Below are 60430 nucleotides of genomic sequence, written 5' to 3' on the forward strand. Positions count from 1 at the left end.
TCACTTCGATAACACAAGGTTTTTGGTTTCGGATGCGATTATTAGCTTCTTAGAGTCACTTTATTATAATCACATACACTTTGATAATCCGTGGTTATTGTTTTTTATTGAAAAGTTTATTTCTAAAACAAAACACTGAGATTTCTTTTTTCGTTTCACTATCCTCTAATTTATATTATGGAGGACAACCGACTGCGCCATTTACGTTTTATGTGACCGCAGAAAGAAAAAAAAAACTTTTTATTTATTTTTTTTTTATTGGGCCACAGGCCTCTTACGCTTTATTAATTAATATTAAATACAACAAACTAAGAAACCAGAATGATCCGCCGTCCAAGCGTCGCTGCGATCATTGGGGTTACATACGTATTATTGGGCTCCGCTGATCGGTTATGCCTTTGCTTTTATAGTCTTTTAATGCTGACATTGCATTTAGTGGGTGATTGAGCTGTTGACCCTTTATTGCTGATACCGCACTTATTGGTTGGAAGTGCTGTTGACCGTTATTAGCCGATGCTGCACTTTTTGGTTGATCGTGCTGTTGACCCTTCATTGCCGACGCTGCACTTATCGGTTGAATTGTAGTTGCTGCTATATCATATGTAACTCGCGTCGTCGTCCACAAAATACCGAAACCAATCGTCGTTATGTGAAGATCCGATTGCCTGCAATCTCAGTTCCACAAAGCCTTGTACCACGTGCACCGCAGTGTTTGCTGCTACATCAAAACTCCACACCAAAACCACCACTAAATCATTGCCGTCATTCGCGCAAGTTTTCTGCCACACCAAAACCACCACTAAATCATTGCCGTCATTCGCGCAAGTTTTCTGCCACACCAAAAACCACCACCAAACCGTTGCCATCGCCGTCGTTGTCCGCAAAACACCGAAGGGGATTCGTACCCTCCACAGAAATCAATCGGCGGCTGTGAAAATCCGATTGCCTGTAATCGAATTACCGCATAAGTCCATCATCATCTACGTAGTACAACTTCTACTTTACTGAATTGTTACCGTTCACCGCGCTGTTGTCTATCTCCTCAACGACCGTCGTCGTTGGATCTATTTCCTCATTATCTACATAAGTATCTAGTACCATCGTTCTTGCCACCAATTTTTTTTGTAAATAAATGAAATTATTAGACGACCTAACCAACACCATTTGTAAACCCATTTCAATTAAAGTAATTCTCTTTTTTTTAATAATTAGTTTAGAACAACTCAACATCACAAGGAAAGAAAGCTGTGCATCTCATCTTCCCCTCCTTGGAAAAGCCCCAAATGTAAAGTAGAAAAAGATATACCCGGTACAGTATCCAATAATGGGTAAGTCGATTGTTAAAAGAAAATGATATATTTTGAAATGGATTTGTAGTTGTTATTGGCCATTTTAGTCTACAATTATTTATCGCTGGTTTTATACTATTTGCTAATATTATTTGTAATTATAATACGCTGATTTCATACTATTTTCAAATATTATTTATAATTATATTACGCTGGTTTCATACTATTTTTTTTTTTTTTTTTTGTAAATACAATCTGAATTCATATGTAAATTACATTAATACGATTGTTTTACTGACTAAAAGAATTATTTAATGTCCCCTGAAGTTCATGTTTGTTGTTCTCGAGGGGCATGTCGTGCGAGCAGCGGAATTCTTTTCATTTTCTGTTACTATGATTACATGTTAAGATGCAGTTAAGGAATGGATAGGGTTTGAAGAAAATAGTAGGGATTGACTATACTTGCGCGTATGTGAATTAGCAACCGCACGCGTTTGGTAAAGAGGTCAAGGGAAGGGAAAGCTCAGAGAGGGAAATGCCAGCTAGTAAATCCTCTCACTACATATTTGCGTCAGTAAAGTTTAGAGCTGTGAAGCAAAATTCGGGCCATAGAGGAAGGTTTGAGGTTAGGTTAGTCGTATTCAGGCTTTAAAAAAAATATTTAACCCACGTCTAGGGCAGGTAGCAAGAACCCTCACCATCCGCAGAGCTAGCGGAAAATGGATTAAGCCTGAGCAGATTGTGCCTAGACACCCTCTTGTTGGGTTGCCCGGTTCGGCCTCAGGGTCCTGACTTTGGTCAGAAGGGCGAATAAGTGTGATGAGAGGTTGACGAAACCGGCTTTCGGCAAAACGTATAAGTTAGGCTGGGGATGCTCCTTACAGGTGGCGCCCAACTTGGGGTCTGAAATTTTGCATTATAATTCACAGTCACTTTAAGCAAAATTTATAAAACGCAAGTAGAACAACGACAGTTAGTGTATTACAAACCACATCATTGTGTAACAAAAAAATTTAGGGTCGTGTTCGACTGTAGCTGCAAGACGGACAGGGATATTTCATATAAAAAGTACATCAGCTGGGAGAGAAACTTCAGGCGAGAATCTTCAAGAATATTGGCTGACGGTTGTGACTTATGACATAATATCTTCAGCATACAAGGCGGTACGAGCTTTTATTCAATGTAGAAGAGATGCAAAGGAATCCTTCCCAGATATAGAGCAAATTATCTGCAACGATTTCTACAGGGATGATTGCGTTTCGGGTTGCGACAGTGAAGAAGAAGCCTTACATACGCCAAGACGATTGGATGAGGTGTTACGAACAGATGGTTTCGAACTGCGCAAGTGCAAATCGAATAGCCCGTGGCTAGCTACTAGATGCCCTCAGTTAACGAAGAGGTAATGTTTTTTTGATAAGGCAGAGCAGGCTACTGTATTTTTCCTGAAATGGTTAGTGCACCAAAACCAGTTTACGTTCGAAGTAAAATCAGCAGAAATCCCTGACAGGATTCGAAGTAAAATCAGCAGAAATTACTGACAGGGTTACAAAAAGGGATCTACTTAGTTATATCGCTCAGCTATATGATCCTAATGGTAACATAGCAACAGTAGTTATTATCGGCAAAGTCATGATACAAGATCTATGGCAGGCTAGTTTGGAGTGGGACCAAGAAGTACCAGATGTAAAAGATGGCAGGAATTGTGGTAAGGAATAGAACATCTAGAGCAATTCCGAATATCCAGATGGCTAAATACATACTGCACAGCGAAAATTCAGATACATGGATTCTCTGACCCCTCCACAACGGCATACTGAGCTGTGTTATATGCGAGGGTAGAGCAAGCCAATGGCAAAGTAACGAACCAGGTGATTACTTCAAAGACAAGAGTGGCTCCACTTAAGATGGTGTCTACACCGCGGGCAGAGTTGCTCGGTCGCTTATTGTTAGAATTACATAAGGCAATGAATAGGGCAAGCGTAGAGTATATACTTGGGACAAACTCGATGGTAGTTTTGCATTGGCTACAAAGACTACCCAGTGATACGAAAACTTACGTGGGGAATCGAGTATCATCGATTCAAATGAATACCGATGTTAATAATTGGCGGCACGTCGGGACTAAGGAAAATCCAGCTGATTTACTTAGCAATGGTCACATGGACCATAATGGCTAGTTGAGCAAGAAGACAGTTGGCCAGTCAATCCAATAAAGGGAGAAGCATCGCCCATAATAGCAAGCGAAATGCGTATATGTGCGACCACACAGACAAAGGAAATTTTAGGTATGGTAATGAATCAGCTTAGGTTAAGAGCAAGGAAACGCAAGCAAAGGCAGCACAGAAAGCGAGCAAAGGTATAGCGTAGGTTCGGCGTCTATGACAGCTATGACAAAAGGGTTAAGACTTCTTATTAAAAGAGCTAAGAAAGAGGTCTATAGCAAGGACATAGCTGCTCTCCAAGCAAATGGACAGCTGACAGAGAATAGCAAGATAGAATCTCTCAAGCCATTATTCCACAAGATACGAGATTGGCCTGGTTGTTGATTGACCATGCTCATCGAATGATAAAACATGGAGCCAGTCATGATGCAATTCATTCGGCAGCAATACTGGATACCCACACTGCGCAGTGAGCTTAGATGTTATATTCATAAGTGCACAGCTCATGGCAGAGTTACCTGCAGATAAAGTTCAAGTTGGCAAGCCTTTTTTGCATATCGGGGTCGATTACGCAGGGCCTTTTGTAGTTAAAATATTGGATAGGAATGGCAAGCGAGTCACCACAAGAAAGACTTGGGTAGCAATTTTTGTATGTTTGAAGACAAGGGCGGTGCATATTGATATTGTAGAAGATCTGACTTCATTGTCATTTGTGGCATGCTATGAGCGATTTGTTAGCAGGCGAGGACATTGTCAACGTATGTTTAGTGACAATGGTACGTTATTTGTTGCCGCTAGGGTAATTAGCAAGCTTGGAAAGAATGGGAGATGGATAAGCTATTCGGCAAATTAAATCAACGAGGAACAGAATGGTGCCAGCTGCTCCGCATCAAGGAAGCATATATGAGGCAGCGGTCGAGTTGATGAAATATCACTTGAAGCGCATTGTTGGCCAGCGTTTATTACCAGCATATATTTAACATTATTAATCGCAATAGAAGGGATATTAAAATCTCATCCAAGTCATCCACTAAGTGACGATCCCACAGATGTGCAAGCACTGACAACAGGCCACTTTCTAGGTGAACCGATTGTGTTACCACCAGCTTTATCGACACCTGAAGAAACAGGTGCAAGTTTGGCAAGGATTTTTAGAGAGATCTTATGTTCGATGGGCCATGGGGAGGATAAGCCAGCTCATTAGAAGCAAGGATGGGATAGCAAGGTTTGAAGTTTTACGAACCGAAGCCGGGCAGTTGACTCGGCCGGTTCAGAAAATATGTATACTACCAGTTGAATAAATAAAGAGGCAAGGATATATGAGCCAATCTAGGCTCCGCAAATCTATCATATATAAATATTCTAATCCAGTTCATAGTTTCGTTACAGTGTCTTTTAGCAAGGTATGATCAGGGCGAGCAACGGAGGAGAAGGCAACCGGTGGAAGGCGAATCAACAGCCTCGGAGGTGGCAGGGACCTAGTTGAAAAAAATTCCTTTTTCGTCGGAACTGTATCGAACGCAAGCGTACGAGTTTAACACCACTACAGCCAGCAACCGCCAGCTGAACCTACACTTCAACATTCTATATTCTTATTATGTATTATACGAAAGAGCATACAGAACAACATTCTTAGTTCTAATAGAAAATATTTGTAGTCTTTTTTCAAAACATGTGTAATTTTTTAATTTATTGTTACAAAATCATCATGAACTGGATTATATTATGTTTCGTAACGGTCATCTTATGTCTTCGATTTCTATTAGCCTGGGCAAATTCAGTAAATTTTTCTACTGCAGTAAGGACGAGGCATTTTCCTATTTAAAAAAATGTCGATATGCACGGTGTGTGCAGTGTAGTTAGGAATTGGTGTCGGATTTAAAAATGGTTTGTTAGGACATCTATCATATTTATTTTCCTTGGAATTTAAACAGCGGTTAGCTAAAGCATTAATTTTTGAAGCCATTTTAGGAAAATAGAAGTTTTATAACATTTGAATTCGGTTCTCATCAGCATTGCGCATGAGCACTCCGGTGTATCTTTAGGATTTTCTTTTCTTGTTCGATTTGGTTGGGTATGTCTTCGAAATTTTTTTGTATGAATCTACTGCGATAGTCTCTAAAATGTAAAGGGTATATTTCTTGTACATGTCCCATTGTCATTTCGTCTTCAAGAAGTCCGTTTTTAGTATTTGGGTTAAGGTACCTTTTAAAGATACTTGCAATTATGTCATTTTTTGAGTAGTCTGGTCGAATTAGGATATGTTGAGAGTAATTGCCAAATGGGTTCTTTATTTGATAGCTATTTTCGTTTCCTATTTTTAGTAGAAGTTGATTTCGGAAGATATTTATAGGTATTTCAACGGATATAATTAAATTTTGCACTGAGCTGTCAGCACTGCGTTCGGTTGGGGTCATTGTCGGAGTCTGCAACGACATTCTCTTTCACTAGTTAGTATTTGAGATCGGAATTATATTCCTCCAAAATAGCTTTCCACCTTTTATTTTGGAGTTCGTATTTTTGTTGCTAAGAGCATAAGTTAAAGGTTGGTGGTTTGTAAAAATATTACCTTTGCGGGATTCATATAGAAAATTTCTTAAGGAGTTGAGTGACCAAATTATTGCCAACATTTCCTTCTCGTTGGTGGCATAATTTTCTTTTGATTTACTCTAGACAGAAAAGTTATCGGCTTGTCATCTTATAAAAGGACTGCACCGATGGCGTAGTCGGAAGCGTCTGTTGTAAGATGAAAACTTTTTTCGAAGTCTTTGTAGGTATTGCAGAATAACTTCTGCAGAAACAAGAAATTTTTTTAATTTATTGAATGCTTCAATGGCTTCTTGATTTAAATTATTGAGTTTTTTCATTGACATATTCTTGGATTCGTGCCCGTCTTCCCCTCTTAAAAGGGTTACCAGGGGTTTCGCCAATTTTGCATACTCTTTAACGAAGCGGCGATAATATTCTGAAGAGAAAGAATCAAAGCTTTTTTAAGTTTTGGGAAATGGGTCGGTCAACTATTGTTTGAACTTTTTTCGGGTTGGTTTTTATACCATACCGATAACAAATCCTTAAAACTAAATTTCCTTTTTGAAAAATTCGCATTTATCTAATTGAATTTTCATATTTGCTTTCTCGAATGTGTTAAAGACTTTTTTAAGATTTGTGAAATGCTCGTCTTCGTCTTAACCAAAGATGACAATGTCATCAATGTAGACATACAAAACAACATTTTCCGATAAGGTCTCTTAGGATGTCGTCTAAGGCTCTCTTAACAATCGATTGAGCGTTTTTGAGAATAAATGGAAGGCGGGTGAATTCAAATTTGCCGTTTTTCACCGAAAAGGCAGTTTTTTCTATATCTGATTCTTTCAGCGGGATCTAATGAAAGCAACTTTTTAAGTTTACTATAGAGAGCCATTGATTTTTACTAAGGTTTTCAAGAATTTCATAAATTTCAGGAATCGGGTATTTGTCAGTTAAGTTTACGGTAATCAATTACTATTCTAATTTTTTTTCTCCTGCAGCGTCCATTTTTTTGGGGACTACCCGAAATTCTTCTGATTGGTCTTGCTATAGGTTATTATTTTTTTCCGATTCAACATATTCTTCTAGCGATTCATCGTATTTTTGGTCTTCATTTTTGATTTCTGCTTCATAGGTACTCTTCAAAAGGTTTTTGCGGAGGGTGCGTTTGCTGCGAATGTTGAGGTTTTTGATTGAACTGTTGGTTCTTTGGCCTATTTTGGTAGTTCACCTTTTGAGTTCTTAAGGAGTAATAAATAGACATCGGTTTTGGTGGAATGGGTCGTTGATGTGGTGGAACCCTTGTCTGTTGTTGCTGTTGGTTATTCAACTCCTTATCCAAGCGGCTGCAGTTGACTACTGCTCCTTTTTGTCCTTATGGTTATCGCGTTACTGCGGGCCTCTTTTCTTGGATTTCCTTTAGTTACTCGTTTACGGCTTGTTGCAATTTTTTGCACAGATATGTAGTAATACGCGGTTAGCCGGCAATGGTAAGCACAATTCAAACACGTATTTTTGTGCACAGGATAAAAATAACACGCAAAATAATGGCAATGGTTGGCACAGCACACGCGTATTTTTTTCGCACAGGAATTAAATGATACGAAAATTAATGGCAATGGTTAGCACACAGGTTGGGCGCCAGTTAATCAAACACCAATTTTATTTTCTTAAAAAATATTTTTTCTGCAGAGCAGATTGCTCTGACCTTTATTTATTGAATTGTATTTTACGACTGAACTTAAGAATAATTTTACACTTTATTGTTGCTTACTTATTAAATGAATAAATGCAACTTTGCAATATTTGTTAATGCTTGCATTCCCACAATATTTGTTACCTGGTTGTTTTTCTGTGTTAAATAATACACTCACGAACAACTAGCAGTCGAACGAGAAGATGATAAGAAAGAGGAGAAAAACACAAGCAGCAGCTGCGCGTGCTCTTTGGGTTGTTGGTCTCGTTCAGTTCTTTGTTAGCCAGCACGAGAGTCAAATCAAGAGTTGAAAGTTTATTTACTGTGTGCAAGCATTATAAGAATAATATAAACAGATATTTTATCCTTTGAAAAAAGAAAAGCTGCGAGATTTTACATCCATTTTATATTTTGTGAATGAGTTAATTGTGCAGATAAATAATAAGTCGCCAAGTGCAAAAATTATATTTGGGAAAGGGTTTATATCGCAGCGAAGCGGCATATAGTGCGAGTCATTTTTGTTTCATTAGAAAACAACAGCAAAAGGAAAGACGGCGGCGTAGATAGCGTCATTGTATGAATTTAAAAAGATAATACAGTAAAACAACAGCAAGTTAGCGAGATATTTCGTTCATATCAATGAAGAATAAACAACGACAAACATAGTAGCGACGGTGTGGTCTTCATCATTTTTTTTGTTTCTTTTTTTTTGTTGTTGTGGCGCTTCGGTCTGTGCTATGATGCTTGTGACTTAGTGCGGTGATATTATATTAGGTGCGTGTATTGTATTATATTTTTATTTTTGCGTTGCATTAGTTTTAGTCGTTGATGCTTTACAACCACCATCAGACATATATTTTAATTTTTGCGTTGCGTTAGTCGTTGGTGCCTTACAACCACCATAAGACATCTATATTTTTATTTTTGCGTTCCGTTAGTCGTTGGTGCCTTACAACCACTATCAGACATATATATTTTTATTTTTTGCGTTACATTGGTCGCTGGTGCCTTGCAAACACCTGTAGACCCATATTTTTTTTTTGGGTTAAGTTCACAAGACACAGACGAAGCTATAAATAGGATAGGGAGTAACAATACGCATGCTTAGGGAAATCAATCATGGCTATCGGAGATACGACAAGTGTTTTAAAAATATTAGCTTTAAAGCAAAAAGTTGGCGAGCTAAGATTTCTTAGAAAATTTTTTGATAAAGACGACCGACCGCAGATAGTGATTGGGCAGGCTAAATAACAAAAATAAAGTTAAATTATTTAACATGTTATACGAATAGCAAGTTAACAAGTTTACATTATTTATCTGGCACAAACTCATTTTTAGATGGTTAACGCAAGCTTTAGGGATCAAACTCTTATTCATATATGTATTAAAGAATTAGCTAAATGACAAATAACAAAATACACGATTCATGCCTCAAAGGGGATTACAGTGGAATACTGGGACATGATCGTAGTCCACTTGCCAAACGAGCGACTAGATGCAGACACAGCACGGCAATGAGAGTTACAACGACAATCCGAAACTCCGACATCAAAGGAGATGTTGGCATTTTTGGATCGGCAACCCTCAGCAGGCGCCCAACCGCAAGCAGCCATCAGGCCAAGGCAGCATTCATAATGAGCGGCTCAGCAGCAAGGGAGGAGTTGAGGCAACGTTTCGACAAATTCAGTAGCGAGCAAGGGAACACGGCAAGCCAGCCCAAGCAAGGAAAGAAGCCATCGATGATTTGACAAGCCGAGCAAAGCAATCAGGCATCAGCATAGGTGCGACTTATGCGGCGATTAACATCAATTATACCATTTCAGGCAATTCATTGCATTAGACCAGGCAGCTAGGGTGCGTTTTGTGCGCATGCACGTATCGTGCGAGAATTGCTTTAAGCAAGGACATGACACGACTGCGTGCTTCCAGTCTCCGTGTCTGAGATGTCCATTCAAAATGATGCACAACAGCATATTGTGCCCAAGCCACAAAGTCTCTCTTTTAGAGTCTGCTGTAGATAGAGGCATTAAACGCGATAGTGATTGACAATTAATTATTCCGACTAAGCGGCAGAAGTTCAATAAAAATAAGAATCTTCTTGAAAGCTACTTGAACGTCTTTAATTTAATCTCTTCCACCACAGATGATGAAACTTTGATTCCAACAATATTGGTAAGATTAAAGGTCGACGGGTGGTTGATCAGGCCATTTTGAGCTATATTGGATTTAGGGGAACAGCCAAATTTGATTCCATATGATCGGAATAGTGCCATGGTTTTCTTCTGAGGTATGCATAGAAGAAGATTTCTGGGTATTACCAAAAGAGACTGATTGGTGACCATTAACTCCATAAGCAAGTTGTTACGGTAAATTTTACCGCAACAAAAACCAGCCTTTGGCTGTTTTCTTTTTCCTAGTTGCTGCAAAATATCGGCAAAGTTGAGGCCAACCATGGTCTCATCAGCCACAGGTGTACCTAGCCATTATTTTGCAAAGCAACAAAAGCAGGTGATCGGATTCGAGAACGAGTTCTTCAACAATGTCGAAAATGCCGGCGGGTGAGCCGAAGAAGTATGAGGTCAGGCAGACCCTACTTAAACAACAACAAAAATAACAACATATTTTTATTTTAACAATTGTTATTTAAACGTAGATTTATTAATATTACATTTAATCGCATATGTAAACAATGGGTTTTTAACTCCGCGTTTTAAAGTCGATTATTTTATTTTTGGTACGAAATTCACACCTTGAACCTAGCGTGATATTAATAGTAATGGGAAAAAGCCTAGTTGAGACTTCTTCTCGATTTTTGTTTTTCGTTGAAGTCGAAAAATAAGAATAGTTGGGAAGGGGTCTGAACTCGCCATTATGTTTTGGCAAGTTTTGGGAATTCATCCAACAACTTGTCGAAACCGTGATTGCGTGTATGAAAGTAAAGTTTCGCTTAAATCCAACAACGTTGACTTTCTTGATGAGCGTAAAGCGTGCAGGAAGCCGTGATGCCCTGACCGACAGTCACGAAAACGAATACTTGTGTTGGATGAATATGTGTGTGACTGAAATGGATGAGGAAGGAAAGATTAAGATAAGAATTAGCTTGGAAGGCACTCTGAAAGACTTTCAAGCGACAAGTTAATAGAGGGAAAAAGTTCGAGGGATTGTGTTAAGAAGAAAAGGAAGATCGAGGTGTGACGATCGTGGGAAAAGCGGAAAATAGGAAGGGAGACAAAGGAATAGATAAGAAGTTAATTTCTTTTGTTTATTTGTTTTGTTCGTCTATATATATATAATAGGTTAATAGCAATTGATTCTGTGCCAACTTCTGGCTTACTCCTTTCACAGTCCAATTTTTAATGAACTCCAGGAGCACAGATTCATTTATTTATATTAATTCTGAACGACATTTCATACAAATATTATTCAATGTTCGTACGATCATTTTGAAAGTAATCATATAAAGTTGTTTAGAACAAAGTACCTTTCAACTATAACACGGCCATCCTGCAATTTTCATCGTTCTCGATGAAACAATCCATAACCGTCATTATATTGAAACAAAAATAATAATTTGGAAACAATTCAACACAAATAGTAAGCTCAGAGGTTTAGCTCGCAAGCGTAAACTTGTCTTGTACCATTAACAACAAACTTTAGTAACTCAGAGGCACACAGCTTGTCTACTAATATTCGCAAAACAATCCACAATCAACCAACTATTAGCTCAGAGGTTTAGCTCTCGAGCATAAACTTGTCTTACACCATTTAGCTCAAACACACATAATATAATAATTAACAAAAACCAAAAGTTCTTCAAACTTCAGCCAATTACTTGGTAACAATTTAATAAAATTTAATAACGAAACATAAAACTTACATTATCACATAATGTTTCTAATTTTCTTTTGGAACTGGTCTAATAGTTTCTCTTGCAGCAACTATAACAATTTTGGAATTGATTTTCTTCAACTTGTACCTGTCATTCGGCAACACGCCTATGACCTCGTAAAGGCCTTTAAAGTGAACGTCTAGCTTAGACTTCCGTATTTGGTTGCTTTTGTATAGAACGGTAGCACCTATTTCTAGTTTAGTTGGAGTACATTTACCTTTGTCAAACCTTGTCTTCATTTTTCCAGCATTTTCACGAATTCGTTTATCTGCCAACTCGCGTAAAGCATCAAAATTGTCATATCCAGTTTCAATGTTTAGGTCTGCAAACAAAGCACTCATTTCAGGGGTTCGTCCACTGATTCCAGTTAAAACTTTTAAAGGTGACAGTCCAGTTGTTTTGTTGATTGTTGTGTTAAGGGCCAGTTGAACTCGACTGACATAGCTTGTTCATTCCATGTGAAGTTCCAAATTAGTCCGTAAGAGATTTGCCACTGTATCAACGTATCTCTCAACTTGTCCGTTTGCTCTACTTATACCCGGTGCAATTGTGTGGTGTTCAATACCATATGATGTACAAAGATTTTGAAAATGTTCGCTTGTGAAGTTCGTTCCCTTGTCACTAATAATTTTAGCTAGAACTCCAAACAGCATTACAAAGTTGTTTAAATGTTGAATAGTTTCTTTTGCTTGTAAAGTCTTGCACGGAAACAAAATTACAAATTTTGTAAAGGCATCAACGAATATTAAAATGTAACGGTTATCTTCCTTGTCTTTTCCATGAAATGGACCCATACAATCGATATGAATGGTGTGGAAAGGTATCGGTTTTTTTTTCAATAGGATGTTTTTTTTCCAGAGGGTCTTTTTGCTACCAGACAAATCAAACATGATTCTACAAATTTTCGTACATTTCTTGACATCCTAGGCATCCAGAAATGTTCTTTCATCTTGGCAAGCGTTTTTTCCCATCCAATATGACAATTATCATTATGATAACGTCTCATTAATGATAAACGACAATTTTGTGGCACCAGTAATTTATTATTTTCCCCTTGAATTTTCCGGTACAATAATCCATTATTGATGACGTATTGTGAAGTAGTATCCAAGTCTCCCCCCTTAATTTTTTTCGATTATTTCAATGCAATCAACGTCGGAATACTGTTCTATATTAAGCCAATTTTCTGATAAACTGTTAAGTTGATAACAAGTCTTTTGTGGTGGATTGCGGCTTAAATAATCGACATGCTGCATAGTCTTGCCCTTACGATATATAATGTTGAATTTAAAGTCTTGCAAATAGATCCACCATCTAGCAACTCGGGACAGGAGATCTTTTTTTTCTTTAGTTGCTTTCAATGCATTGCAGTCTGTTACAATAGTAAACCTGATTCCTAGCAAATAATTTCGGAAATTTTTGACAGCGTTTACTACAGCAAGCGTTTCCAACTCGTAACTGTGATATTTTTCTTCATGAAGTTTTGTACTTTGGCTATAGTAAGCTACTACATGCAGCTGTCCATTTATTCTTTGGAACAAGATAGCACCATAACCCAAAGCACTCGCATCAGTGCGTAATTCAGTACGTTGATTTGGACCGAAAAACACTAACACTGGCCTGTTAGTCAATTGCCTGATTATATATTGCCGAGCTTCTTCACACTCACTTGTCCAGTTGAATTTAACATCATTTTTTGTTAATGCGGATATGCACCTAGTTTTAACAGCAAACTCTGGAACTCTGGATAGTCCCATAAATTGTCAAACTTGTTTCACATTTGCAGGTGGAATTGATTTGACGAGAACTTCTATTTTTGACTTTCCAGGCCTTATTCCTTCAACAGAAACCTCTCGGCCAAGATACTCGATTTCGGTTTTCAAAAACTTGCACTTTTCAATGTTCAACGAAAAGCCACTTTGAGTCAATGCTTTCAATACTAAATCCAGGTTTTTGATTCCTTCCTCAACAGTTGATGATGGTATTAAAACATCATCCATATAGACAAGAGCTGTTTTGTCCATCAATGTCCCCAGTGCTTTATTGATAGCTCGTTGAAAAACAGCCGGAGCATTGGCAAGTCCAAATGGCATCCTTAAATATTCAAAGTGTCCATCAGGTGTAACAAAAGCAGTTTTTTCTATTGAACTTTCTTCGATTGGTATCTGATGAAACCCTGACGCCATATCCAAAGATGTAAAATATTTGTTGCCAGAGAGTCGATCTAATTGGTCTTCTATTCGTGGTAAGGGATACCGATCTTTGACAGTTGCACGATTCAATGCTCGATAGTCGACACGTAGACGATGTTGTCCATTCTTTTTCTTCACCAATACAATTGGACTGGCAAATGGTGAACTGCTGTCTCGAACTATATTTTGACTCTTTAGTTCACTTATTATTTGACTTACTACTGTTCGCTCCGAAAAAGCCATTCGGTACGGTCTATAATTTACAACTACTTCTTGATTAAGGCGAATATTCAATGAACCAGTTTGTACTTCTGTTACTGGAAATCCTTTCACAATGGATGCAGAATATTTGTTTAACAAACTTTCAACTTGAAAGTTTTGGTCGGGAGTGGCTTCACAGATCTTCTTTGTTAATACGTTAGATGATGAAATCAGATGGTCTTTTCGCTGCAAAGTTGATCCATGCATATCAACTCTAATTTCTAGTGATGAATCACTTAAAACATCTCGTCCAATTATTATTTCGTTCTTCAGATAAATTTCTTCAATTATATAGAAGGTTATTTCAGTGTTCAGTTTTTCAAATTCAATCAGCAGAGTCACTTTTTCTGTCAAAAGGATTGGATGCTTGGAAATACCTTGGATGCTTAGAAAGTGTGCAACCCTCTTCAGTGACATTTGATTTGCAATATCCGCTCTTAGTAATGAGCAATCAGAGCCAGTATCCAATACGCAATGGTATAATCTTCCGTTAATGAACACATCTGTGGTATTTTCAGCCATCAAAACATCATTGCACAAATTAACTTTTCTTTGATCAGCATTTTGTTTAGACCAGCAAGTTCTTTCCTCATGTCCAGCTTTATTGCAATATGAGCATATTTTAACATTCTCAAGTCTTTCATGCTTAAAACGATTTCCTGAACTCAATCGGGGGCAATTTGCTTTGAGATGTCCAACTTTTCCACACTTGAAGCACTTTTTTTCTGTCTCTAAGCGAGGCCTCTTGTTCTGAAACCCAAAGTTGTCTTCATCACTAGGTTTGGTCTTGAATAATCTTTTAGTGTTTCCATCGTTCAATACAGATGCATCTTGTTGTCTTCGAGGTGGCTCACTAATAGATGATAAATGATCTATTAAACATTGAATCGAGGTTGGCATGACAAACATCAGAGAATTTTTTAATCCCAAATTTGTAATGCAACCAATAATTATTTTGACAATTTTATCTTCTGGAACTTCAAATGGTAACCGGTTTATCTGTGATACTTTTTCCATCACAAAATCAGAATAAGATCCAAATTCTTTGCTTTCGGAAGTAGCAACTTTTCTGAGTTGAGCTACAATGTCCGTCCCACTTGAAAATGCGTGAATAATAGATGATCGTAAGTCAGACCAAGAGTAATGCTGATATCCATATTTGTCGAACCAAGCTTTTGATCGCCCCATCAAAGAAGAACGTACACGATGTAGAACATCAAAATCCTTCAAATTGTCACGCTCAATTCTTGTGTCAATGTCAGAACACCATTTGATAATGTCCACTCGTGAATGATCGGGATCAAAAATGGGAAATCCAATGATGCCATCTTCTTTCCGTTACTTAAGTTGAGCAGTCTTCAAAAACTTCGACAGTGCATCAGCTGTGCTGAGCATTGTGTTATTTTTTTTCTTAATAAACGTCCTCCAAGATTTCTTCTTCTTCATTGTCCAAATTCTTCTTATTTTCCATCACTTATAAAATATTTTGTTTTGTTTTTTTTTTTTCTTTAAAATTTCTTTTTATTCCTTCCTTTAGGGTTATCCCACTTCTGATAATAGGTTCCTAGCAATTGATTCTGTGCCAACTTCTGGCTTACTCCTTTCACAGTCCAATGTTTAATGAACTCCAGGAGCACAGATTCATTTATTTATATTAATTCTGAACGACATTTCATACAAATATTATTCAATGTTCGTACGATCATTTTGAAAGTAATCATATAAAGTTGTTTAGAACAAAGTACCTTTCAACTATAACATATATATTTCGATCACGTACAGTGTTAGGAGCCCATCTTCTTTTATTATTTGGATTTTTTTTATTTGTGCACCCTTTTGTAATTTGCTAACTTTTAACTTGAAAACAGTTTGGGTTTTAGTCCAGGGATCTCCAATCCCCACCGTTTTCCAAAAATAAATATTGCATTTAAAAACCAAACGGTCTTTGTATTTTCTTTTTGTTAACCGCTTCACTCATCACAAAGAGTTTTGGAATTTTCCTGGCGCCCATTTTCATAGAGCAAATGTATTATCTAGAGTCCGACTAAATGGGTTTTCTTTCTTTTGGCATACAAGATAAATTGAGAGAATTTTGTCCATAAGGATAAGCATGTATTAGATGTCCCGTGCATTTCTTATGGGACTAAGCCATAATAAATGTAGTTGTTATGGAATTTTTGTGCCCGTCTTGCTCAACCAAGGGGGAAAAAACTAAGAACTTCAAGAACTGAAAAATGAATGCAACATTTAAAAAAAAATAATTATGAAACTTAATTTCAGTGAAAAATGTGCTAAAAATACTATTTGACTGCTTTTGGCATACAAGTTCTATTATTTTTTTGAACAAATTTCGCTAAAAACAAAAAAACATGCAGAAAGTTTAGGTGCACCCTCGAACTGAAATACGAACGTGGCATAATTTGAGTTAAGCCCAGTTTTGACAGATTAACAGCGAGAAGATTCGGCTGTTCGATATAAGCCGGTACAGAGTCATAAACACTGCCGCTCGAACACCCGAAACTTCTCCATCTGGGAAGGGGCAACGTTGAACCACACAGGACAACCATAACCGATCATCGGCCGTATGAGGGTCATGTAGCAAATTACCTTCACTCTGGGGTCAAGCCGACTGCTAAAAAACAGCCCTGGTCAGAGCAGCATTAATATGTCTGTCGTAATATAAATACTGATCTAACCAGATACCGAGGTACTTCACTACACTTTTGCTAACCAATGGCTGGCCGTGAAGATCAACGACCATCTTGCGCCAATTCTTGCACGTATCCCTCGTGGCCCTAGCAAACGGAGTCCGGAATAGAATTGTCTCCGACTTCTGATCTGTCAATATGTTTGTATAAATATTTTGATTAATTTTTGAGCTTATTTTGAAAATTGGAAGTGCTTTTCTTGGAAAATATACATTTAATATTTTTTTTATTTACTCAAAAACTAACAAGTTACACTTTAATATCCAGGTTTTGTTTTTAAGTGAAAAGTGTTAAATCTTAAACAAAATTATACTAAATTACATACGATTTCAAAAAAAAAATACAACCTTATTTAAAAACTAGCTGCGCCTCGAACCTTCACTTTTAATGGATGAGATTTAAAGTGTCAAATCGACTTCGAATCATATTAATTGCAGAATTTGTTGCAATATCGTTTCGTTTTGATTTGTTGTTAAAAAAAAACAATTAGTGCTTTCAAAGTTTGTGGTTTATGTTAATTACTTTGAAGTCTTAGCATTTTGAGTCTTCTGGTCAATGAAATTGTAGCAAATTGATTAGTTTTGAATTGTACCATTCCCAATATAGTGCTCGTAAGTCTATCCGTTGATTGAAAAATTGTTGAAAGTCGTTTTTGACATTCTTATGCGAGGTAAATTCCAAAATCCTAATCGGACCATGTCACAAATGCTTTATTTGCGATTGTATTATTTTTGGGCATCTTTGGCAGGTGAAGCTTGCGGGTTCTTAATTTTCCCAGGCTATAAGTTTACTAAATTTTTGATTCCGTTTACCGTGATTTAGAAGGTGTTCTCACAGAAGGTTGCTTCAAAGTCAACATTCAGTTCCTCATCTACTTGGTATGTGTCGGCCTAAGCGGCCGCAGTAGCCCCTGTCTCGGCCGGTTCAGTGTCAGCTGCAAGTCGTTTTTTTTTGGTCGGCTTGCAGCATCATATTTCTTGTGACGGCTGATAGGCCAAGAACGTTTTGGAGATCATAAAAAAAAATAGATTTTAAAATATGCATTACATTACTCGTCAGTAAATGAATTAATTAACCTGCATTTCCTTCATAGGTACTCAGTCATTGCTGTTGCTGCTGTTAAGTCGTTCCAAAACTGGGCGGTCGACTATTAATGTCAAAGTTTTCACTTGTAACATTGACTTGAATCTAACAAAGTCGAAGGCTGAGGATGTTCGCTAATTTGGAATTGAATTCATAGCTCTGGTGAACGTACCTACTTATACTCCGAGTAGAATATGTCTCATTGTTTTCTTCTGGTTTCTGGTCTATCGTTTTTTCAATTAAAAAAACTTGTAGCTCTCGATTCTTAAGGTTTTTGATCTAAAAAGCAATAATTCTGTTAAATATTGAGACTGAATAAAATAATTTACAAAAACTTACTTGTAGAATCTCAAATTAAATGTTTTGTTTTTGAAATCGAAATTGTGGAACTGTCATTTTTGACAAGACACTTTGCCTTTTTACTACCACTTACATACACATATTCACCCATACGGAATTTGAGAGAGTTCAACTCAAATTTAATTTGAGGGTGTTTAAGGCAAGACGGGTACCGGTCGGTTCTCTTGGTAAGTATATTTCTCTATGATTAATTTGGATTTCGGATTCGTAATCAGCATCACAAATCAAACGAATTTAATAAAAACATAAAAGAATTACAACAAATGTTTTTTAAAAACTTCAAGTAGAGTCAAATGAAGAATTATATGCCTTTTATAACTAACAAGAAATTACAAAATTAAGTGAAATACCAAAATGATTTAAACTGTACCTAAAAGCAGAGATACGTTCTTTGCAAAATCATCTTTCAATTTGAAGTTAAGGGATACGGCATGTTTTATCTGTTTTCACGATATGCATAATTTGAAGGTAAGGTTCGAAGTCAGGATAACTTAAAAAAATATATAATTTTGTCGAAGAGAGCGAATATCTGACTAAAGCTGTCGCCCACCTCAAATTACGAAGGTATACCTCCGAACATGATGTACCAAAACATAAGAAGAATAGGATTAAAAATATTAAGTTTTTAATTTTGTCAAATTGAACATATGCATGTCTCAATAAAAAAATAAAATATACAAGCTAATTTTTGTATTACTATTTTGAACTTGAACTGAACAGGACAAATTTAGGAAAACCAAAAATTGTTTTTCTTGGAAAAAGTACATTTATTTTTTTTATTTACTCAAAAACTAAGATATTACATTTCAACCTAAAATTTTATTTTTTAATAGAATGTAGATTAACAGCATTGATTTTTAAAAACAAAATTTATACTAAATTACATACAATTTAAAAAAAAATTACAACTTTATTTAAAAACTTGCTCCGCCACAGCAAAAGTAGATTATCAATGGATGAGGTTCTAAGCATGTCTGCGGATCTGTATGACTTGTTGCAATGCCGCTTCGTTTTATTGGGTTGCGCCACCTGTAACGAACCCGCTTGGGTGTGAACCTCTCCCTTCCTTACTACCATTACAACCTCGGGCTACAGGCTCCCGGGGCTGATCCTGGCAGCAGAAAGGAGAGGGTGTCCAGGCCACGGTAGCTTGGCATGCTTGCTTTTGCACGAACTAGCTCGCCGACGGGGGGGTTCTTGCTACCGCAGCACTAGACACCCTCTCCTTTCTGCTGCCAGGATCAGCCCCGGGAGCCTGTAGCCCGAGGTTGTAATGGTAGTAAGGAAGGGAGAGGTTCACACCCAAGCGGGTTCGTTACAGGTGGCGCCCAATGGATTCCGAAAATTTATTAAAACTGTGCATCGGTTGTCATTAATGAAATGGGCACTGACAGAAGTTGCGATGAAATTGCTGGATTTGTGTAAGAAAACAGCTTTGGAATGTGAAAAAGCAAAGCAGAAGAGGCTCTGGGTTAAGACTTGGAGAAAAAAAGAAGTGAACATAGTTCGTTCAGATTTATTACAAGGGAGCTTCGAACAAACGACAAAATCTCATTTTTTAATTATTTGAGGATGTCTGAAGAAACTTTTCAGCTGCTATTGGGCATGGTCAGTGGTGACATAACTAAAAGCAACACGTTGATGAGGGACGCAATCCCACCGGCAGAAAAACTGGCAGCCACTTTGAGGTTCCTTGTAACAGGCGAGTCGTACATGAGTACCAACTACCAGACCCGGCTATCACAGCCTTTTTTAAGTAGAACTGTACCTGAAGTTTGCCGAGCTCTGTGGAAAAATCTATGCCCTATATATTTAAAAGTGAGCATGGTTTTGATTTTTATTTTTTTTATTTTTTTGTTAATGGTTTTTATAATATTAAGATAGTCAATAGTCAAAAAAATATTCAAGATAGAAAGTCGTTATCATCAAAAATACCCTGCATCGATTGCTCCAGTAAATCTGGTGTGGAAATTCTCCTCGATCCGTCTGAATGAGATTGCAGGCGTTCGTTTGATCTTCATGAAGAGTTACTTCCAGCACGCTCTCTTTGCAAAAAATCTTCTTCGACTCCTCCTTAAAATTTGCTGGATTTCCCAGGACGCGTTTCTTTGCATACGTTCGTCCTGTATCCTATCCATTTCAAATACGACTTGCTTCCCCAACCAAGCGTATTGAGATTTTTGCTGAACTTTCTTCTGCAACAGTCCTGTTACTGCTGCAATTTCCTTTGAAATAGATGACTGCATTTTATACTGAAAAGAAAGACAAAAAATATGTTATTAACAAAAATTATCATAATTAATTTTTTAAATTTATTTTGCTTTAAGTTTCCTTCAACAAAATCGGAGTGGGAGAGAATTGCTGACGAATTTGCAATTCACTGGCAGTTCCCAAATTGCCTGGGTGCTCTAGACGGGAAGCATATACCATTCCGAAGCCTTCGAAAAGATGAAGCCCTTTACCATAATTACAAAGGTACCAATAGCATAATATTATTAGCCTTAGCGGATGCTAGTTGTCGGTTAATCTATGTAGACATTGGGTGTAATGGAAGGACCAACGACGCAGGTGTTTTGTTGCAAAGCAAATTGAGGGACGTCATTGCTAATGCGAACAATCAGTTTCCAGACAATAAAATTGTTGGAAATGGAAGAAGTCTTCCATTTGTTATTGTTGGAGACGATGCTTTTCCTCTTCAAAAGCACTTTATGAAGCCATACCCATTTGCAACAAGGTGTGACAGAAAAAGAATTTACAACATTCGTCTATCCAGGGCAAGGCATGTAATTGAACATACTTTTGGCATCCTTTCCAACCGATTTAGGATTTTTCAAACGACAATTAATTTGCGCGTTGAGAATGTTAAACTAGTCACACAAGCTTGTTGTGTTTTACACAATTTCTTGCTTCACCATGAACAAATTTCAATGGCAACAATATCGAACACTTCCACGGATGTACCAACAACAAGTTCCTACTCCCAACAAGAAGTAGAAAATCCCCGTAAAGGCATAGCGGAAAAGATTCGACAAAGCTTTGCAGAATATTTCACACAGTGGAGTGGCAAGAAAGACAACTGAGAAATTAACGAAAATATCATGAATAAAACTACTAATAAAGAAAATTTCTTGCAATTTCAATGGTAATAATAAAGAAAACTACCCACTATGAGTTTTTACTTTAAAAAAAACTTACCCTTTTCTTTGCATTTCCTTTTGGGGATTCATTATCATCCGGCTCTGGTGTCTCACAATGTTGGCTAGTGCTGCTTTCCAATTCGTGGCTCTAAAAAGACCAAATGTAATAAATTTCATAACAAAATTGTTTAAAATCTAATTTATTACCTGTTGTATATTCGAAACCGAAGTTTTCGTTTGACAAAATGTTTTTAAGAATAGTAACTGGTCAAAGCACCACAGTTTAGGTTCGAGGATATCTTCCAAGCCTGCGCCACTCTTCTTACTTTTTTGAATTTCACGGAACTCGCGACTAAATTGGTTTTTTAATGTATGGATTTTCCGTTTAATTAATTCAATATTAACATTTGACATGGTCGGTAACAATGAATCCACAATGGACTGTAACGAATCGCATCTCTTAACCCTATCAATATAATCCTTGTGACAAGGATTATAAAGATTAGGGTGCATTTCAAAAAATGTTATTAAATCCAATGTGGATTCCCCTGTCCAAATCTCGGAAGACATTTTTAAATTCAAATATTGTCGGTGAAAACAGAAAAGTGTGTAACTCCAAATCTCCCGAAAATAAAATTTTGATGCCATCTGTTTAGTTTTGAGCGAATACTACAATCATTTACCGTTGCAATTTTTTGTTTATTTTTTTTCTCCTTTAAAATTTGGTATATGGAGTTACACACTTCTCTGTCTTTCAAAAAAATTGGATGTTGTTTATCCCAGCAACAAGAGAACCGAATGAAAAAGAACAGCATAAAACGAATATGAGAAAAAAGAAACGTCAAAATGAGTCTACTAAAAATTTGCCCGAGACTCACCGGAAATTTTTTTCTGCATCTCATTTTCTCATAGTTGCTTTCTTTTTCGCACTCATGTGAGTCGTGAGGCATCGTGTAAAAGCAGACTTATTTAATGCGGATTAATCGGCTATTTTGTTTTGAAATGTCGTTCGGTGATGCGCGAATTATTACACGAACACTTTTTCGGTTGTTTAATTCTGTGCATTATTTTGACAGATATCTTTTATTTTTACATTCGTTGCTCGCTCGGTGTACCTAAGTACCTAACGATTGCCGCATTGGTGATCTGTGACCAAATATGGTCATTATTTTATCGTTTAAACAAATTGCCATTTTTTATTCCATTTGGTCATATTTTTCGAAAACGAAAAAATATATCTGACAATTTCAATAACGATAACGTTCTGTTTAACTCATTTAAGCAACTTTGTGTAAATATTAACTTTATTAAAAATATATACTATTGATCTGAATTGGTCTTAGGTAACAGAAAGAACCTTAAACTTTTAATAAAATTATTAAAACTACTTTTAATAAAATTATTGCAAAAACTTTTATACTGCGATCTCATGTTAAAACGCTTTATATTTCGTTATCTTTATTTGGGTTAATATAATTTAATACCTCCCATATTGAGGTATTAGCTCTACTTAACATGAACACGAAGTGAAGCAAATGCGAGCAAATACGAAGAAAAGGAAAGACAAACGTCAAAACATGCAATTAATTGCATTTTTTATTTATTCCTTTCCCTTTCGCACTTCATTTATGCAAGGAAAAACATGGGCGCTGTGTAATACCGGACTAAAAAAAAAATAATTAGTGCTTTCAAAGTGTGTGGCTTATGTAAAACTTAATGTTGTCAGTGAACCATTGTTGGGAAAGGATTTACATCTAAAAGATTAAGATGAAGCGAGTTGACCACGATATGAATGCTTCGATTCGTACTTATACAACTGACCTTCGCACCCTGTTGTGTCGCTTTGTTTAGCGGTTTGCATTATATTTTTTAGCAGCTGATGAGTAGGTCGAGTTGGCAGTTGATGAGCTGCTGGGAGGAGTGGTTGACTATTGAATAGCAAAACTTCCACTTGCATCCTTGACTTGATGGTGTAGTTGCTGCTAGTTTTGTTGCATTGAATGAATTTGACTATTGGTAGAGATGGTGACACCTCCACCGTCAATGCCTGCGGGAGCTATGCCGTTATGATGTACAAACAATAACAATGGGCAGTATCTGTCTTTTAAAAACATTGATTTTATTTTGTTAAGAGAAATATAATATAAACAAATTACCTGCGAATTAGCGCGTTGTTGGCTTTGTCTTTCAGATTAATTAGGCGAAATTGGTTCCTACGACTATAAAATCAATCGGTTATTTTTGCACCTCCTTCACTGCTATTTGACTTACTTTTCATTCAATGGAGTGAACTTGTATATACTCTACTCATTATAAAGGTTTTTCTTCTGAAGAATATCAAATTGTATTAAATATCGAAACAGTTCACAAAAACTTACTCTTAAAATCCGAAACCCATTGATTATTTTGCGAAATTGAAGTTGTGGAATTGTAATTTTTGACAGGTTACAAAAGTTTTTTTTCTAGCCCAATCCTAAATTTTGCTTTTTTTTTTCAAAACTCATATGTATGCACCGATAGCGAATTTGAGAGAGTTCGCCTCAAATAGAATTTGTAGCTGTTTCAGACAGGACGGGCACCAGTCGGGCCTCTAGATAAGATATTTCCTCTATGCAACTAAGTGTACATGTGGTAGTATTTTAGTGGCAGCGTGACATTTGGTGCTAGAACCCTAGATCTAGACCTAGAAGAAAGTGAGGATCAGGATAGTTGCTCCCAATATAAATGTTTAAATTCTATCCTCTTACTTTCACAACTAATGCGCACTGTTCCACTCCGTGTAATCAAAAGATGTTCCTTTTGTTGATGGTGCAAAATTCCTTTCTTTTGAGCGGCTTTTATTATTTTTTTGTATGAAACCCTAAAGAATTGTGTAATTAAAAATATTCCTGCTTGGATCAGTTTTAAGTTAATCAATTAAAAAACCTGAATTTCCTGCATAATCTGCAAGTGCTGCTACTGCTGTTCCAGCGCCAACACTCAGCTGCTGCGAGAAGGGCGTTAGCGGTCGACTACATTAACTAGGTGGTAATTTGTTATCCACTGTCAAAGCCTGCTGCAGCTATGACCGCTGAGATGAGAACAGATGTCGCCGATTTTGGTACAGCAGGAAATGAATGCAGAAAGAAGTACGTTTAAGTATACAATACGCACAAGTTTTAGAATTGTATTTTTTTTCTTTGAACAAAAATGTACACATAATGTCGAGTGTCTGTCGTTAAAAACATTGGTATTATTTTGTTAGGAGGAATATGATATAAAAAAAACTAGCTTGTAATCAGCGCTCTTGTTATGAGCAAGGAGTTGCTATTTAATTGGTAGCAACCAAAATTAAAACACACTATAAAAAAATCAATAATTGTTACACCTGTAATTTGACCTACTATATTATATATTTATAATATTAGTATGATTCATTATAATAAACTTGTGTTATTCCATCATGAAGGGTTTTGCTCTGTAAAATATCATAACAATTAACAAAAATTTACTTTTAAATCCCAAACACATTGTTTTATTTTGCAAAATTAAAGTTGTTGAATTGTCATTTTTGACAAGTCACAAAAATTCTATTGGTTTGTTTGTAGTGCAATCCCACATTTCGCTTTTTTTTCACCATTCACACACATGTATTCACCAATAGCGAATTTGAGAGAGTTCATGTCGAATGGAATTGGATGGTGTTTAAGGGTAGGACGGATACAAGTCAGGACTATATTTCTTCTGTCCTACATATGTAAGTCGGTTGTTCTCAATGAATTAAAGTGGGCTGCTTTGGTGAGATGAATTGATCACTGTTAAAGATGTATGCGTAGCAGATGACTATTAGCTTTTAGGGGTGCAGTTTAACTGAAATGACATGTTACAATGGGATCCTTATTTATTAAGTGTCTTTGCTCTGCATTTCAAAGATTATGGATCCAATTTATTTGTTTAATTGATTGTTATCCAAAAAACTCGCTCAGGTAAACACAATAACTAAAATTGCAGTTACTGAGTATAAGAAAGTCATGATACTCCAAATTTTTTAACTAAAGCGTACCTCGTTTTGGGGCACGAAAAATTTTAAAGAGAAAACTTAGCATTGTTATGCTCGTCTGTTTTCACCCTGTATTAAATTAAATAAAGTTAAACGTGAACATCAAAAGCTAAACAAATCTGGAAAACGTATTGTCTGTGAGCTTTGTTTTGGTATCGTATTTCGAATTTTAAAATCACAAGTATCAGTACATATACATATATGTACCTCTCGAAAAGTACGAAGTTTTACAAATTCCAAATGAAGCTGTTGCAGGACATTATCTTATATTAATTTTAGAAAGTATTTGTATTTGTGTTACCCTCATAAAAGAACAAAAATTGAACAAATTTTTTTTTTATTGTGCAGAAATATGTATATTTGGACTTCGAACTAAGTTAACTTTTATACAAATTCAAATTGCTACACCAAATCGAATATGACGAAAATGGCTGGGAATTATCGTAGTTATAAGTTATCAATTTCCCATGGAATTGAAAATGATTCTATTGTAACCGAAAAGCAAGAAATTCATTCCCATCAACATCGTGAAGTAGATATTGTCAAAAAACGTGCGGGGGGAAATCCACACAAGCAAGAGGAAGATCTATGTTCATTTATTACATCAAAAGATCTAGCAGTCTCAACTACTACTGAGGCGACCATCGGAGTAAGAAATTGTACGCTGAAGAATTACTTTGTGCCATTGCATGTAGACTGTAGCGTTGAATACGAATTGCCAAAGCAACAAAAATCACCAGTGGGAAAGCGGTTTGAACCACTCCTTATGATTCATCCATGTTACTTTCGTAAAATAGAGTCTCAGCATCGAAGTCCTTTTATTAACAATATGCCAAACTGTCGACATAGAACTGCAATGTTTGTTGGAGTAGCACTTGTTTCACAAGAGTTAAATAATACATCACCATATTCATCTATCTCTTCGTTAAAAAAGGCAGGTGTTCGAGCTCAACAGCATCATTACAACAAAAGGCAACATGTTATTTCTCAGTATGGACCGATTAGCAATACTAATAAGAATAAGTTTCCAAAAGTACATACTCGCAAACAGCAAACATCCCAACACAATTTACCGTTATTACCTCAACAAACTTGCTATCCGGAGAGAAATGAACAATTGTTAGATAATTCGTTGGCACCTAAGCAAAATGCTTTAGATTTATTCAATAAGCCCAATTACCATCCATTGAGCCATTTCGACTCAACTATACAAACAAAAACTAAGAGTAATCAACAAGATCTATTAAAAAACTCCTCTCCATCAAAATTGATATCGGACCAATGGGATCAACTCACTGCGACAGCTATTCACAATCCAAAAAACGTATCTTCTGCTTCTAATAATAATATTTGCGATCGAAAGAAATGTACAATTGTATCAAGTTTAAAACTAGGAAAACGTGATGCAATGATATCAGGCAGCGGTGAATATTTGAACAACTCGTTATCAATAAGTAATATCTCTATTCAAAAAGAATTGAATATGACCCTTGGCAAAAATATTAGCCTTTCGTCAAACTCGTTGAAGAAAAAAAAAACAAATAATGAAACAAGAAAAAACGGCTTATCTTCCCCATGTTTAGCACAAACAACTACGCTGCCTTGGGATTCCAACACGAACGCATTACCCTCAATTTCAACGCGCGATCAAAGTCTATTGACAGCAATTCCAAACAATTTTCGGGCCGGATCTAATGTGTCGTTACCAAGAAAACCTAATCAACACGAGTATAAAATAATAATTGACAATAATATCGTTGGTAAAAATGATATAATAGCCAGAACTAGCCATTATTTAAAATCACATCCTTATTTAATAGGGACATCAACACAATATGATACTTTACCATCCAAGTCAACAATGACAGCTATTGGAGATTTTAAAATCTTGCCTTCATTTTCTGCAGCCAAATCTGGTGTAGCTGCTTTATCAGCAGTAACCTAATTCCAAAAAAAATTGCATCAAAGTGTGATAAAATTACAATAAATTTAAAATAAGTTCATCATCACGTATTGTTATTTAATATAATAATTAAGTAGGAAAAAATATAATAGTGATTTCTAAGAATTATGAAAACAGATAAATATAAAATTAATAGTAGGTACTACGAGAAGTTATATATTGTTATTAATATCGATCTTTCGACTCGAACGCTTTCAAGTTTCCTGCCGTGCTATAACCAATGTCAAACTTCAAGTCCAGAACCCACTTGTATTTCAATTAAATACATTTTTATTGTATTTAGTTATATGGTTAACAAAATATAATTATTTGTACAAATATAATTTTATTTTGGTGATTCCAAGACTTAATATAGCGTTTTGTTTAAAGCTTTTTACACAGTGTTATATAATTTCTTGAAAATTACTGATTCAGTTTTCATTTTGATATTTTCTAACAGATCTGAAATTATATACCCTTAAAAATAAAATGCACGAATGACAAAAAGACATTTTTACTTTTAAAAATATTACCTATTTGTAATTATTTTAAAAATATACAAAATACGTCTATTTTAAAATTTGTTTCAGATTGCTTTTTCGAAAATCGTTGGAAGGTTTATTTTATATTAATGTTAATAATTACATTTTTTCTTTAAAAATATTTTTGGTCTGCAGTAATTAGAATATATTAATAAACATTTTATATTGTTTTTTTTTTGTAAACGATTGGTTTGTTAATGAACACCTAAAACGAATTTGTTAAAAACCTTTATTTCTAAGTTTACAATCAATCGAACCATTGGTATAGCCAGAAGAGCTGAGGACAGACAGGCGGACGTAATGGGGGTTCCTTCTTTTTTGGACTTTTCTCCATCGTAATGTCGTGTTTGACTTAAATCTTAGGTTCGGAATTTTGTACGAAAGCAAAACTTGCTATATATGTAGTTCCTATATGTCCTAGGTAATAACATCATAAGCAGACCTCGGATCGCAAAAATCAGAAACTATAGTTGAAATTCATTTTCCAGAAAACGTTTATCATATTATTTTTTCTAAAAATATTGGCAGAGTTATTTTTGACTGTAAAAATAAACTTTAATGACTGGTGGTTCCATAGTGAAACCACGTATGAATAACATTTTTTCTTGTATCCCAGTAATAAAATAATAGTCCTACATTTATACAGATCTTAGCATAATTCCTTTTTTTTGCAAAACTAGTAATTTGTTATCACTGATTTATGGGGTTGCGTAATAAAGTTATATATTTTCATTACCATATAAATTTAAATTTTGGCCGAATTCTAGTGTATATTTTGTATTGGGATTTTGAAATCTGAATTGAAAAATAAATTAGATGGTACAACAGTCCGTTGAGAACTAGGCTCTTGTAACTTACATCTCTCAACCATTTCTGTAAGAAAACATAAGCTTATGTCAAAAACCCAACGAAAATTCACTTAAGTTTGTAAAATTACTGTGGATAGCCATAATGCGATTTTGCTCACGTATCTACATGTCAGATTTAACTTAAGGCCCAACTATAATAGGCATAAGCTGCATATGCGCGCATAAGTAAACGTGCGAATACAAAGAATCTCAATACGAGTGAACATAATGGAGTCTAGCTCCGTTTCGTTCAATTTTTCTCAATTTCGTTAACTTAAGCAAGAGCGATCCCAGTCGCTCGCCGCATAAGTAAAATCTGACATGTAGATACGTGATCAAAATTGCATTATGGCTATGCAGTAATTTCGCAAACTTAAGTGAATTTTCGTTGGGTTTTTGACATAAGCTTATGTTTGCTTATGCATATTATAGTTGGGCCTTTATGCGGCGAGCGATTGGGATCGCTCTCGCGAGAAAACGAAACTGAGAAAAATTGAACGAAACAGAGCTAGACTCCATTATGTTCACTCGTATTGCGACGTTTACTTATGCGCGCATATGCTAGCTTATGCCAATTATAGTTGGGCCTTTACAGTTTAAACCCTAATTCGAACGGCTTATTTGAGAAAACACTTTTCATGATAAGAACTACTCTCGGAGGAATTGTCCATTCTTCGCAAGAGACAGCACCCGTGAAAATCTGAATTACAGTCTAATATTTTTACCGGCGCACTATATTTTAAAACATTTAAATTAATTTATTGTGCATATAAATTTATTGGCAGTAACATTATTTCTATCGTTGGGTACACCGAGCGAGCAAAATGAGTAAAAACGAAAGATAAACCTCAAAATAATGCACAGCCTTAAACTTTCGAAAAGTTTTATATGTATGGGTATTTTTATACCCTTCAAAAATCCGATTTAGAACAATCGTCTTTCTGCTTTGTTGCATTTTTATTTTCTTCAATTCCTGTCAAATGCTTGTGTTCAGCTTTCAACTCGGTCTGATCAGTGGTTTTATTTTGGGCTCATAGAGCACACATTTAAAGCTCTTAACGTTCAAAGGTAAAAGAAACACAATTTTTTGTTTGACAGTTCAGGAGTGGCATTCTGTATCGCACACACGAACAAACGTTTTCGCGTGTGCGAATGATTTGCTTCATGTAACTTAAAAAACGAAAGTTTTTGTTCGCACATGCTAAAAAAATAAAAGACAGCATTTTCTTGGACGTTTTTCTTCTTAAATGGATTAACTTGTAGCATTTTACATAATATAAAGGTTTTTTATAAAAAGAGATATATGATACGTGAATATTTTGCATTTTTGAGTGATACAGAAGAGTAAAATAAGGAGTCTTTGAACTTTCGTGGATAAGAAGAAATCTTAGAGATTTTTTTTTTGATTCATTTACATTGCATTTGTGTACAAGGTGCATACATATGTACTTTTATCAGAAAACACTACAAAACAATCTATTCATAACATAAACAAAATAATATATGTAATATTAAATTAAATGTCACAATGGTATTGGATCACATAAATGAACTAAGACTTAAACTCGTTGTTTTGTATAGCATCTTTAAGCTCCTGTTTTCTTTTTCAGTGAGTAAGCCTGACTGAAGCTTGCTTGAAGTCCTTAACAGAAAATAATTTTAATTTTATTGAAATACTTACATAACAAGACAAGTAAACAAATAATTCAAAAACAATCTGTCACAATAATAGTGATGAATCTTCTTATTTGTGCAGTTTTACTTAACAATTACCGAAATGAAAGTTAAAATAATTAAAAGATAACCTACGTTTATCTACGTTATTTTATACCTTAAATCACTTAATGTATTACTTTTTTCTATTGATTTGCTCAAGTTTTACATCCCATCTTTCGAGATATTTGATGGCTGTCGACATCCTAGAAGTATGCAATCACATTTTGTTGAATTTGATGAAGAAACGAACAAATAAACAAAAACGAAAAGCGATACAGAATGCCAAATATCGTTTACGCACAATTTCTTTCGTTTTTGAAAAACGAACGATCGCTTTCGTTTCGTTTATTACAGAATCTGTCCCAGGCTCTGCTCTGAACTAAAAAAGAAAAACGCCTGGTAATGAACATACAAATTCTGCAGAATGTTTGCAGGCCTGCTTAAGTACAATTTTCAGTAGACATTGAATATTTCTATATGGAATGCAATGGTAATATCATAGAGAAATATACTCACCAAAAGAACCCAACGGTACCCGTCTTGTCTTAAACACCCTCAAATTTTATTTGAGGTGAACTCTCAAATTCCGTATCGGTGAATACATGTGAGTGGTGGAAAAAAGGCAAAATGTTAAATTGAATTCTTGTCAAAAAATTTTGATTTCAAAAACAAAACATTAATTTTGAGATTCTACATGTAAGTTTTTGTACCAGAAGAAAACAATGACACTTATTCTACTCGGAACTCAAGTAGGTACGTTAAAAAAAGAATCTCCTAGACAAAAGAACATTTATGTTGCCTTGTTTCAGCTATGAATTGCTCCAATAATATATTTAACTACCAACTCAAGAAGATGTACATAAGAATATAAATCGACTTTATAAGCATCTGCTTAGTGTTTTCATTTCTGGTGCAGCCGATTCCAAACCATGATGCAGAAAGCAATTTCTCTCAAGAAATTTGAAAGGTTTGCTCAAAACAAGGGCGCTAGTGCCCAGGTAAATTTATTTTATATTATATTTCTCTTAATATCAATGTTTTTAACCACAGACTTTCGCCTTTATTTGTAAATAGTTATTGGAAGCCTGTTAAAGTAAAGTATATATTTCTACACCCAATTGCTGCTGTGATATCTGCCTTAGGGGCTATGGTCGGTGCAGGCGTTGATGTTGGAGGTGTCACCGTCGCTGCAAATAGTCAGATACTCGTAATGCAGCAACACCAGCAGCAAAGACCTCAGCTATGCCTTCGACTTTGTGAGATTCAAGTCAATGTTACAAGTGAACATTTATAGTCGACCGCCCAGTTTTGGAACGATTAAACATCAACAACAGCTACGGTAGAGTACCAATGTAGTCAAATCAGGTAAATTAATTTATTTACGTACGAGTAATCTAAACATGGATATTTTAAATTCTATGGTTCTGTAGGATATCCAACGTCCTCCACCTGTTCATCAGCCACCAAGATATACTTTGCAAGCCGACCTAAAAAAACGACTCTGCAGCCAAACCAAAAGAACATTTGCAGGTTTCATAGAATGCCACTGTCTCACTTAATGACAGCAGGACACTGAACACTACTAACTGGACTCACATAGAAGACCGTCGACACAGTAATGCCCCTGCCCCCAAACTACTGAAATTATGTTCCACACAATTTCATTGTGCGTTCATTGACCAGAAGGTTCATAATGGCAAGACTTCTTCATGTTAAAAAAGACTTTAACATAAACTACAAACTTTGAAAGAACTAATTAATGTTTTTTTTTCAGCACTCAAACAAAACTAAGCGGTATTGCAACCGCAAATCCTACAATGAGGATCAATTTGACTCTGCTGTTCGGACGAAATGCTGAGAAAATTATTAACATGTAATCTACGTTCAATGTGGCGCAGCTGATTTTTAAATAAAGTTTAATTTATTTTAAAATAATACTTAATTTGATATAATTTGTTTCCAATAATATTTCCAAGAAAAAATTGCATCTACACAAGTCAAATATTAAATTAGTGAATTATTACTTCATGTATTAAATTTGTGGTAAATAATAAAAAAAGAATAATCTGTATAAAGTTTATGTTTTATTGAGACATAAAATATAATATTTGTAATCCTTATTCTTTTTATGTTTTGGTTCATCACGTTCGTTTATATTCTTTTGCGACTCCATGTGAACAGACTCGTGAGTCTTGATTTGACTATACCTACAGTTTAGAAAACCTTGATTGTAATCCTTCTATGGTTTTAAATAGTTCGTTTAAGAGTTAATTGTTAATGCGAATCCGAACTTCGATTTTAGCTACATATGCTTAAACTGATAAACACGATTATTAAAAATTATTTTTGTACTTTTTCAATATACTGCTAACACTTGATGTTTTATATGTAGTACAATCTAATATATGAAATTTTCCTGTCACAGTGTTAGTGGCCATACTCCTCCGAAACGGATTAACCAATTTCAATGAAATTTTGCATATACATTCGGTAGGTCTGAGAATAGATCTATTTTTCATGTTCCTAAGTGCTATGGTTAGATTGCATCAACATCGTACACGGTGAACGATCTTGAGATATTATTCAGAGACGCTATGTACAATGAAGCATTATCATTGTCAACTTACCACTCAGTCATTTCGGTATGCATTTACCAAATCAAAATGCATCTGATTTTATAGACATTGAATTGAATTGTTAACTACAATACAATACTGTAGAAATGGCAGCGATTGTTGCTACCAATGTCCCACTAATGAATGAAGAACAAAGAACCGTTGATGACTATATCATGCTTGCAGTTTTGGCAGGACAAAGGTGATTTTTTTTTTGGATGGACCAGGTGGAACTAGCAAAACATTCTATATTTCGTTAATTCTTGCTGAAATACAATCAAATAATGGTATCGCATTGGCTGTCACATTTTCTGGCATTGCGGCAACTTTATTGGATTGAAGCGAAACAACTCATTCAGTATTTAAACTGCTACTAAATATTCAAAATAATCCAAACGCGGTATAGCAAACAAAAAAAAAACAATCATCCATGGCTACAGTGCTGAAACAGTGTAAAATTATCGTCTTGGTTGAATGCACTATGGCACACAAACATTCGGTTGAGGCGTTGAACAGGACACTATAAAAGTTATAAAAATTACGACAGGCTATTTGACGGCGCTCTTTTTAGGTTATTTCAGACAAGCACTTTCCATTATTCCGCGTTCAGCGTACGCTGATGAGATCAACTCGTGCTTAAAATCATCGCCATTGTGGCGTAATGTTGAAAAAGTACAACTGAAAGTAAATATGCGTGTTCAAACGCTTCAAGATCCGCTGAAACTTTCTAAAAACAACTGTTAGATATAGGTAACGGAAATTTTACTACAGTTGAAACAGGATGCATAAAATTACCGGTCGATTTCTGCACAATTATTGATTCACAAGATGCTCTTATATTGACCAAATATTTTCCAACGTACACAGACAATTAACAAATCATGAGTAAGGGGCAGAAAGAACAATTTTAGCAGCAAGAAATGTGGATGTCAAGGAATTAAATCTGAAGATACAACATTTGTAACCAGGAGACTTGGTCTCTATATTGATACAGTTTGTGATGCTACCGAAGCTGTACATTTTGCAACTGAGTTTTTGAACTCATTTGATTTACCAGGCATGCCACCGCATAATTTACAACTGAAGTTTGGATCTCCGGTAATTTGCTTCGTAATTTGAATCCACCATGGTTGTGTAACGACACGCGATTAGTAATTAAAAAATACATGAAAAATGTTTTCGAACTTATAATTCTAAATGGCAAATTCCGAGGTGAAAATATTTTATTACCGCGAATCCCTATTATACCCACAGGTGTTCTAATTCTTTTCAAAGGCCTTCATTTTCCAATAAGACTGTCATATGGAATTTAATAAATTAAAAATTTAGTTTAGTGATTTCTTATTTTAATTTTTTGTCACTGTTTACAATGCTCTATACATATTTATTACAAAATATTCTCCAAAAATTATTTATGTGACAAAAAAATGTTTGTCGGGTCAGCTAGTAGCAATATAAATAAAAGTATATCTTAAATAAAAATAGTAAACACAATTAAATTAAAATTCAACTTGGAGGACTCCTGGGACTTGGTGATTTAGACGACCGCCAGTTTGAAAATGTTGTTTAGGTGATGTGCTTTTGTGTAAACTGCTATTGTAGCGATGTCTGTGTTCTGGACTTAGATATCGACTTGATTCAGAACTTAAATCTGATTTTGAACTCGTTGAACTGAGTGAATTACTGCTACAGCTTTGTATGTCTATCGCGGCTACTTTTGCCACTTGTCTCACGATCCGAAAAAGCATGACCACCAGGGAACTTGGAATGAATCAAAGGATCATTCAACTCACCACCCCGTCCTTGGAGTTTAACTCTTTGTACAATCCCTTTACATGTTGGGCGCAAACCTGTCTCGTCCTCATAATGAGACTTCCTATGTACTGGCAGTTATATCCCTCAACTTTATAGCCACATTTACGACATGTTTATCCTACTTGACAAATAAAGCATGTCAGACCTGTTTCATAGTGAAGCTTTTCAGTCGTTCGCAATATCGATCCCTTCGCTGTAATCGCTGTAGTCGGGCTAAAAACTACTAAAAAAAGCAAAATAATATTCACATAATTTGATTGTAATTTCCTTCGAGGAATTCTACTTCTTCTGTTGCAACATTCTCCATGATTTCTTCTTCATCAGAGGAGTAAATTAAGTACAAATTCATTACATAGGTACTTTATTTAAATAACAAATTAATATTTTGTATTTCAATTTTTTTACCTTCATTTACTTTAATGTGAATGAATTTTGTTTTGTTTACATTTTGTTTAGTTGTCGAAATTCTCACCTCGTTTCTAATCTGTCAAAACTGAGCTGAACTCAAATTGGGCAACGTTCTCATTACAGTTATAGGGCTCGACTATACTTCCTGCATTATTGTTTCTGTTTTAAGCGAAACTTTCCATACAAATAATAGAATTTGAATGCCAAAAGTAGTCAAATATTATTTTTAGCAAAGTTTTTACCGAGAAGAAGTATCACAATTAATTTTTATTCAAATATTGAATTAATTTTTCAATTTTTGAATTCAACGGATCTCTTTTTTGAACGGCTGAGCTTACCTCACATTGTTTTTAAACTAACTGTGCGAGCTGAGCCCCAAAAGCCCATAACAACTACATATAATCTTGATTTTTCCATAAGAAATGCACGGTACAACTAACACATGCTTATGCTAACGGGCAAAATGTGCTCAGTAGGTCGAAAGAGAGCAAAGCTCATAAGTCGGTTATCTTGGTAGATATATTTCTCTATGCGTTCCAGTGCGAAAATTATTGGGTAAGCAGCAAACACAAGCGGTGCTTTGGCTAAAACGGCAGTGGCATCTGGAAGGAACACATGGCAGTTGCTGATATGCTAAAGTAACAGGTTAGAATAACTTATGTTAAGTTTAGTTTCAAAATTGTGAATAAATCTTTAGCAGACAGAAAAGCAAAATGGGGGATTGCGCTTAAAAAGAAGTGTATGGAATTTTTGTGACCTGTCAAAAATTACAATCAATTTTGCAAAACAAAACAATGGGTTTCAGATTTTAAGAGTAAGTATTTAATTGTTCTGATTTTTAATATAATTTGATATTTTTCAGACCAAAAATCTTTATAATGAAGAGAGGATATACAAGTTCACTTAATTGAATAAAAAGTAAGTCAAACTGAAGGGAAGGAGGTACAACAATTGGTTTGGCTTATCTTTTCATTTTAGGTACTGCCAATAACATACATTTTCCTTGAAGAAATCTGGGAGACAAATCAAACAAGGTGCTGATTTGCAGGCAAGTTTTGTGTATATTATATTTCTCTTAAAAAATAATATTAATGTTTTTAACGACAGATACTGCCCATTGTGTTCTCAATGTCCATAAAACACCACCAAGTCAATGATGCAAGAGAAAGTTTTGCCATGCAATAGCCGACCGCTAACGCCCTTCTCCATCAATTTTGTAAGTACGTATCGAAACAGTCATATCGTTGCCAACTAGCTTAATATCCATCTTCTAGGTGTAAAGAGTACTACCAGAGACGGAAGAAAAACAAGAATACAATCCAAAAAGCTTCAGCCTTGGCTGTATATTAAGTGAATTCAAATTTAAAATCTACAACGAATCCATTCATTTTGCTCCTAAGGATTGCACTGGCTTAACGGAGGCAAATGGGCTGGCCCGACAAGAAGTCAAACAGATTCAGATAAGTCTCTCGGCGACTAATGACGATGTCGGCGTGTTGAATTCATTGATTTTCAGACAGAAAATCAACATCAAAAACAGTAAGTCAACTTCCAATTCAGATTTCCTTATATAATACAAATTAATTTGTTTATAGTCACGAAAATTCAGCAGCGTCATGGCCAACCTGCCGATTAAGCCATCTCTATTCGCAGTGGAAGTGTTTGTGGATCAAGCGATCTCTGCGTTGTCAACAATGCGAACACAATATCATTAGGCCGGAGTACCAACCGGGACCCTTGTATTGCAAAAGCGCGCGAAGATGAGTGTAAGTGCGATGCAGCGGCTACTGCTGCCGCTGAGGCTGACACCGCCAGGAAGAGGTAGGTGATACGAATGCCGGTTGAGAAGGAAATTGTTGGGACAGTATAGAACCTCCTTAATGACTGGAGTCATAAGTCATTGGTAAGCCTTAAAAAATAAATTATTAATAAATTAAATACAAAACAACCTCATCAGTTTTATATGTACTATTTTAGAATTCCCTGCAATTTTAAGAAACTTGAAGACTAACGAAATGAAGCTGATTTCCATGAATTCATAATGCATATTAAATCACCAAAGCTTCTGTTTAGAATTAAATGGAAACGACACAAGAATGCCCCTACAAACTGCCCTTATGATGTTCCAAGAGTTGCTGCGCAAATGTTCGCGAGCCGCAACCTTCATATAGTGAAAATATCCGATTGGAATTTGTAAACCCAAACGGCTTAAGAAGCCACATATTTTCAATCAATTTTGCAACTTATCATATTCCAGAAATGATAAAATTACAACACTTTAATTAATACAATTTTATTGACCAGAAGTTTCATTATGGCAAGTCTACTTCACAATAAGTTTCACATTAACAACAAAACAAAAGCACTAATTGATGTTTTTTCAGCTACAAATCAAAACGAAGCTTATAAGTCGATATACCGTTCACTTGGTTCGACGATATCTTCGAATCTCATCCATGCGTTGCGTATCTAGTTTTTAAATGAAGTTGTAATTTTTTAAAATTGATTGTAATTGAGTATATTTTTTGTTTTTAAAATTCAATTCCATTATAAATTATAGGTTTTAAAATGTATATTACAGCTAGGTTCCCAAATCGAGTGAAATTAAATCTAATAGCCATTCCACACCAAACTGAAAACCCGGTTTTCGGCGAAAAGTTTTTGAAAACTCATAAAGTGTTCACACCGAGTATTTACAAGTTCTCGTTTGAAATTTCCATTATTTTGATACTAATTGTCAAATTTTGTATAAATAGTATATTTTTAATTTAAATATTTATTGGTTTTCGAATAATTTGTGAAATAAAATGAATTCTCGCCAAATTGGTTTGATTTCATCATGCTTTAAGCTTCGCAAATTTTTTCGTGAACTTACGACCGGTTAGTTCTTGATTATTCTGATGTTTTGGATATTGGATATTGTGGAACAACCTTTAAATGAGTAATTTAATCAATTCGAATTCGTTTGGATCTTGAATTAACATACTTCTGGTGGTGTATGTAGCTGTTCTTGATATAGTAGTTGTCTTTTTTAAAATCCAACTTGTTAGCTTCTTACTCCTTCTTCTTGGCATCTTCGAGATCGATTTTATCCTGTTCCTTTTTACTCACTTCAAGACAATCCCCTGTTTCGGTTTCAAAATCTCGTCACATTAGATTCTTAAATTGTTCAATCCATTTTGCTAATATTACCCCGGTCTTCGTGGCTCATGTTAATAGCACTGTATTCGCGGTTAACATCTAGGTTTGATCCAGCACTGGACCCACCAGAGTTCTTTTTACTTCGGAATAAACAGGAACAAAGTCTTGTTGAGAAATGTAATTTTGTCTAGAAAACAAAACAAAACAATATTCATATAATTCTAGTTTAAAATTAATATGAACACATTTACCTTCAATTTGTACCTATTCACTCCAGAATAAATATGTCTGCGTTGCTGGTTTCCTACTCGGGGCTTCCACTTTTCTTGTTTCAACGTTATCCTTGGTTTCTTCTTTATCTGAAGATTAAATTGAATTCATTTAATACATTTTATATTTTTATTTCAATAAATTAATATTTTTGTTTTACCCTCATTTGCATTATTGATACTGAATTTTGTTTTGTTTACATTTTCGTATAGTTGTCAAAATACTCACCTCGCTGTTAATCTGTCAAAACTTGACATAATTCAAATGTGGCTACGTTCGCATTACAGTTCTAGGGCGCGCTTATACTTTCACGCGATTTTTTCTGTTTTTAGCGAAATTTTTCATAAAAACCATAGAATTTGTGTGCCAAAAGCATTCAAATATTATTTTTAGCACAGTTTTCACTAAAAAGAAGTTGTAAAATTCATTTTTCTAAAAATATTGCATTCATTTTTCAATTTTTGAATTCAACGGATTTCTTTTTTGAATGGCTGAGTTCACCTCATATTGTTTTCCCCCTAATTGTGCAAACTTCACCAAAAGCCCATAACACATACATTTGTTGACCGAAAGAGAGCAAATCCATTAAGTCGGGACTCTAGATAATATATTTTCTCTATGGGTAAACTAATGAGCATTCCTGAAAGTATGAGATTTACGGTTGTATTGTTAAGGGGGGGAATGCAACTGACTAATTCGTAAGAATATTGTTTGTAAAAATATCTACAAAACAACGAAATGCATGAAACATATCGACGATGTTTGAGTGGTGTAAATGTTTCGGTTATAGTCTTATCACCTATCATTTTCAAAGCTCTTTTTGTGTATCCTATCTAAAAGACTTAAACTTGCTTTAGTAGCAACTGGCCAAGTTTGTGGGTTATATTCAAGTTTTGGGCGAATGAAGGCTGTAAATTACAGATACATCCGAAAGGGTGAACATTTTTTTGAACCGTTCGCGTCGTCGGAGAAATTCTAAGTACCTTGCAGCATTTTTTGCGATATTGAATATGTGATCATTCCATAAGGGGTGATCTGTGATACTCATACCGAGTACTGAAAGTTGATTAGTTTCCTGCAATTCTACACGGTTCTTAATACCCCATTCTACAATGCCCAACACAAAAATTCGTGGATCCCAAATTCTCTTACGCCCAAATGGTGTCAGGGAGTGGAAACACGAGATATGCTCCACCAACGGTTGCGCCAAAGGCCCCTGTGCCTAAGGCACCAGAGGTGCAGCCTGACATTGTAGCCTTGTTGTTGAGCATTCAAGGTCAACTAACAGGACTGCAAAGTCAGATAAAGGAGCAAGGCAAAAGGGTAGATCATCTCTACTCTTTGTTGCCTGGCCTGGCGCAATTTAGACCATAATGGGCGCTCTGCCGGAGACGCGCCTAAAAGTAATAGCTGTGAATGTAAATTCACTGATTAGGATTGAACGAAGAGCCAATATATTCCAATTGTTGAAAGACTACAGTCCCGATGTGTTTATGGCTAGCGTAACTAAGCTAAACCACAAACACAAATTGACTCATAAAAATTACAATATCGTAAGAAGAGACCGGCCCGACTCCACTCAAGGGGGTGGTGTCGCTCTCTTTATACGAAAAGGCATTAATAATAAAGTCATACACAACAATGAATTGCGAAAGCTCAAGACGCTAGAAGTTTGCGTTGTATGCATCTCTCTCACTCAAGGGAAGCGGATGTATATGATTGCGGCTTATGCGGCTGGAGCTCCGCAGGTTACTTACTTTGCTTCAGAACTCGAGATTCTTTTTAGGGAACTGAAACTGAGCTTGGAAGAAAACTATTTCATCTTGGCCGGTGATTTGAACGCAAAACATGAAGATTGGGGAAATCAACATAGTAATCCCAGAGGTAATCATCTTTTTAATTTGATGAATCTTTACAGCGTTGAATATGGCGTCGACCTGCTGGCTACCGAAAAGCCATCGTATCCAAGAAGCGGCTCCTTTCTGGATCTTTTGCTGTACGACACCAGACTGACAGTAACACACAAAGTGGGTAATCACCCCCGAAACTGCTTACAGACAGTCGAGTACAACAGTGATCACTGCGGACTGGCTGCTGTAATGCAGATTCCGAACGAACGCGTGGAGTTGGAGGAATACGTTGCAACGCACTCTTACAATTACAGTAAGATGCGTTGGCCTCGTTTCACCAACGCCTTAGTGAGAGAACTTCGTTCGAGTGACATAGCCCCATCAAACAACAGAAACCTGACAAATACAGAAATTGACCAACACTTACAACAGATGGACGAAACAATAAAACGAACGATGGAACGGACAATCCCAAAGTACAAAGAACGGGACCAAATCTACGCTTACAGAAACGCGACAATTGACGCACTACGCAGGCACAAGAGTGGCTTACTGACAAGACTCAAAAACTTGCACAGACGACTTACAGACCCACACGACTTGGAGGTTAGGACACTGAAATCGTCAATAAAAAATGTCAATCTGTTGATTAAGGAGAACTACAGGTTATCAATTAACAAGTACTGGGACCGCAAGATCCGGTCAGTTTATTCGTGTGACCCTAGTATGTTCCCCAAAGTCAACACGATATTCAGGAAAAAAACGATAATGACCTTCCGTGTCTTAAACTCCAAAGAACTGAAGAGAACAAAGACGTACTCATGACAGTGCAAATTGATCCAGAGGAAGCCATCTTTGACGATGACTTTTACATAATTGAAGATCCGAAGGAAAAAGTGGAGGTGGTGGGAGCTGCTTTCCAGCAAGTGTACAAGGTAAATGTTAGCATTCGCCCCAACCACGACCTGGAAAACAGAGCCCTACTTAATCACTTTTACCTCAGTAATGATATCACACATTGGCGATCTGAGAACCGCGGTTTCATGCGGTTCAATGACGATTCCTTGGCAAATGCCATAATCGCCGAGCAAACGGGACCAAGTCCCTTGTTAGTGACGAAGGTTGAGCTTCAACTCATCTTCAAGTCAATAAAAAATAAAAAGTCAGCAGGTGTCGATGGTATATCCAACGTTGTACTAAGACATTTACCGACGGAAGCAATTGACATTTACACCACACTCTTCAACAATGCACTGAATAATGCATATTATCCAGTGCATTGGAAGACCGCTGTGGTTCATCCTCTCCCGAAAAAGGGAAACGACAACTCCAACCCGACAAATCTTCGGTCGATAAGTCTTCTTCCGAGCATCAGCAAAGTTTTCGAAAAAATCATTAATAGGGCTCTGACTAAGTGGGCTGCGGACAACAAAATAATTCCGGATAAACAGTTCGGGTTCAAGGCGGGTCATGACACAATTCATGCTGCGTCTAAACTCGTTTCTGATATCCAATGGAATAAATCAAAACAACAATGCACAGGTGCTGTTCTGGTTGATTTGGAAAAGGCCTTTGACACCGTATGGTTAGAGGGTCTTTACCTATCTTCACGGGCAGCCATTGGCGAGCAAAAGTGTAGTGAAGTACCTCGGTATCTGGTTAGATCAGTATTTATATTTCGACAGACATATAAATGCTGCTCTGACCAGAGCCAGAGGAGCCTTCGCTCTGACGAAACGACTGTTTTTTAGCAGTCGGCTTGACCCCAGAGTGAAGGTAATTTGCTACATGGCCCTCATACGGCCAATGATCGTGTACGGTTGTCCTGTGTGGTTCAACGTTGCCCCTTCCCAGATGGAGAAGTTTCGGGTGTTCGAGCGGCAGTGTTTACGACGCTGTACCGGCTTATATTGAACAGCCGAATCTTCTTATGTGCATTACTATTCAAACGAGGTCCTATACAACGGGGCTCGAATCAACAGAATTGACAATTTCGTGATAAAACTCGTTCGAGGTCACATTGCAAGAGCTATGTCTTCGACCAACAATTTAATTTTCGGGGCGTTCTATCCGAACGACGAGTATTTTGAGAGTGCCTTCATTTCCCCAGAGGCATTCCTCTTTTTAGATAGATGCGGTCTGATACAGGATAGATTGGCAGTCCCGTTAATCTACCACGTCAGACGAAGAACCGTGGATAGGCGACTCCTGTACAATCGGGACTCATGGCACAAGGCAGAGCAGAGCTCCTTCGGTTCAGTAGGGCTGTGTCCGAACGCGACCGAACTGATAGGGTGAAGCAGGAGAACCAGTTTTGGTGGCTTCAATTTGCACTTGATATTGGGTAGTCGGGATGGGGTTTTAAGCCTTGGCCGGCTTACATACTTGTTTTATGTTGAGGGTTTAGTTTTAAGTAGAATAGGCATGGTGGCACGAAAAGAAATAGAAAAAAAAAATACAAAAAATACAAAAAAAAAAACATTAAAATAAAAAAAAAAACATGGAATACAAAAAAAAAAAATTTAAAAAAAATAGACAACAAAATATGAAAAACAAAAATGTTAGATAGTTAGATTTGCTGCTGTGGTTGTTTTAGTTTTAAGTAGTTTATAGGTAGAATATATAGTTTAAGTTAGTTTTTAAGTTTTATTTAAGGACCTTATTTTAAGTAGTTTGTAAGTAAAAATAAATAAAAAAAGGTTATTGATATTAGTTTTTCAAAATTTTCTAATAAAAAAAAAACAAATAAAATTTAAATTGAAGTAAAATAGATCTTAAGGCCGAAAGGCATTAGTAATTAGTGTTATAGTTTAGCTTAGAGTGTCCGTATGGGACCATTAAGTTAGTTGTAAGTTATGGATAATTAGGCTAGTTTTATGAATTTTTGTCTAGCTTTAAGATAGGTTTAAGATTGAATAAATAAAAATGAATTTAAAAAAAAAAAAACCCATTCGACAATGCAATCATATCATAATTTAATGAGCTAATCATACGCTGCTGTTGAAGTTTAACATCCGAAGGACAAGGATGTGAATCTAGAAACGAATACGAAAATCTGAGGATACTATCGTCAGCGAAATATTGAAATGGACTAGGGGTGGAGCATTTATTGTATGAGTTTCAGATTTGAAACCATCAAATACATCGATAAGAGAGATTGATGCTTAAATCTATCCAATGCCTTTAAAATATCAAGTGCAATAATCTTAATTTCTCCAAAACGATGTAAAGGCCTGTTCCACTGTTCAGTAAGATAAACCATGAGATCAACAGTGCGCCTATTGCTACGAAAAACATACTCTCGGTCATTGAGAAGCTTCCGTTCTTCGACTAATTTTTTAAGGTGATAAATAATCAGCGTCTCCATGAACTTGGAAGAAGGGTCCTGAGTGCTATTTTCGAAAGTTGGAGGAGGAAGAGGATTCACCTTTTTGAGGGACATGCTGGACAAATGCTGTTTTGCATTCGATCGGAAAGAGACCTGAGGAGTAGGAAAGATGGAAAAGCTTACGCAGTGGTTTCGCCAGCGTTGAAAAACACCTCTTCAGAACAATAGGGATACTATACGGGACAGAGGATTTGTGTATTTCAAGACCTTTTAGTACTTGATGTGTACTTGTATTTAAAAGAAACAACTGTCTTTTAAGAAATGAGTTTATTAACTAACTGAGAGAAAATGATAACAGTTATGGTATAGACACTTAATAATTATGCATAACCTAAGCCTATTAACTATTACTAAGTACCTAAAATAACATATGATAATATTATATAGCATGTAGACTTGTACAGTGAGTGCAATAAATATACAACATCTCTCCTGTTTCATAATATATATGAATTCAATTTAATTCGATAAACCTTAAGTTATCAATCAATTGTAATGTGTAAGTTATATATTTTTTTTTAGAAAAGAAGGAAATGTAATAGAATAAAGATAATATGTAATTAAAAGATATAATAAGAAATTGCAAGAATATTTTTAAAATGAAAATATAATAATTTGTGTTTTAAAAAATCAGGAATTTTCATTTTTAATTCATAATTAAAAATTAAATGTAAGTTCATAAATTCAAAGAATAATAATTAATTTTTTGTTAACAATAAGACAATTAACAGTTAACTGTAGAACAATTAGCTAAACTTTTCAAAATAATTTGTTTTAGTCCATTATGTAGGATGTATGTATATAATATAATATGTGTTTCATATGCTTAGTTGTAATACATTTTAAAAATACAATCTTTTTACATTTATTGTTATAAAAAAATGGCAGAGCATATATTGTAATGAGATATTTATTTTTTAGTTTATTTATTTTTTTTCTAACGTGATTGAATCAAGTTTGAATCACTCGTCGTGTGGTTTATAAAAATCAGGTTTCTTGATTTCACGTCCATATCGTGTCCTATTATCTGATTTTTTTGGGATACAGGCGTAGGGCTTGTGGAATTTGAGACCTTTGGGTGTGGTTTATTTGGTTTGATGCTAGCATGTGAATCTTTTGAGTTACTATGGTCAACATCTGATGTATCCCTAAATCGAGGTTCATTTAATGATGTTCTTAAATGAGACGTATTACGGCGCATTAGTTATTGCTCTTAATTTCTTATTATAAATGATCTAGGTGATTTGTGCTCTTTGACTATTTGGGCAGGTTTCCAAGACCTATCAACTCTAACTCCTGGTTTAAAAGTTTGTTCTTTTGGACACCTATTGTTATCATTAATTTCCTTCTGTTTACCTCTTGATATTTGATGTTTCTCATATACATTTTCCAAAGTTCTAGGTACTAACTGTAAGCTTTCTATGGGTAATTTTTGTCTAAACTATCTACTCATTTAGATCTCTGCAGGTGAATGGCCTAGCTTAGGCATTACTGATCTTGGCTCTTTCGTAGCAGCATTTTAGCAATATATACCCCTTTTTGAGAAAGTCTGTTTGACCTTGGATATTTGGGACTTGAATAAACAAATTCAAAATTCCATTCTTCAGCCAATTCCTTCAGAGCAAATGACTTAAATGGTTGGTTGTCCGCAAACATTGATTCGGGAGTACCATGTTTCGAAAATTCCTTTTTTAATGCTAGAATAACATCGGTTGCCTTTTTACTTTAAAGCTTCTGGATTTCTATCCAATTTGAGTAGTATTCTATAACTACAAGATAAATTTTAGCTCCTAGCTCAAATATATCTGTACCCACTTTTTAAAAAGGCCTCGGGTAAAAAAATGATTTCGATTAATAGGTTAAAATTTTTCGCAGGTATTGCATTTATAAATTATATTTTCTATGTCCTCGTTCATAGAAGGCCAATAAAATAATGTTTTTTCCCTATCTACTGTCTTAACCACACCTAAATGTGCTTTATGCAGCAGATTTAACATTTCTTTTCTTAAATATTCTGGTACAGACACCCTATCTTCATAACATAACAAACTGTCTTCAAAATAAATGTTTTGCTTCTCATTCCATAATCATTTAAGCTCTTCGGGCAATTTTGCTTTGCTGTTCGGCCAGCCGTTTTTACAAACAGAAATTATTATTTTTTAAATTTGAATATTCTATAGTGGCTTTTTTCAAATACTCTTCTTCTAATGGAACTCATATTAATACTATGAACAACATCTCTAAGAACATCTTTATTTTCATCATGCATTTTTTTTGTAATACATTTTCTACAAAGCAAATCAGGAACATGCAAATCTTTTCCTGGAATATAATCAAACTTCAAATTATATTTCAATAATTTTAATCTCATGAGCTATGACCTACTTGACGGTATTTGACTGATCCGTTTGTACATGTTACCACGCAATGGCTTGTGATTAGTTTAAATTGAAACCGGATGTCCATAAATATATTCGTGAAATTTGTTGCATGCAAATACCACTGCCAAAAACTCCTTTTTTATCTGGAAGTAATCCATCTCTGTTGGGTTAAGACTCTTAGAAGCAAATGAAATAGGCTTTCCTTCTTGCATCAAACAACAACCCAGACCTTTACTTGTCGCATCTGTTTGGATAACAATATCTTTCTCTGAAGAAAACGAGTGTAAAATAGTTGCTTCTCTTAAAACCTTTTTAATTTTTTAATATTTTTCTAAAGCCTGTGCATGCAAAGGGTTCCATTGAAAAAGTAAATGTTTCCTAAGCAAGGTCCTTAACGGAGAATTAAGCTCAGAAAAGTTGGGTATGAAAGGGTTTAAATAGTTTAATGTTCCCAAAATCTTTTCCAAGTCTCTTCTATTTTCAGGATCTGAAATGGCTTGGATGGGTTTGATCCTAGGGTCTGGTGACATGCCGTCGCTTAAAAACTGAAGCCCCAAATATTGAATTTTAATGATTCATATTGAAATTTATTAGGGTTAAATTTTACATTCACTTCTCTTGCTCTCTCTAAAAACCTTTTGAGATTAAATTCATGCTCATCTTCAGTCTTACCTCCAATAATAAAATCATCTATATAGATAAAACAACGCTCTAAGTTCCCGAAGTATTTTTCATTAATTTCTTTACACTTTTCAGTGGCAGTGCTTGTACCAAATGGAATAACATTAAATTCATACGTCCCGAATGATGTACTAAAAACTGTTAAATGTTTGGAAGCATCGTCCAAAGCTAGCTGCCAAAAACTTTCTTGAATTTTATAAATGAAATCATCCAACTTGGCACAAATCCGCTTGGCATTAACAAAGACTTGTGTATAATGTTGTCATTCAAATTTTTGGATCTAGACATAATCTTGGAGAACCGTCTGGTTTTTCTACAACAACTAAATTGTGAACTCATTCTGATGGCCCTTTTTTTTTATTTATAATCTTATGAGCCTCCATCTCATCTAGCTTGTCTTTGGAATGATTCATCAAACAAATAGGAACCCGAAGAGAAGGGTTATGCGTTGGCTTTGCGGAAGCCTTTAATTCAACTGTGCAAGTTTCCGGGAATCTACCTTAGCCACTAAAAACATCCTTATTTTTTATATGAATTCTTCTTTTGTCAAAGACTCAATTGTGTGTTCTATTTTAATGAGAGAGAACTACCGTACCCATTGATTTCAAACTGTGACCACCATACGCTTCCAGATTCACCGCAATTTTTGGCAAACTAGGCTTTTCTTTTATTGTATTAAATATGCTTAGAGGAATAATATTTACTTCTGCACCACTATCCAGTTTATAATTAATTTTTGTATTATTTACTTAAATTGATTCGCACCAACTTTCTCCAAACTCTACAGCCTTATTTTTTTTTTAGATTTTTACCGTTTTTTTTCGTGTCAACAGAATCAATATGTACATTTTAAAAATCAGAATCTAAATCATAAGAACACGATACATCACTCACCTTTTTTCTATTACCACACATAACATCGAAATGATTTTGCTTTCCACAAACTGAACACCTTCTCCGATGTGCTGGGCATTAACCGTAATTATGTTTTCTATTAAAATATTTGCACTGCTTATTAAATGATGGCTTGCTCATATGTTTTCTGTTTTTTCTCATAACTAGAATTAAATACATACAAACGTTACGTTTTCAATCCAGGCCTGAAATGTTGTTTGGAATTTTGAAATATTAAAAAAAAATAAAAGAGAACCAGCAAATTGGTTGCCTTTGGGGAGATGGTCACACTTATTGAGAACAAAGATGTGCGTGTTCTCCGAGTAATTTTCTATAAAAAAATCCTAAAAGCATACCTTGGTTAACGCGGCTCTTAACCAAGGTGTTTATATTATATTATTATTTTTACCGAGCTAGCTTTCTTAACGCCTCTTTCTCATCACTTCACATTCTGAACTAAACCCTTTTACGCGATCATACTTTTCACTTAACTAAAGTGAAGTTCCGATGACACTGTGTCCATCTCACATCTAAATTAACTTCGGGAATATCCAACAAAATAAAATACTGATAAGAGAGTGACTAAAAGCATTCTCAAATATCGCAAAAAAAAAAAAAAAACAAAGATACGCGGGCGTGTTCGCCAATTCTTAAATCTAAGTTTAAGTTCGGTGACAAACGCCAACGTGATTGCACCCTCATATACTTCGCTGATAAATTTAGGAAAGCCTGGGTGAGCGAAGCGTTTTAGAACTGTCTCGCTCGAATACACGTGGATCGAGTTGAACCCGTGACGAGATTTATTAAGCCTACACTGCAGCAATTCTTCCAAAAAAACGTATTTATTTCTGCTAAATCTTTCCTCCGCTTCCTCTAAAAAAATTTTAGACACCGGTCAATCACCGAATTCTTTTCTTCATTTTTTCCAAAACTTACTATTTTTCTTTTAAATTCTGGAATTTATTTTTATTTTGTTTTTCTTTATATTTTTAAGTGGTTTCACCAGGACGAACTTTGTCAACTGGTCAAGTGATATGACTATGACGGTGTTTCCACTTCTTGACCGTGGATAGGGTCCGATAAAATCAATATATAGGTGTTTTAATGGTCTGTCCACTTGAAAAGCTTTTCCTATCTCAGCTCTTAACGTGAAGTTTCGTGCTTTGGTGGTCTTACAGATCTCGCAGTTCGAAATGTAGTTTTAAACCTGGATTGCCATGCCAATAACATTGTTGACGAAGACGGTACAAGGTTTTCGATATATCTCCATGCGACGCGAGTGGATGGTAATAACCTAACGAGATTAATCTTTCAGTAAGATTTGTTGGTACCCATAGTTTCCAAACTAAATCATCATGAATGGGATTTCCAGTACAAAATTATACTTTTTTATATACAAAACCATTAGATACCAACAGTTCTGGAAGTCGATCTTTATTCTTTTCGATATTCTGAATGATTTGCAAATACTCTTCGGACTTGAATTGAGGGTCGCCTAAATCGACATGTAGAATATCCTTAGGATTTATTGGATTTAGTGAATCACCTTGATACACTCGTAACAATGCGTCTGGTACCACATTTCAAGAGCCTTTTCGATGTTCTAGGTCGAAATCAAAACTTTGAAGTCTTAAAATCCAACGAGCCAACCTGCCCGTTATATCTTTAACTGAAATGATCTGCAATCACTTTAAACCGGTAACCTTCCACATATGGTCTGAATTTCTGTATCCCTATCACAGCTGCCAGGCATTCGCGTTCTGTAATCTACTTCTGTGAAAAATAGTAGATTGGACGTTCGGTCCCTTTTTTATCCTCTTGACAGAGTACACAACCAATACCCTTGGCGGAAGCATAGCAAAGGATGATGAATTGTTTTGAAAAGTCTGGATTGACTAGTAAATGTGTAGAAGTTAACTCTTTTCTTATAAAGTTGAATGCATGAACCACCTTGTCGTCGAAATTGAATTTTTGATTTTTCTCAAGAATGTTAGTTAAAGGAGAAGCTAGGTTTGAAAAATCTTTTACAAATCGCCGGAACTATCCGGCCATGCCCAGAAAACACTTAACCTGACGCGGAGTTTTCGGTACCGGAAAATCAATTATGGCAGCTATTTTATCTGGGATAGTTCTGATGCCTACCAGTCCCACTATATAACCTAAGTATGGCAGTTCTCGCAAACAAAATTTAGACTTCTCAACATTTATTGTTAGTCCGGCCTCACTTAGAATTTCCACTACAATTTTTAAAACTGGGAAAAAATCAATAGATCGTACACAAAAACTCAATCACGTAGTTCGTGAGGAATTACTATGTGCAAAAGACAAAATAAACTTTGCGCGGCATTTGAAAAACCAAATGGCATAACATTAAACTGATGAAGAGGACGACCGGTGACGGTGAAAGCAATTTTTTCCCGCGAAGCTTTCTCTAGCTGTATTTGCCAGTATGCGTCCTTCAGATCCACACCTGAGATGAATTATGGGTCTGAAAACCTAGTAGTCCTTCTATATGCGCAATTGGATTAGCGTTTTTCTTAGTGACCTGATTGACCTTCCGGAAGTCCAAGCAAAGACAATTTTTTCCAGGCTTGCGAACGAGGACCACTGGAAAACTCCAAACACTAGAACTTTCTTCAATTATATCTAGCTCAACCATGCGGTCCAATTCCACATACATCATGGCCTGTACTGCCGGATAAACAGGATAATGCCCCTGTTTTATGGGACCACGTCCCCGTGTCTATCAAATGTTCCATTAGATTTGTTCTTCCTAGACACTTTTCCGTGAAAGAAGGAAATAACTTAATTGTATCTTGAAGCGCACTATACTCCTTCGGATATTAATTACATTCGTTTGAACCACTTTTTGAATTCAACACGATTTTGGATATAATATTTGGAGCTAAATTGAAAATTTGCCAAAAATCGATGCCTAGATAGAGTTGTTGTGACAGAGATAGTACAATGAAAAGGTCGATCTCTTTACTCAACCTTTTGTATTGAATTTTGGTCGTTATTAAACCCACGATATTTTGTTTCTATCGATCGGCTGTAGATAACGAGGATGACAACTTTTTAAAAGGGTTTTTATGGTGTGGCAAATATTCTAAGGATCCCGCCCCTATACAACTAATGCTTGCTCCTGAGTCGAAAATTTCGACGGACACAAAAGGACGAGGATCTTCTACAGAAGTATTCTTTCTTGCGGAGGCGATAACTTTATGAAGTTTTCTGAACTTATTGTGCCTGTCACGGAGCTTCTGAATACGATTAGAGATTAGGTTGGTATTGAATTCTTGCCCGAGCTTTGAAATAGTCATGAAGAAACTTTCTAATTTGGGTTGTGTGGTCTTTTTGACTTTTTATGGGGTGAGAAATTAGATCGTCTGGTAAGCGTTTCAGTAGGTAGATTTTGGCTTGTATTTCTAATTGCTGAAAGTCTCCGGTTTTCTGTTCTTCGAGCAATTCTCCCTAGTTACAGTTTTGCTCTTTTGTCGGTTTCCCGAACATAAAACATCTCTGGTAGGCTATGGGTTTTAAAAGTTATTAGCAATTTGCCAATCCTACGTCGTACGTTAAGTTTAATGAGTTCGATAATCTGTGTTGTCGATTTATGATTTCGTACTGTAGAGTTCATCTACATAAGATCATCGTAAAACGAGTCGAAATTCTCGTTCGGCAATTACTTTCGGCCCGAAATTGTTCTTGAGAGCTCCTAGTGGGTCTCGATAGTCCTATACTGCTCAAGAAGAGCAAATCTCAGTTCAGTCCAAGTAACACTTGGATTGCTTTTTAAAAATTGCGTTGTAGCTGTTTTTGACTCTTTCCAAGCAAAACAAAAATTCATCTACTGTCATTATTCTTATTGTCTGGAATCTTTTGCATGAACTAGAAGGAGATAAAGCTCCTGTTAGCTCGTTGAACACCTGCGGGGAATCGTTGAGATTCATACCACCCAAACGAGCAAGGAAATTATCTAAGTTGGAGGCTCGTGTCATGTTTACCGGATGAACAACTTGTTCTCGAGAGACATAAGCGTCCCAATTCTTATTTTGAACTGTGGTTGGTGGATGGCTCTTTCTTGTGTCCTAGTGACGTTAGCTATAGGATCAGTTCAAACGTTACTCGAGTTAGATAGTACTGTTGGGGTTAAATGTGTGAGTGTATCATGGATTATGTTGCCTACTTGCTGCAATAGACGCTCCTTGTTTTTAGCAAGTTCATCATCTTCCGAACGTTTGAGGCCTACCGTGGCTGAAACAACCTCGCTTACATAGTTTTCGAACTGTTCCGCTTCTTGCGAAAGGTCCCCTGTACTGGGATTTTTGATCACTTTAATGCCATCCGCGATGTTCAAATGGTAGACATGTGCATTCAAGAGGACACAAGCGTCCACAGGTTTTTCTTAAAACCAACCTCTGTCTATCAACTCCTACTCTCACCTCCACGTGGTGAACATCGGGTGCCTAGTACCTCAACTAGAGATTGGGTTCCAAACCCAGTGGAAAGTTGTTGGGGGCAGCAAACGAGAGAGGTGGGGAGAGGTGTTTCCACTAAGGCACCTCTCCTTATCCAGACGGCAGCGGAGGAATTACCGAGATGGAATCAACGGTGGCGTCTACAGTTCCAGTAAGGTTGAACTACTTAGTGAACACCTTATAGGACTTCTTCTACTTATTCGAAGGCCAGGCCTGTAAGGAGCGGTTTTATCCTGCTCCCCATCCTTGGAGTTGTACTTAGGATCTGGCCCTCCAGGTTGGAGGTTGTGCGTCGGGGTGACTTCCTGGCCACGTAAAAGCTTTCATAGTTGCGAAGCACCAACAAGCCTCGGATACGGACGGATTTACTGTTGACAACCAACGAACTTCGGATATGCACGTGGAATGTTAGGTCCCTTAACAGACCACGTGCGGCCGAAGAATTAGCGGAGGCCCTAGAACGATATAAAACAGATATCACCGCCATCCAGGAAATACGATGGGATGGGCCGGGCAAAAAGAGGATGAAAAACTGCGATATCTACTATGGTGACTGCTACCACGAAAACCAACAGCGCTTATTTGGATGCGGATTCGTCATTGGAGCCAGACTTAGGCAAGAAGTCTTGAGCTATAGGTGCATCAATGAGCGCCTCATGACTATACGCATCAAGGCTAAATTCGGCAACATTAGCCTGATATGCGCGCACGCCCCACAGAAGAGAAAGACGACAACACCAAAGATATGTTCTTCGAGCTACGATATTAAAATAGTCCTGGGCGATTTTAATGCCAAGCTAGGAAGGGAAGACATCTTTGGTGGAATAATCGGGAAGAACAGCCTGCACGACAACACTTCCGACAATGGATTCAGGCTCATAGATTTTGCTGCGGGGCGAAAAGTAATGGTAGCCAGTACGCGTTTTCCACACCTCAACATCGACAAAAGAACTTGGACTTCTCCAGATCAATATACCGTCAACCAGATTGACCATATTGCGATCGACGCCAGACGCGCTTCCAGCATCATGGATGTACGATCTTTCCGAGGAGCTAACATCGACTCGGACCACTACCTCGTTGTAGCCAAGGTAGCACTTCGGATTTGCAGACCCAAGGCAAGACAGTGAGGTGCTGGGAGAAGATACAATGTCGAACGGCTACAATCGCCAGAGATCGCCAAATCCTTTTCCGACCGAGTTACAAGTAACCTCTCTCGAAGTTCTCTGCCGCCAACACAATGTATTGAAAACCAGTGGCAACATTGCCAAGATTCAATCAGAGAAGTCGCTTCTGATGTGCTAGGTTTCAAACAGCCACCAACAAGGAACCCCTGGTTTGATGAGGAATGTTGGCAGGCAAATGCAGCCAAACAAGAGGCACGCAAAGCGGCGCTGCATAAAAGGACGAGAGCTGCTCATGAGCTCTATGAGCAGAAGAGGCGAGAGGAACGCCGATTTCTCAGAAGAAAAAAGAGAGGGCATGAGAAGCGTGCGGTCGAAGATGTTGAGAGGTATAAAAGCAGGAATGAGGTTCGAAAGTTTTATGAACAGGTGAAACGAAATTCACAGGTACATAAACCTAGAATCGAAGGCTGCAAAGACGAAAGTGGAAACATCATAGTGGAACCGCAGTCAATGCTGAGGATATGGAAGGACCACTTCTGCATACTGTATAACGGCGATGAAGCACTGAATTCCGCTGTCAGGCGGGATGACCCATTCGATATGGACGACGAAAGCCAACAATCCCGTCCTCCCGACTTAGACGAAGTAAAGATTGCCATATCTAAGTTGAAGTCTAATAAAGCCGCTGGAGCGGATGGCTTGAATGCCGAGCTCTTTAAAGCAGCTGCTGATAAGCTGGTTAGGAGCATGCAACAACTTATCTGTAAGATATGGTCGGAAGAAAACATGCCCGATGAATGGAACCTCAGTATTGTTTGCCCGATCCTGAAAAAAGGAGACCCTCTAAACTGCACCAACTATAGAGGAATAAGTCTACTTAACATCGCCTATAAAATCTTCTCTGCCGTAATATGTGAACGTCTAAAATCAACAACCTGATAGGTCCTTATCAGTGTGGTTTTAGACCAGGAAAGTCCACAGTTGATCAAATATTCACATTACGGCAGATCCTGGAAAAAACACAAGAACACCAAATCGACACCGCCACCCACCATCTCTTCATCGATTTCAAGGCCGCATATGACAGCATCTACAGGGACGAGCTGTATAGAGCCATGTCTAGTTTTGAAATTTCTGCCAAACTCATCCGTTTGTGCAGGATGACCATGGAGAATTCACGCTGCTCTATAAAGGTTGGAAACAACTTAACAGAACCTTTTGATGTCAAAAAAGGCTTTAGACAAGGTGATGCGCTGTCATTCGATTTTTTTAACATCGTGCTTGAAAGAATAGTGCAGAGCTCACACGTCAACACTAGAGGCACTATCTGTCCAATTACTGGCATATGCTGATGACATTGACATAATCGGAAGAACTCAGCGTGATGTCAATGGGGCTTTTGTGAGTATTGAGGCAGAAGCGGCAAAAATGGGTTTAACGGTTAATGAGGGCAAAACAAAGTACATGCTGTCGTCTAGAAAGCACATACAACACCGACGTTTTGGTCACGTCACAATCGACAGACGTAACTTTGAGGTAGTCAAGGACTTCGTCTACCTAGGCTCCGCTGTAAACGCAGAAAACAACCAGCGCTGAGATCAAACGCAAAATAACTCTTGCTAACCGCTGTTTCTTTGGACTAAGAAAGCAATTGAGTGATAAAGTCCTCTCTCGAGGGACCAAAGTGTTCCTATATAAGACCCTTATCATCCCCGTCCTGCTATACGGTGCGGAAGCATGGACCATGACAAAAGCGGATGAAAGCACCTTGGGTCGCTTCGAGAGAAAAGTTCTTCGTGTGATCTACGGTCCCGTATGCATCGAAGGGGAGTGGAGGAGAAGATGGAACGACGAACTGTACGGGCTGTACAGTGACGTAGACTTAGCCAGAAGAGTAAAAGTCCAACGACTAAGATGGCTGGGTCACGTAGAGCGCATGGAAACCAATGCTCCGGTCCGGAAAGTCTTCGAATCCGCACCCACAGGACAGCGCAGTAGAGGAAGACCGTGGATCAGGTGGCGCGCACAAGTGGAAGGTGACCTCACCCAACTTGGAGCACGAAACTGGAGATATCTAGCTAGGGACCGAGCTAGATGGAGAAGTTTGTTGGGTGAGGCCCTAGTTCACACAGGACTGTATCGCCACCTTAAATAAGTTAATGTCATCCGCACGTTCATCGATATTGCTAATAGAATTGTCTACATCTTCATTTTGTTCTAAATTCGCCATATGGGCTGTAGAGCTAGCTTCTCAGCCATATTTTCTAATTCTGGATTTCTTGATCTCGTTACACGGACACTATTACTTAATTGGTATACACTTAAGAAATTGTTTACTGGAAGGGTCATAGGTTCCTAGGCATAAGTAAAATCATTCAAAAGTTATATGCAAACCACAAACTTATTTCCTTTTAAAGTTTTTGTTTACTAAATGTTTACAATACACGAAAGCTATGTTTTTAATCGTATCTTTTCCTTCAATTATATTTGTATTTGTAAAAAACTATTTATTAAAAAAACTCATCATTTGGCAGTAGTAAGATAGCGTATATCAATCTCTATAAATTGTGCAATATATGTAAGAAGGAAATGTGATATTTTGGCTACAATAAAAACTATAATAATAATATAATAGTAGTACCCGTAGCATGATGGTTAGTGCGTTGGACTGTCATGCAAGGGGTCTTGGGTTCAATCCCTGCCTGGCCACCTTAATTTAAAAAAAAAAGAAAAAATAATTTTCGCGGGTACTGCCTGTTGCGAGGAATTGACAAATCCTTCAAGAGTAATTCTTGTCATGAAAAAGTGCTTTCTCAAACTAGCCGTTCGGATTCGGCCTTAAATTGTAGGTCCCTTCCATTCCTGACAACAGTACTTGCCCACAGGAATGGTTGAGAGTTGTAAGTCACTAGGCCATGGTTCACAACGGACTGTTGCGCCACCCCATGTGATTTGAATAATATAATAATAAACAAAGTCTCGGAATGAGAATGTACGAAATAAAAACAGATCAAGGTATCTTCAGAAGCCACCAGTTAAGATGTAATGCAAGAAGAGATAGCGTTTCCCTCGTATTTTGTTCTATATAAGAAAATGTTTACTGTCAATCTCCCCATTAAGTGGTTGAATTAAATAAATTTCCTGAATTGCATGAATATGGTTTGTTTTTGTTTTGTTTGAAAATTGCGAGTCACAACAAGTTGCTTCTAAAACGGCATTCATTTCAGCTACCTCTTCTATGTCCTCAGTGTCAGCCTCAGCACCAGCAGTACCCGCGGCCTCAGCCAGCTAAGTGTCCCTGTAGTTCTTTCGTGGAAGTAAAATAGTGAGACCGGCTTGCATTATATTTCTTGGCAGCGGAGGCCGAGAGTGTTGGAAGCCTTAAAGAATCACATAATTTAAAACATTACTATTTGTTTCAGTCGTAAGTTAATTAACTAACCTGAATTGCCAGACTACTCTGCAGTTGCTGTTACTGCTGTTGACTCGTTCCAGAATCAACACTAATCTGCTGGGAGAATTGCTAGTTTTGTTGCATTGAATGCATTTGCCTATTGGTAAAGATGGTGACACCTCTACCGTCAACGCAGCTATGGCCGTTGAGATGTACACAAAACACATTGGACAGCGTCTGTCATTAGAAACAGTGATATTATTTTGTTAAAACCAATAACATTTAAAAAAACTTACCTATAAATCAGCGCCTTGTTTGCTTTGTGTTCTTGAGAGATGTGGCTTCTCGAATTATGGTATGTAATTGGCAGCATCTAAAATGAAAACACAGACTATAAATTAAATCGATAATTTTTACACCTCTTCACTGCAATTTGACTTACTTTTTATTGAATGAAATAAACTTGCATATACTCTCTTCATTGTGAAGGTTTTTGGTCTGAAAAATATAAAATCATATTAAATATCCGAAACCTATTGTTTTGTTTTGCAAAATTGAAGTTGTGGAATTGTAATTTTTGACAAGTCACAAAAATTCCATAAGTTTTTTTTTGCCAAATCTCCCATTTTGATTTTGAGTGAGTTTGCAAACTAAAATGAATTCAATATAAGGAAATTGTAATGAGAGTTGTTGATAAAAAATGTGTTGAAACAAGTATTTCAGAGGAATATCTCAATTAGAGTATGGGAAATTTTCAACCCAAATTTTGGTATGCTTACTTTTCAAGACGGCTGTATTTTAAGTCCCTAGCACAATATCAACTATCTATTGAACTAAAATTGCAAAGACAAATTCTAATACTACATCAACAGGTTCAACTCATGGCCTTCGTGAAATGAAGAAAAATTCACAATAATTGGAATATGCCTACAACAAGCTAATGCAATTGGACCGTTCATTGCAATTAGAAAGCGTCTTTACCGTAGTTTAGAATCAATATTTGAATACAAATGTCAAACCATAAATTGAATTAATAAAATAAATATTGAAATTTTAAATGGTTTTTTGGAGCATGAGAAATCCACAGATTGCGAAGGTGGTTACACAGCAATTCCCTAATATTAAAAAAAAATACTGTACATTCTTTGCTAAATGAATAAAAGAAAAAGCTTTTGAGAATGTACTACACGTTCGTATCGACTACCTGTTGTAGTCTTAGTCGTCATGGAACGGAGAGTTGTCGTTTACTAAGGGGCCGTTCATAAAATACGTCACGCTACATCAGTTTTTGACCCCCCTCCCCCCATTGTCACCATTTCTGTGACCCCCCTAAAAATATTTCGTCACAAAAAGGAAGCCTTCCACCTGAATATGATAAATTTCAAATGATACTACACAAATTTTGAGAATTTAAATATTTATTTAGTTTTAATAATAAAATTTAAAAAAAAAAGTAATAAATATCTTTTAAAACGAATGAATAAATATTATTCAAACATGTCAAACATTTTTAATAATCAAAAGTCCAAGGATTCTGTCAATGCTCCGAAATATCTATAATCGATATCGCAGCATTTTATTCTTCATTTATTTCAAAACTCGTCGAGCTCGTCGAGCTGCGATGCGAGTTGGTTGTATGCGTCGAACTACTTTCATCTTTTCTTTTCCGTTTTGGATGTAATTTTTTAAAAATCTTTTTAATATTTGTGCATTGTCACCCTCATCTTCTTTTGGTGCAATATACTCTGCATCTACATCATAACCATCGACTTTTAATGACTTCTAAACACTAGCCAAAGTTGTCCCTGCATATTCAAAGTTTTATTTCTCCTAACCGTTATCTACAGTTTTACAGTAAGAATCTAAATGCAATCCACAATGCTCGTAATGCAAAATCAAGCCACACGATTGTAAGCACTCCTACCCGGTGCATTTGCAGCAACAAATAAAGCATCTAAATTAAAATCCCGAAAATGCATAGCATAAAATATTACTTTTCCATAGCGAGGATTTTCGCCAGGACCCCAATCAGCAGAAATGATTACTACAGGTTTTGTGGATCCAGTGTTGGTGTAGGCCAAACTTTTAAATGATTCCAGTTCAAAATTGTTTTTGAAATCATCGGCATGTGTCTTGGCATCGAACTAGAATGTTTACCACTTCGAGTAGTTATAAATGTTGGTCCTGAATAGGTTAATTTTGAAAGATTTCCAAAACCATTCGGTTTAATAACAATACCAGCGTATATAGACGGTATCAATTTATTTCCAGGAGCCACTACCCAGTCATGGTCTGGAAGAGAAACTCTATATTGAATGTGCATTGATAATGGTGCTTGTTTTGAAGCTGCAGTGAGTCCGATCGGAACTCGGGCTTTATCATCCTGCGAAAGGAAAAATACTTCATTAGGTCCAAGAAGCAAGACTCTCTTAATATCTAATTGAAACTGTGGCAAACTCGGTTTCAATATGTTTTTTTTTTTCAAGTCATTTAGAGCATGACTTGGAACTGTAGAAACGTGTATCTTTCCTTCACGAGAAATTGAATTTTGTGGTAAAAGTCGTAAGTACGTGTCACTCCTACTTAGTTGAAAACCTACAATTTTTAATTGCTCATGTAACTGATCTAAATTTTTACAGCTTCTTACTGTCTCTGTTCTACGTCTTTCATCAGCAGAGCTACCAAAGATGGCAATTTTCATGATAGTTTGCAATATGTCTGGTAGATCCTCTTCTAAGCTCTGCCGACCGGGATTGCTTCTTATTATAAATTTTTCTGAGACTTCCGGAAGCTCAAGAGTCTAGACAAACATGCTTAAATTTTCTTTTTTTTTACTGCACATGATTTCGATCTTTGTTGAGCTAATTGTTTACAGAAACAGTTTGTAAACAATGATGATGATGATGATGAAAATTCAAAAAGAAAGATAGTCAAAAGAAATACTAATTGAAAATGTTTTAATGAATGGCGAACGTCAAGTTAACATAGGCCCCCGTCCCCCCGTCACACCTTGTCACACTCAGCAAGAGCCCTCCCCCCGCCTTGTGTGCAAACGTATTTTATGAACGGCCCCTAACAAGTCATATCTGTTTAAACGTTTTACTCCTACCAGACTTAGCAACATAGAAAAATTAAAAGAAATGTTACTGAAAGCTGTTAACTTATCTAAAGATTTCGGGGTTGTATGCTGTTTCAAAACAATCAAACATTAGGCATAAAATGTTTTGAAGTTTTTTTTATATTTAGAGTATATATTAATAAAAAAGAATAAAAAACATGGAAATATATATTTTATGCCTATTGCAGCTAACAGATTTAATATTTTAGTACATTGTTTTGAGTTTTTTTGTATGTTATGTTCATTCATAGCGTCTACGAACTAAAAAAAGATCTCAATTTGAGATCCAAAATTTAATTCTTTTTTTCACAACAAGGAGCGCTCTATCATTGTGATTTCACATGTAAATGTTGGTATCATTGTAAACAAATTAAATAAAAAATGTATTGCCATATAAACATTTCAATTTGACTGAAATAAAATATTTTTTTAAATAAAAAGCGAGAAGCTTTATATTTATTTATTTAGTATATAATC

The 60430-nt window shown here is 36.3% G+C and overlaps 2 protein-coding genes and 2 long non-coding RNA genes across 7 annotated transcripts; 1 reads left to right on the top strand and 3 right to left on the bottom strand.

The window, feature by feature from the left end:
* Positions 1–13325: 13325 nt before the first annotated feature.
* LOC129943285 (uncharacterized protein K02A2.6-like) lies at positions 13326–22531 on the bottom strand. The gene is made up of 4 exons (XM_056052607.1): positions 21511–22531; positions 21362–21451; positions 20283–20418; positions 13326–15346 (listed from the first exon to the last, which is right to left on the bottom strand). Exons 1-4 carry the CDS (start codon positions 21949–21951, stop codon positions 13326–13328), a joined length of 2688 nt encoding a protein of 895 aa, XP_055908582.1. The 5' UTR covers positions 21952–22531.
* A 2660-nt stretch (positions 22532–25191) lies between these two features.
* On the top strand, positions 25192–27345 carry LOC129939078 (centrosomal and chromosomal factor-like). 3 transcript variants are annotated; one of them, XM_056046947.1, is made up of 3 exons: positions 25205–25624; positions 25691–27102; positions 27163–27345. In XM_056046947.1, exons 2-3 carry the CDS (start codon positions 25761–25763, stop codon positions 27285–27287), a joined length of 1467 nt encoding a protein of 488 aa, XP_055902922.1. In that variant the 5' UTR covers positions 25205–25624; positions 25691–25760; the 3' UTR covers positions 27288–27345. The 3 variants fall into 3 exon arrangements, with proteins under 3 accessions (XP_055902920.1, XP_055902922.1, XP_055902919.1); XM_056046945.1 differs by having other exon boundaries at positions 25192–25268; positions 25691–27345; XM_056046944.1 differs by having other exon boundaries at positions 25206–25624; positions 25691–27345.
* A 4013-nt stretch (positions 27346–31358) lies between these two features.
* LOC129939079 (uncharacterized) lies at positions 31359–32230 on the bottom strand. Its single transcript, XR_008780504.1, has 2 exons — positions 31778–32230; positions 31359–31724 (listed from the first exon to the last, which is right to left on the bottom strand). It is a non-coding gene; the product is annotated as an uncharacterized LOC129939079 (long non-coding RNA).
* A 5243-nt stretch (positions 32231–37473) lies between these two features.
* Positions 37474–39073, bottom strand: LOC129942515 (uncharacterized). Of its 2 annotated transcripts, XR_008781057.1 has the most exons (4): positions 38621–39073; positions 38421–38556; positions 38215–38353; positions 37474–38159 (listed from the first exon to the last, which is right to left on the bottom strand). It is a non-coding gene; the product is annotated as an uncharacterized LOC129942515 (long non-coding RNA). The 2 variants fall into 2 exon arrangements; XR_008781056.1 differs by having other exon boundaries at positions 38215–38556.
* Positions 39074–60430: the final 21357 nt, after the last annotated feature.

The sequence above is a fragment of the Eupeodes corollae genome, chromosome 1 (genome assembly GCF_945859685.1).
Source record: "Eupeodes corollae chromosome 1, idEupCoro1.1, whole genome shotgun sequence".
Lineage (NCBI taxonomy): Eukaryota > Metazoa > Arthropoda > Insecta > Diptera > Syrphidae > Eupeodes > Eupeodes corollae.

What these genes read in the sequence shown, in the direction of transcription:
- LOC129943285 (XM_056052607.1), bottom strand. Translation starts at nt 21,951, where the DNA reads ATGGCATCAAAATTTTATTTTCGGGAGATTTGGAGTTACACACTTTTC. An exon ending in CGGTTTCGAATATACAACAG is followed by an intron (nt 21,452 to 21,510) that starts GTAATAAATTAG and finishes TGGTCTTTTTAG; the next exon opens with AGCCACGAATTGGAAAGCAG. An exon ending in AAGGAAATGCAAAGAAAAGG is followed by an intron (nt 20,419 to 21,361) that starts GTAAGTTTTTTT and finishes CTTTCTTTTCAG; the next exon opens with TATAAAATGCAGTCATCTAT.
- LOC129939078 (XM_056046945.1), top strand. Translation starts at nt 25,761, where the DNA reads ATGACGAAAATGGCTGGGAATTATCGTAGTTATAAGTTATCAATTTCC.